Source organism: Ovis canadensis, chromosome 25 (genome assembly GCF_042477335.2).
Source record: "Ovis canadensis isolate MfBH-ARS-UI-01 breed Bighorn chromosome 25, ARS-UI_OviCan_v2, whole genome shotgun sequence".
Lineage (NCBI taxonomy): Eukaryota > Metazoa > Chordata > Mammalia > Artiodactyla > Bovidae > Ovis > Ovis canadensis.
In genome coordinates this window covers 30,698,115-30,758,093 of record NC_091269.1, presented here as the reverse complement: position 1 = coordinate 30,758,093, position 59,979 = coordinate 30,698,115, and the positions used below count along the sequence as shown (strand labels likewise).

At 38.9% G+C, this 59,979-nt stretch overlaps 1 protein-coding gene, 1 long non-coding RNA gene and 1 pseudogene across 2 annotated transcripts; 2 read left to right on the top strand and 1 right to left on the bottom strand.

Moving 5' to 3' along the window:
- Window positions 1-4,001: 4,001 nt before the first annotated feature.
- On the top strand, window positions 4,002-11,779 carry LOC138430013 (uncharacterized). The gene is made up of 3 exons (XR_011252951.1): window positions 4,002-4,138; window positions 8,967-9,025; window positions 11,694-11,779. It is a non-coding gene; the product is annotated as an uncharacterized lncRNA (long non-coding RNA).
- Window positions 11,780-14,907: 3,128 nt separating this feature from the next.
- Window positions 14,908-28,423, top strand: LOC138430465 (zinc finger protein 33B-like). The gene is given in 8 exon segments (XM_069572663.1): window positions 14,908-15,039; window positions 15,934-16,114; window positions 16,648-16,726; window positions 16,880-17,046; window positions 17,305-17,410; window positions 26,233-27,240; window positions 27,242-27,511; window positions 27,595-28,423. Coding segments are annotated over 8 exon segments (2,772 nt in total).
- Window positions 28,424-31,424: 3,001 nt separating this feature from the next.
- Window positions 31,425-35,867, bottom strand: LOC138430464 (son of sevenless homolog 1-like; annotated as a pseudogene).
- Window positions 35,868-59,979: the final 24,112 nt, after the last annotated feature.

Here is a 59,979-nt window from a genome sequence, read left to right as displayed (position 1 = left end):
ATTACTGCTACAATAGTCAAGTTCTATAGTCTCTTGGGCCAGCAAGACACACGTTTCAGTTAGTGCTTCATACATGGTAGATTCATTAATTGTGATGTCTCTACATATCATGCATTACATTGGCAAGGAGAGCAGTACTGCATTCAAATCAAAAGGCAGAGCCAAACCAATCCTAAAATTCCATTTTGTGTGAGTGTCTCCTGAGATCACTCCTGGTATCAGTTCTGTATTGATCACTCCTGATACCAATTCTGTATTGATCAGAGCCAACATAGCACTTAGTAACTTGAACTGGGAAATTTTAATATAAGGAGTTATTAATTATAAAGCAGACTGTAGTATTGAAGGATTAACTTCAATTAGTAAATATTAACTCTCATTAGTAAGAAACAATGAGAACTTTCACATTCTTGGTTGAACTACAATTTTTATTAAAAACATGTAAAACCACTCCCACTTGTGAGTTAGTATATCTATGTTATTACTTTTATATGCCATCTACTGTTTCATGTTATGTATCAGTATAGTTTAAGTTGCTCTCAACTGTTATTATGAAGCAATTTGCAAAATATGCAAGATGGCTAATTGTATGTGATAGCAACTCTGTATGTTAAACCACTTGTATTCCTGGAATGAATTCTACTTAGTCATGGTGTATAGTCTTTTTTGTTTAATATGGTGTTGGATTTATTCAATAGTTCGCTAGTATTTCGTTGAGGATTTTTATTTCCATAGTGATAAGGAATTGTCATCTGTATTTTTTCTTTTTTGATGTCTTTGTATCAAGGATAATGCTAGTATCATAGCATGAGTTAAGAAGTCACCTCTCCTCTGCTATTTTATGGGAGAGTTTGGAAAATTTTTTAAATATTTGATTTTGTTGTTCAGTTGCTAGGTCATGTCTGACTCTTTGTGACCCTGTGGACAGCTGCACAACCAGGCTTCCTTATCCTTCACTATCTCCCGGAGTTTGCTTAAATGAATGTCCGTTGGGTTGGTGATGCTATCTAATTATCTCATTCTCTGCTGCCCCCTTTTCCTTTTCTTTCAGTCTTTCCCAGCATCATGGTCTTTTCCAATGAGTCAGATTTTGCATCAGGTGACCAACGTATTGGAGCTTCAGCTTCAGCATCAATCCTTTGCTGCGGCCAGCACAAGCAAGAGTCGCACCTGCACAGGGAGAGAACGGAGCGTCCCCGCTAAGAAAAATAAGAGAGAGACAAAAGATGGGGTTGAGAGGATCAGCCCAAAATGGCTGATACCTTGCTTTATTGTGCTGCAGTATATATAGGGTAAAGTACGTGACTTATGACATTCACAAGGTTGTTTTTAATCTCAGGATACAATCACCAGACCCTTACCATTGTATACAGAACACAATCAGATAATCTATCTTCTATGAAGTATACATAATAAGATAATCTATCTTCTAGGACAGGTTGCAGGAACTGGACATCTTGAAGCCTTAAGGGCTATAAAAATTCTTGAGGGTGGCGGGACAGGGAGCTTAGGAACATGTCCTAGGGCCCGGCATACCTGCCAGGGAGCTCCCAAGACTTAACCCTTCACGGGTCGTCCCCCTCAATCCTTCCAATGAATATTCATGATTGATTTCTTTTTGGAGTGACTTGTTTGATTTCCTTTAAGTCTCTTCTTCACCACCACAATTCCAAAGCATCAATTCTTGGGTGCTCAGCCTTCTTTATGGACCAGCTCTCACATCCATACATGACTACTGGAAAAACCATGGCTCTGACTATATGGACCTTTGTCGGCAAAGTGATGTCTGCTTTTAATACACTATCTAGGTTTGTCAGAGCTCTCCTTCCAAGGAGCAAGCATCTTTTAATTTCATGGTTGCAGTCACCATCCACAATGATTTTGGAGCCCAAGAAAAGAAAAAAATTTCCCCTTCTATTTGCCATGTAGTGATGGGACCGGATACCATGATCTCAGTTTTTGAATGCTGAGTTTTAAGCTAACTTTTTCAGTCTCCTCTTTTACCTTCATTAAGAGGTTCTTTAGTTCCTCTTTTCTTTCTACCATTAGAATGGTATCATCTGCATATCTGAAACTGTTGATATTTCTCCTGGCAATCTTGATTCCAGCTTGTAACTCATTCAGTACAACATTTCATATGTTGTATTCGCATATAAGTTAAATAAACAGGGTGACAATATACAGCCTTGTCGTACTCCTTTGCCAATTTTGAACTAGTTAGCTGTTCCATGTAAGGTTCTAATTGTTGATTCTTGACCCACATACAGGTTTCTTAGGAGACAGGTAAGGTGGTCTGGTATTCCCATCTCTTTAAGAATTTTCCACAGTTTGCTGTGAGGCACACATTCAAAGACTTTCTCGTAGCCAATGAAGCAGATGTTTTTCTGTAATTCCCTTGCTTTCTCTATGATCCAGTGAATGTGAGCAATTTGATTTCTGGTTCCTCTGCCTTCTCTAAACCCAGCTGGTACATCTGAAAGTTCTCTATACATGTATTGCTGTGGCCTAGCTTGAAGGATTTTGAGCATTACATTAATAGCATGTGAGTGAGTGCAATTGTATGGTAATTTGAACACTCTTTGGCATTGCCTTTCTTTGGGATTGGAATGAAAACTGAAATTTTCCAGTCCTGTAGCCACTGCTGAGTTTTCCAAATTTGCTGGCATATTGAGTGCAACACTTTAACAGCATCATCCTTTAGAATTTGAAATAGCTCAGCTGGAATTTCATCACCTCCACTAGCTTTGTTCCTAGTAATGCTTCCTAAGGCCTACTTTACTTCACACTCCAGGATGTCTGGCTGTAGGTGAGAGACCACACCATCGTTATCCAGGTCATTAATATCTTTTTTGTATGTTCTTCTGTGTATTTTTGCCACCTCTTTTTAATCTCTTCTGCCTCTGTTAGGTCAGAATTGCCTCTGTTAGGCTGGAGTTAATATTGTCTTACAATTACCACTGGTGGGTTTGTCTTTAAATTACGTGAGAAACAAAAGAGCTACTAACAAAACCCCCCAAAATACTGGTTTTTATATTTACTTATGTAATCTTCACTGGTATTCTTTATATGTTAATATGACTTTAAGTTATTGTCCTGTTGTTGAGTAGCCTTCCTTCTCAGGCTAACAGACTCAGTTAAGAATTTCTTGTATGGTAGGTGTAGCTTGGGTCAAACTTTAATCAGACTTCTCTCGCCCTCATAAGCCCCTGAACTTTCTCCTAGTCTGACCGAACACAGATATACAGAATATCCCTCTGTCCCTTAAGGGCTCATTCTAAAAACGGCTAATCAGAATCAGACAAATTTCCTGCCAGACTACCCCATCGTGCTGTTTTTTCACCTCCTCCACTCACTTGCCCAATTAGTTCCTGTTATTCCTGTTAATCCTTCTTATTCCTTCCTAGGAAAGAAAAGCCTTTTTCTTTTTAATTTTGAGATGCTTTCTGATATTTAAATCAGGGCATTATTTCTACTGCAATAGTCTTTTAAAAATGTTTCTCTTTACCTGAAGCCTGGATTTATTTTTACTTGATAGCTGAAGTGCCAACCTACGTTTGTCATTGCTGAAAGAAAGGCTTTTATTTATTGCTTACTTTTAAAGAGTACTATCTTATTGATACTATTTCCTAGTATTTAATTCATTTATGTCTTGGGATTTAAAGTAACTTTCCTATTTTTATTCATAATTTACATTGATTTGCAACTTTGCTTCTTTGGGCAACTTGCTCTTTTAAAAGGCACATTGGCTGTGAGACTTTTTCTGAGGTACTAAAAAACCCCAAACAAACAAACAAATAAAACCCCTCAGGGCTGCATATAGCAGAAGTGATAACCCTAGCCCAGAAACTCTGAATTCCTAAAGAAGGTGTCAGATTTCTAAAATTCCCTCAAGGTCCTCCGGCTTCTGGGAAACAAGAGTCTGGAAGTTCGACAGCTCGCCGCGCGTGGTTATGGGACTTGCTCGTCTGCCGCTCCTTCTGCGCATGTGCAATACCCTTTAGGCTCTACCTCTAAAATGTCTCAGGAGGTATTGTGGGAGACGGTTCCGAAGCGTCTAGGTCTGCGTCCTCGGCTTTGAGTAGGTGCCGCCCGAGTAGGAATGGCAGACGAAGCAGAAAGGTTGGGCGACAGCTGAGAGGTACCCTACGCGGCTCCAGAGAGCGGGCGGGGGGCGGGACCCTCGGCGTCAGAACCTGAGAAGGCGGACAGGTAGGGGCTGCCTAAGCGGAGTCTCTGTCAGGGGAAGTAGCCAGAGTCGGACGAGGGGACAAGGGACCTCGGTGAGGCTGCGGTTCCGCATGTGTCCGGCCTCTCCGCGAGGTGGACTGCGTAGATGCGAGCCGGGCAAGTACATAGGCATGATGGGTGAGCCCTGCCTGAAAGAGGGGGCGGGTTTGAGGGACGCTGCAGTTCAGGGCAGAACTTGGTACATAGGAATTATCCGGCAGTTACCTCGTGGCACTTCATTTCCTCATGTGTAAAACTCGAGGAATTAATAACATGTGCCTCGTGGGGGTTGTTCAGAAGATTAAATAACATAACATAGTGCCTGGCAGTAAATATTAGCTGCTGATGTTCATAGAAATAATCATTCTTCTCACTCATTAGTTTGTGGCTCACACCTTCTCATCTAGGATAGTGTAACTCTCCGCACTGTGACAAATTAGGACATTGAGACTGAAAGGACAGTTATATATTGAAAGTCATGAAACTATCTGGTAACTAGAAGACAAACATTTTCTCCAAATGTCATGATCTTCTGCCTTCACTATCTTGATTATGAAAGCCAGCTTTGCATCATCTGCAGCACTTAGCAGAAATAATTTGACGTGTTAATACATAATTTGAACGTTTGAATATTTCCATGTAGCACCTCTGTATCTGAGATTTCTGAATGCTTTTGAAGTCCTTGGGAAGGGCAGCATAATTGTTTCCGAGTTCTGTAACAGTCTAGCTTTCTCTGTGATCTGAGCAGCATGCGTTTGAGTTTATTCAAGGTCTTACATGATAGTCTGTGGAATAATGTGTACAAAGAGTTGAACTGCGAGCTTTGGTGAAGGTTCCAGTTAAATGAATTTGTCCCTTAGGCGCATTTCTCATCTATTTTGGAATAAAGTGCCTCTTGTGAAGTAAGAAGGAGAAGCCTCTAGGAATAGAATACCACGTGGGAGAGAACTGCTCCACCATTTGAGTGAGTTTCTTAGCAGAGCAGGTCCCAGGTTTGAAGCGCCTGTTCAGAATGAATGAAATTTGGATGATGTTGCCACATTCAGAAGCCATCATAGGCTGCCTAGTGGAACAAAGTCCGGACCAAGCTTTAGAAGAGAGGGGGACTGGGCTGAGAGGAATGAGGGAGGGTTAGGCTACTCAGGAAACTTAACTTCCTTGGAAAGGTTTTGAGGAAAAGGTATGGGGAAAGGAGATTTAAGCTATATTGGAATAAATTCTGTTTTACCAATCCTGGTTTAATCCTCAGTTCAGTTCAGTGCAGTCGCTCAGTCGTGTCCGACTCTTTGTGACCCCATGAATCGCAGCACGCCAGGCCTCCCTGTCCATCACCAACTCCCAGAGTTCACTCAGGCTCGCATCCATCGAGTCAGTGATGCCATTCAGCCATCTCATCCTCTGTCGTTCCCTTCTTCTCCTGCCCACAATACCTCCCAGCATCAAAGTCTTTTCCAGTGAGTCAGCTCTTCGCATGAGGTGGCCAAAGTACTGGAGTTTCAGCTTCAACATCATTCCTTCCAAAGAAATCCCAGGGTTGATCTCCCTCAGAATGGACTGGTTGGATCTCCTTGCAGTCCAAGGGACTCTCAAGAGTCTTCTCCAACACCACAGTTCAAAAGCATCAATTCTTTGGCGCTCAGCCTTCTTCACAGTCCAACTCTCACATCCATACATGACTACTGGAAAAACCATAGCCTTGACTAGACCAACCTTAGTCAGCAAAGTAATGTCTCTGCTTTTGAATATGCTATCTAGGTTGGTCATAACTTTTCTTCCAAGGAGTAAACTTCTTTTAATTTCATGGCTGCAATTACCATCTGCAGCGATTTTGGAGCCCCCCAAAATAAAGTCTGACACTGTTTCTACTGTTTCCCCATCTATTTTCCATGAAGTGATGGGACCGGATGCCATGATCTTCATTTTCTGAATGTTGAGCTATAAGCCAACTTTTTCACTCTCCTCTTTCACTTTCATCAAGAGGCTTTTTAGTTCTTCTTCACTTTCTGCCATAAGGGTGGTGTCATCTGCATATCTGAGGTGATTGATATTTCTCCGGCAATCTTGATTCCAGCTTGTGTTTTTTCCAGTCCAGCGTTTCTCGTGATATACTTTGCATATAAGTTGAATAAGCAGGGTGACAATATACAGCCTTGACGCACTCCTTTTCCTATTTGGAACCAGTCTGTTCCATGTCCAGTTCTAACTGCTGCTTCCTGACCTGCATACGGATTTCTCAAGAGGCAGGTCAGGTGGTCTGTTATTCCCATCTCTTTCAGAATTTTCCACAGTTTATTGTGATCCACACAGTCAAAGGCTTTGGCACAGTCAATAAAGCAGAAATAGATGTTTTTCTGGCACTCTCTTGCTTTTTCCATGATCCAGCGAATGTTGGCAATTTGATCTCTAGTTCCTCTGCCTTTTCTAAAACCAGCTTGAACATCAGGAAGTTCACGGTTCACGTATTGCTGAAGCCTGGCTTGGAGAATTTTGAGCATTACTTTACTAGCGTGTGAGATGAGTGCAATTGTGCGGTAGTTTGAGCATTCTTTGGCATTGCCTTTCTTTGGGATTGGAATGAAAACTGACCTTTTCCAGTCCTGTGGCCACTGCTGAGTTTTCCAAATCTGCTGGCATATTGAGTGCAGCACTTTCACAGCATCATCTTTCAGGATTTGAAACAGCTCAACTGGAATTCCATCACCTCCACTAGCTTTGTTTGTAGTGATGCTTTCTAAGGCCCACTTGACTTCACATTCCAGGATGTCTGGCTCTAGATGAGTGATCACATCATCATGATTATCTGGGTCATGAAGATCTTTTTTGTACAGTTCTTCTGTGTATTCTTGCCACCTGTTCTTAATATCTTCTGCTTCTGTTAGGTCCATACCATTTCTGTCCTTTATCGAGCCCATCTTTGCATGAAATGTTCCCTTGGTATCTCTAATTTTCTTGACGAGATCTCTAGTCTTTCCCATTCTGTTGTTTTCCTCTATTTCTTTGCATTGATCGCTGAAGAAGGCTTTCTTATCTCTCCTTGCTATTCTTTGGAACTCTGCATTCAGATGCTTATATCTTTCCTTTTCTCCTTGGCTTTTCACTTCTCTTCTTTTTTTTCTTTTTTTTTTTTCACTTCTCTTCTTTTCACAGCTATTTGTAAGGCCTCCCCAGACAGCCATTTTGCTTTTTTGCATTTCTTTTCCATGGGGATGGTCTTGATCCCTGTCTCCTGTACAATGTCACGAACCTCATTCCATAGTTCATCAGGCACTCTATCTATCAGATCTAGGCCCTTAAATCTATTTCTCACTTCCACTGTATAATCATCAGGGATTTGATTTAGGTCATATCTGAATGGTCTAGCGGGTTTCCCTGCTTTCTTCAATTTGAGTCTGAATTTGGTAATAAGGAGTTCATGATCTGAGCCACAGTTTAACCCTACTCTATTTTTCACTCACTGGTCCCAGATTTTGAGCTCTTATCATTGTGAATCTGGCATCTAAAAATATTCTGATGATTTTCTTACACACATCAGTATAAGAAGAGTTTTCTATTTGTCTTGTTAATAAGTTGGGAAAAATTGGTCCTGAGGGTGCAAGTGAATTTCCCTGGTTTTGTCTTAGTGGCAGAGCCAAGAAGATATGTTGAGTCTCTTGATACCCAGGCCAGTGGCTGCTGCATCATCACTGGTAAAACGTTTATTAAAAGGCAACTTTTTGAGGATCTATACATACTTTTTTTACTTTTATCCATTTTAATGCTTTAAAAAAAATTTTTGATTTCTTAAATTAAAATATCATTGACTTACAGTGCTTCAGGTGTACAGCAAAGTGATTCAGTTATATATGTATTTATACCTATATATACACACATACACAAACACATATATATGTATGGGTGCATCCTTGCTAAGTTACTTCAGGCATGTCCAACTCTTTGTGATCGTATGGGCTGTAGCCTGCCAGGCTCCTCTGTCCATGGGATTCTCCAGGCAGGAATACTGGAGTGGGTTGTTGTGCCCTCCTCCAGGGGAACCTTCTCAACCCAGAACCCATGTCTCTTATGTCTCCTGAATTAGCAGGTGGGTTCTTTACCACTAGTGCTACCCGTGAAGCATATGTATGTAGATATATATATGTGTGTGTGTACACACTTTTTCAGATTCTCTTCCCTTATAGGTTATTATAAGATATTGAATATAGTTTCTTGTGCTATACAGTAAGTCCTTGTTATTTATCTATGCATATACATTGGAAAAACACTTAATAAGTAATGTTACCTTAAAGTGCCTCCTTCCCTTTTTTTATAGCTTGGGTGAATTCTCTGTTTCAAGTAGTAAATAAGAAAATAACCATGTACATTACAATATTTGCTATATAACTTAATGAAGGCTTAGTGTTCCTTCATTTAGAATATTGTAATTTAACCAATTTCCTTATAATTTTTTAATTTCTTTCAAATAAAGAGCTACATATGTTGTTTTTAAAAAGTAGAAACTAATTTCATTCAGCCAGTGAAAATTTTTCACACCCAATATCTGCATGACCATATCACAGTCACACATAGACATGTGGATACTTTTTCCATATGTCCCTTCTTGCCCCTTCTCCAGGATGTAAAGAATAGTCCTTCACAGAGAAGCATTTTAACCAGGTGATGTTTGTAGCTATTTAAATATGCAAATCCAAGAGTTGCAGGCAATCTGTACCTCTAATGATTTTATTCCTCTTTTTCTATTCCAGCTATACCTTCAGAGATTTCAGCATTTTTCCAAGACCAGCCAAATATGAAGAAATTCTGTGTGAGTTGTTGCAAGTCTTTCTACAGTTTGTTTTATATTGTATTTGAGGTTAATGACTCCTAGACTTGAAACAGAACAGTAGAAATATATCAAATGAACCTGAGGGAAACAGTCTAGCATAATTGTCCTCAAACTTTAATGTGCATTAAAATCACCTGGAAAGTTTGTAAAATCCAGAATGAGGCCTGAGATTGCAGGTGATGGTGATATTAACCTTTCCAGGCCAGTAGCATTGGAATAGTAGGTCACTAGAGCAGAGTTGGCAAGGAGACACACACTCTCTGTCTCAGTCTGTCTCTCTCTCTCTGAGAGGTTATGTGGTTATCAGAGCGAGCTGCAAATATTTCTGACTGTTCTGGTAGTCATGGCCAAAAATTAGACTCCGTGATACATGGCTTTCATTGATCATGTGAATAAAGCTGCCTGATTCCTTTTGGAACCTAAAGACTTTCTGGCATTGAAACCTGGAGAAAAAAAACAAAAAACTTTTGTTTCTTTTCATGTAAATGATGAACAACTTTCTGGTGGCAACCATGAAATAAATGCTTGAAATCATTCTTCAGTGGATGCAAATAATGGTCCCAAGTAAAACTCAGTTAATGAGGTTTCTCAGGAGACCATATTACTGATGCTTGTGTAGACAGCTTTCTGTTGTCTACAGGATGTTTTTTTTTTTCCCACTCCTGGATAAAACTATTGTTAGAACATCTACAGAATAAGTTGATTGCATGTCCTTATAATAAACTTATAAAATTCTCTATCTTGCTCGATATGTAGTGTTCAGTTAATAGCAGACATTTCTGCACATAATCAGATTTCAGTCTCCTTCATGCAGAATGAATTCTTCCTCATCATTTGCTAGAATTTGGTCAGTAAAAGTCACCAATAATATATATTGTTTAAACACACATAAACAATTAGCCATTTTAATTTTAGTTTTTAGTTTTTCTTGGCTGTGCTGTGTACACAGCATGCAGGATCTTAGTTCCCTAACTAGGATCAAACCCGTTCCCCCCTGCAGTGGAAGCAGAGTCCTAACCACGGGACCTCAAAGTCCCCTACTTAGCCATTTTAGAGTGTAAGTTCAATGGCATTTAATACATTCACAGTGTTGTGCAAGCATCATCATTATCTAGTTCCAGAACATTTCCATCATCCCTGAATAAAACCTAATACCCTTTAAAGTCGTTCTCTATTCCCCTTTTACCCTAGTGGCAGCCACTAATTTATGCTTTGATTTTAAAGACTTGCCTCTTCTAGCTATTTTATATAAATGTAACCATACAATATGTGTTTTTTGTGTCTTCCTCTTGATAAAATGTTTTCAAGTTTCATCCATATTGTTGTATGTATCAGACTTTATTCCTTCCCCCAGCTTTGATATGGTATAATTGACAAAATTGTAAAATATTTCAGTTGTATATCATGACAGTTTGATATGAAAGGATTCCTCCCATCTAGTAAACACATCTGCCACCTCACATATTTATCTTCTTTTGTGTATGAGATATTTAAGTTCTCTCTTAGCAAATTTCAGTTATATAGTACAGTGTTATCGACATAGTCACCATGTTATACATTAGATCCCCAGACCTTTTCCATTTTATAGCTGATAGTATCCTTTTACCAAGATTTCATTTCTTTTCGTGACTCAATAATATTCCACTGTATTGATGTACCTCATTTTGTTTATACAGTTATCAATTAATAGACACTTTACAGCTATTGTGAATAGTGCTGCTGTCATGTTCGAAAACCTGTCTACTCCCTGTATCACTGCATCTTTTCCTGTCTTGAATATTCTCATTAAAGTAATTGTATTTCATTTTTTTTTTAAAAAGAAAGAAAACCTGTTTTCAACTATGGTATTGGCTTAGTAGTGCAAGTGCTGGGTCCTGTGTTAATTATTTTTAACTCCATGAGGAACCACTAAACTTTTTCTGTAAAATGGCTGCACAATTTTACATTTTTACTAACAATGTATGCGAGTTCCCGTTTTTCCTCATCCTCAACAGCACTTGTCTACATTTTTTTTATTATAGCCTTCCTAGTGTATGTGAAATCATATTTTACTTTTCCCTAGTAACCAATGACCACCTTTTTATGCGCTTGTTGGATAGTTCTATATATCTACTTTGTAGACATGTCTATTCATGTCTTTTGTCCATCTTTAAATTGGGTTGTTTATTATCAAAGCATTTTGAGTTCTAGGCTTTCATCAGATATGATTTTAAAGTATCTCTTCCCATTCTTTGACTTGTTTTTTCATTCTATTGATTGTATATACTTTGAATCAAAAAAGATTTTAATTTTGATGAACTTTAGTTTATATATTTATCTTTTGTTGTATGTGCTGTTGATGTCATATCTAAGAACTTGTTGCCAAATCAGGATCATGAAGATTTACTATGTTTTCTTCTAAAGTGTTATAGTTTTAGCTCATATATTTAGGTCTTTGAGTTAATTTTGCATCTATAACAGGAAGGGATCCAATCTTGTTTATTTGTATGTGGATATCTCCTTGTCCCCACACCATTTGTTGAAGAGACTGTTTTTCCCCTATTGAATGGCCTTGGTACTCTTGTTGAGAATTAGTTGACCAGAGATGTATAGGTTTGTGCTAAATCACTTCAGTCATATCTGACTCTTTGCAACCTATGGACTGTAGCCCGTCAGGCTCCTCTCTCCATGAGATTCTCCAGGCAAGAATACTGGTGTGGGCTACCATCCCATCCTCCAAGGGAATCTTTCCAACCCAGGGATTGAACCATATCTCTTATGTCTTCTGCATTGGCAGGTGGGTTCTTCACCAGTAGCCCCACCTGGTAAGTATAGGTTTATTTCCAGACTTTCAGTTTCATTCACTGGATTTATATGTGTTTCGTTATGCCAGTTCTGTACTATTTAGATTCTCTAGCTTTGTGGCAAGGTTTGAAGTTAAGATGTGTTAGTCCTGTGATTTGTTTCTCTTTGTCAAGGTTGTTTTGGTTATTTGAGGTTTCTTACATTTCCGTGTGAATTTAAAGATCATTTCCATTTCTGCAAAAAAAAGTCCAGTGGATTTTTCATCAAATGTGTGAAACCCTGGGAAGTATTGTGATCTTGACTATATTAAGTATTTTATCCCATGAACAAGGAATGTCCTTCCACTTATTTAGGTCTTTAATTTCTTTCAACAAAGTTTTGTAATTTTCAGTGAATACAAGTCTTGTACCTCATTGATTAACTCTATTCTGAAGTATTTTATTCTTTTTGATGCTATCATAAGTAGAGTTGTTTTCTTAATTTACTTTTGGATTGTTCATTGTCAGTGTATAGTAAAACAACAGAGTTTTTTTGTGTTAATCTTGTGTTCTACAATTTTATTGAATTTATTAGCTCTAATAGTTTTTTGATGGATTCTTTGGGATTTTCTGTGTATAGGATTATGTTCTATAGATAGAGATAGTTTTACTTTACTCTTTCTAATTTGGATGCCTTTATTTCTTTTTATTGCCTGATTTTCTCTAGCTGGAACTTCTTTTACAGTGTTGAATAGAAGTGCCCAAAGTGAATATTCTTGTCTTATTCCTCACTTAAGTGGGAAAGCTTTCAGTCTTTTACCCTTAAATATTTTTAGCTGTGAGTTTTTCATGCATGCCTTTTTATCATGTTGAGAAATTCACTTCTGTTCCTAGTTTATTGAGTGATTTTATCCTGAAAAGATTTTTGATGTGGTCAGATGCTTTTTCTGCTTCACTTGAGCAATTTCTGGGGATTTTTCATCATTATTTAGTATATTAAATTGATTTTCTCATGTTGAATTGCTCTTGCATTCCTGGTATAAATTCTCCTTCATTGTGATTCATGATTCATTGATTGCTGCACCAGACGACTTGTAGAATCTTGGTTCCTCTACCATCGGGTCGAATCTGTGCTTCCTGCAGTGGAAGTACAGAGTCCTAACTACTGGACTGCCAGCAAATTCCCCATGACCCTTTTAATATGTTGTTTGGACTCAATCTTACAATATTTTGTTGAGTATATTACATTTATATTCATAAGGCATATTGACCTGTAATTTCATTTCATTGTGATTCCTTTATTTGGCTTAAATATTAGGGTAATCAACACTGGGCTCATTGAATTAAGAATTACAGTTTACCCTTGAACTACATGGGTTTAAACTGCATAGGTCCATTCATGTAGATTTTTTAAGTGCTAAATATTACAGTACTGCACAATCCACAGTTGGTTGAGTCCACAGGTGCAGAAACAGATAAGGAGGGCCAACTCTAACTGCACTGAGGTCATCACCCCTAACCCATGTGTTTTTAAGGGGTCAACTATATTTCTTCCACTTATTTTTGGAAGAGTTTGGGAAGAATTAGTGTTAATTCTTCTTTAAATGTTTGCTAAAATTCACCAGTGAAGTCATCTGGTTCTGGACTTTACTTTGTTGAGAGATTTTTGATTACTGATTTGATCTCTTTGCTTGCTATTCACTTTTTGTATTTCTTCCTGAGTCAATTGGTTACTTCTGTGTTTCTAAGAATTTATTCATTTAAGTTTCTAATTTTTTGACATATAATTGTTTGTAGTATTGTCTTTTTATTTTCTTTTTATTTCTGTTAGGTCAGTAAAAGTATTTTCATTTCTGATTTTAATATTTTGAGTCTTTTCTCTTTTTTCTTTGTCAGTCTGGCTAAAGGTTTGTTAATTTTGTGGATTTATTTTCAGAGAAGCAACTTTTGACTTTGTTTGTTCTATTTTTATACTCCACTTATTTATCTCTCTAATTTTTATTATGTCTTTCTTCTTGCCAGAGACAAGAATATATAATCCTTACTATATCACAGTATCACCAGGATAGATACAAATGGGGAAAACACTTATGACAGTTAAGCAGAGATTGGAGTATTGCACCTTCAATCCAAAGATTGTCACATATTGCTGGCTACCATCAGAAGTGAGGGGGAGGCAAAGATAATATCTGTCTAGAGTCACAGAGGGACTTTTAAAAAATTCTAATATTTATTTAAGATTGGTCCAATTTGATTAATACTTTATTTATTAAAGCCATGTAATGTTTTATTATGAGACCATACCACATTTTAGTTTTCCATTTCTTTACTGAAAGACACTTGTCATTTCCTTTTTTTCATTGTCATGTATAATACAGGCATACCTTGTTTTATTGTGCTTTGCTTTATTGCACTTAACAGATGCTGCATTATTATTTTTTTAAATAAATTGAAGGTTTATGGTAACCCTGCATTGAGTCTTTGGCACATTGTTCCAAAAGCGTACACGCTTCATATCAATGTGTCATATTTTAGTAATTTTCACAATATTTCAACTTTTTCATTATTATTATATTTGTCATGGTGATCTGTGATCAGTGATCTTTGATGTTACTATTGTAATTGTTTTGGACCCCCACAAACCACATTCATGTAAGATTAACTTACATATTGTATGTGTTCTGGCTATTCTACCAACCAGCTGTTTCCCAGTTTCTTTACCTTTCCTCAGGCCTCCATATTCCCTGAGACATCTCTCACTTTAAATCAAAAGCTGGAAATGATTAAATTTAGTGAGGAAAGCATGTTGAAAGCCTAGACAGACCAAAAACTAGGCCTCTTGCACCAAACTGTTAATCAAGTTGTGAATGCAAAAGAAAAGTAGTTAAAGGAAGTTAAATGTGCTACTCCAGTAAACACACACATGTTAGGAAAGTGAAACAGCCTTATTATGATATGGAGAAAGTTTTAGTGATTTGGATAGAAAATGAAACAAGCCACAACATTCCCTTAAATGAAAGCCTAATCCAGAGGAAGACCCTAATTCTCTTTTCTTCAATTCCATGAAGGCTGAAAGAGGTGAGGAAAGCGTCAGAAGAAATGTTTGAAGTTAGCAGAGACTGGTTCATGAAGTTTAAGGAAAGAAGCTGTCTCCATACCATCAAAATGCAAGGTGAAGCAGCAGGTGCTGATGTAGAAACTGCAGTAAGTTATCCAGGAGATCTAGCTAAGGTAATTAGTGAAGGTGGGTATACTAAATAGATTTTCGGTGTAGACAAAACAGCCTTAAACCAGAAAAAGGCAGAACTTCCCTGGTGGTCCAGTGGCTAAGACTCCATCTTCCCAATGCAGGGGGCCCAGGTTTGATCCCTGGTCAGGGAACTAGATTCTGCATGCCGCAACTAAGAGTTCCATGTTGCAACTAAATTTCTTACATATGCAACTAAAAGATCCCACATGCCACAGTGAGGATTCCATGTGCTGCACCTAAGATCCAGCACATCAAAATAAATAAATCTTTTTAAAAAAATCATTAAAATGTCAATAAATTTTTTAAAAATTTGAAGATGCCATCCAGGACTTTCATAGCTAGAGAGAGGTCAATGCTTGGCTTCAAAGGACAGACTGACTCTTGTTAGGAGCTATTGCAACTGTTGACTTTAAGTTGAAGCCAGTGCTCATTTGACATATGAATAGTCCTAGGTCCCTCAAGAATCTTCTCTGCTTTTGCTCTGTAAATGGAAGAACAGAGCCTGGATGACAGCACATCGGTTTACAACATGGTTTGGTAAATATTTTAAGCCCACTATTGAGACTTACTGCTCAGAAAAAAAAAAAAATTCCTTTCAAAATATTACTGTTCGTTGACAGTGCACCTAGTCATCCAAGAGCTCTGATTGAGATGTACAATGAGATTAATGTTGTTTTCAATGCCTACTAATACAACATCTGCAGCCCACAGATCTAGGAGTGGTTTTGCTGTTCACATTATTTAAGAAATACATTTTGTAAGGTTTTAGCTGCCATAGATAGTGATTCTTCTGATGGATCTGGTAAAGTAAGTTTAAAACCTTCTGGAAAGGATTCACCATTTTGGAAACCATTGGGAATGTTTCTGATTCATAGGAAGAGGTTTGTGTATCAATATTAACAGTCATTTGGAAGAAGTTGATTTCAGCCCTCATGGATGACTTTGAGGAATTGAAGACTTCAATGAAGGAAGTAATTGCAGATATGGTAGAAATAGCAAGAGAACTAGAATTAGAAGTGGAGCATGAAGATGTTACTGAATTATTCCAATCTCTTGGTACAACTTTATTGATGAGGAGTTGCTTCTTATAAATGAGCAAAGAAAGTGGTTACTTGATATGGAATCTACTCTTGGTGAAAACTATGAAATAGTCTGTTCAGTTATGGGAAGTAAATATTCAGGTGCCTACCTACATTTTTTTCTAAATCATAAATTTGTAAATAAATTTCCCAGATGCAAGAGTAACCAGATATTTTGGACACCCCTATTCTCAGGTGTTAGGTCCAAAATTATTCAATAACTCATTCCTTGAATACCTCTGTAGCTTTTTACCTTATCATAGTCCTGAATGGCACTCTCTTATGTGCTAATTGTTATTCTTTTCACTATATATTTTAGATGCATACATGGTTATGCTGTGGCCCTATGTTCATGAATGTTACTCTAATATTTTTTTAACCTTCTCAGTGAAACCTACCCTAATAGCAGGAATAGGTCTTTTGTCCCCTTTGTAACCTCTATCAACTTTGCACATCTTTTCACTACAATAACCTCTTATTGTAATTATATGTATGTATGTTTGTTTTCAGATTATATGCACCTTGATAAAAGTAACATTGCTTTGTCTTCAGATTCCCCCAAAGTAGGAGAGTTCTTTATGGCTTGCAGGCACCAAGAACTTATAACAATAGTAGGAAATATCTATTATGATGTCTCTCTCTCCAACCAAGTAGAATGCAAAAGTAGACATCACACACATTTTTATTAATTCTGAATAGTGAACAATATAACCACTTCGTGCATATTTTCCATGTCTTCCAGTTATGATTACTTGAATTTGAACACAAATGTGCTATATCAGGGATCCTTATCATTTGAGCATGTAACTGTGGGCTTCACTCAGGAGGAATGGCAGAAGCTGGACCCTGCTCAGAGGACCCTGTACAGGGATGTGATGCTGGAGAACTATAGTCACCTCATCTCAGTGAGTAGGGATTGTTTTCCATGTAGATTCCTAGTTGCACATTCTTGCTTATTGCTAAATTCTGTGGGAGCTTTTTTAGGTTTGATCATATTTAGGCTTCAGATTTAGGGTGATTAGAAGGATTGTTGAAACACTATAAAGAATGTTTTTCTTTTTCTAGTAAAAGTTTGAAATGGGTGTCTGAAGTTTCATTTTCTGTTTTCTTCAGAAGCCCTAAAACCTGTGAGTCTATCCCAATTCCCATGTCATTTCCTGTTCACAGGGTATTGCATCCCTAAACCAGAACTGATCTTCAAGTTGGACCAAGGAGAGCAGCTATGGGTATTAGAGGCAGAGTCTCCAAGCCAGAGCTACCCAGGTGAGTTAGGGTGTGTTAAATAGGGCACCTGGTGACAGGTATGAATTCTTTTTATTCTTAATTGTTGCTCATATGTTCATTTTTTCATTCAACAAATATTGAGTACCCACGAGCATCACTCAGGTTTTAGGTGTTGGAAATACATCAGTGAACTGAATTTCGTCCCTGACCTCATGGAGCTTACATTCTGATAGGGAGAGAAGGACAACCAACAAACAATAACACATGTATATACATAAAATATGCCAGTAAATACCAAGGAAATTGAGAAGGGTAAGAATGATGGAGTGTTATACTTTAGAAAGGATATCAAGAAGGGCTTTCTGATGATATCAACTTGAATAAAATGAGAATGAGAATCATGGAGAGTCTTGATGGCAAAGGTAACATCAAATGTCAGTCTACTAAGGCAGGGATGTACTTGATGTGTTTGAGGACACATAAATATCACTCTGGATTGGGGGAAATGAATGAGCAATGAGTAGTAAGGGTTGGCATTGTAAAGGCACTGGGAGCTCAAATTATGTAGGGACATTTGGGCCATGATAAGGACTTTGATTTTATTCTGTGTGAGATGAGAAGCCATTGGCATAATTTAACCCAGTAAGCAACATACAGTGATATGTCTTTTATTTATTTTTAATCTTCAAAAAATTTTTTTTAAAATTTTTTTACTTTACAATACTGTATTGATTTTGCCATACATCTACATGGATCCACCACAGGTGTACAGAATTTCCCACTCCTGAACCCCCCTCCCACCTCCCTCCCCATACCATCCCTCTGGGTTATCCCAGTGCACCAACCCCAAGCATCCTGTATCCTGCATCGAACCTAGACTGGTGATTCATTTCTTATATGATATTATACATGTTTCAATGACATTCTCCCAAATCATCCCACCCTTTCCCTCTTCCACAGAGTCAAAAAGTTCCGTACATCTGTGTCTCTTTTGCTGTCTCGCATACAGGGTTATCGTTACCACCTTTCTAAATCCCATATATACGTGTTAGTATACATGAGAATTGGACTATGAAGAAGGCTGAGCGCCGAAGAATTGATGCTTTTGAACTGTGTGTTGGACAAGACTCTTGAGAGTCCCTTGGACTGCAAGGAGATCCAACCAGTCCATTCTGAAGGAGATCAGCCATGGGATTTCTTTGGAAGGAATGATGCTAAAGCTAAAACTCCAGTATTTTGGCCATCTCATGCGAAGAGTTGACTCATTGGAAAAGAGTCTGATGCTGGGAGGGATTGGGGACAGGAGGAGAAGGGGACGACAGAGGATGAGATGGCTGGATTGCATCACTGACTCAATGGACGTGAGTCTGCATGAACTCCGGCAGTTGGTGATGGACAGGGAGACCTGGCGTGCTGCAATTCATTGGGTTGCAAAGAGTCGGACACAACTGAGCAACTGAACTGAACTGAACTGAACTGATACTGTATTGGTGTTTTTCTTTCTGGCTTACTTCACTCTGTATAATTGGCTGCAGTTTCATCCACCTCATTAGAACTGATTCAAATATATTCTTTTCGATGGCCGAGTAATACTCCATTGTGTATATGTACCACAGCTTTCTTATCCATTCATCTGCTGATGGACATCTAGGTTGCTTCCATGTCCTGGCTATTATAAACAGTGCTTAAATTGATCTCTCTAACTGCTGAGTGAAGAAAATATTGGGGGAAGAGGGCTGAAAGCAAGAACATCAATCAGAATAGTATTTCTGTCTGTGTAAATGTGACGGTAGCTTATCCTTGGTTGAAAGTGGTGAGGAAGAATAAAAGTGATTGGCTTCTGGATGTATTTTGAAGGTGGGAACCTATAAGATTTGCTGTTGAATTGGACAAGGAATATGAAAAAAAGAGAAGAGTCAAGAAAGACTCCAAGGATTTCATCCAGAAAAACTGGATCAATGAGCACCAATTGCCAAGATTGGGAAAAAATGGGGAGAAACAGTTTGGGAGGAGTTAATAGAAGTTTAAATTGCACACATCAAGTTTCAGGTGACTATAAAGTATCCAGGTTTACTTGTGAATCAGCATTTGGGTATACAAGCAGAAGTAGATTAGGGAAGAGTCCAGGTGGTAGATATTTATTTGAAAAGTGTCAGCTATCAAAGTATTTAAAGCTTCAAAATGTAGTATTTAAAGCTTCAAAATGTAGTATTTAAAGTTTCAAAATGTAGTATTTAAAACTAAGAGATTAGATAACATCTCTCCTTAGGAGGAGGAATGCACATATTTGAAAGGTCTGAAGGCTTATACCCTGCGACACTACCTTTTAGAAGACATGAGAATGAGATGGCTCAGCAGAAAAAAGAGAAGAAGCATTTGCAGATTGGGTGGAGAATGTGGTATCCTATAGCTAAGTGAAGATAATATTTAAAGGACACAGTGAACTTCTTTGAAGAAGGACGTGTGAAGTCAGCATTTTCTCCATCCTTGCCTTCAGGTCATCCAGAATCATTAATATAAATGAGCAATACAAATTCAGTTTATGACATTAGAGAATATCTAAAATTGCAAATCAGCACAAGTATAAAAGTATCAAAATCACTGGAAAACTCAAGCGGGAGTATATTTATGGTAGATGGATGGAAAACAAAAGCATTTCTCTTAGTAAGAGAAACTGGCAAAGTACTTTTTGGGGACAAATTCAAGTAAGTACTCTAGAGGTGTGAAACCTAAATCTTTAGATTAACCACAATGTTGGACCCAGGGAGGTAGAACTTCTTTGGATACAGTTTGATTCTGCAAAGCAGACTCATTAGGGCTAAGTGTGGAAACAGATACTTAAACCATATTTTTCAGTAGTACTGTTATTTCTCTGACAATGTAAGAAAAGACTTTCTGTTTGTGGGGGGAAAAAAACCCTCTCAGACACCTAAATGTGGGTTAATAAACTTACATGCTATCTTAGAGGGTAATCCTAGAACACTGAATTTAAAGCAAAAACTTACTTGATAGTAATTAGCTAGGATGTACAGTCAGTTCAGTCACTCAGTCATGTCCAACTCTTTGTGACCCCATGGACTGCTGCAGGCTTCCCTGTCCATCACCAACTCCTGGAGCTTACTCAAACTCATGTACAGACCACCTTAAAAATGAGAAAATGAGGAGTAAGGCTGGTAAGAGGAATGGTAGGTACAAAGGGGCCATTACCTAGTTAGCTATGGCTCTATGATAAGCACCTCTGGTTTCACGGTCAGCAAGACTTCATAGTCTTCATGTGAGCCACTGTGTCCTCAAACAGTCTGCCAGAGAGGTGGAAGGGAAGTTTCTGTCTTCTTGTTCCTCTCTCTCATTAGATAAGACTGGTCTGTAGAGTTTTTAACTCCCTCTCACTTATGGATTACATCAGACAGCCTCTCTAGGTAACTGCTGGGGAAGCCAGAGTCTTCATGGCTCCAGTTCAGCTCCTTAGGCAATGTAGTCTCTATGAAGTCAGCACAACATTTGGTGTTCCTCAGTCAGTAGCTGCAGTGGTGCCAACCCTGACTCCATGATTACCAACAGAGCAAGCCATTTGCTACTCTGTTGAGAAAGGAATGGAGATCTGAGTTGATCTATATACCGAGTCTGGTATGTGTGTAAAGCACTTGTTCATAAGGAATTATCCTGTTGGCCTAAGACATGGCTCTATTCCCTCTCCCAAGTAAATCTCGTCTAGTTGGCTGTTTCTTAAAAAGCTCATGTTCTTTGAAGCTGAATAATCAAAAAGGAACCAGCACAAATTCATTCAAGACAATTACAAGAAAAAAGGGGTGGAAAAGGTAACAAAAGTAGTAGATTAGATAGAGTTGTCTTATGATCATAGGGGGAAGGCAGTGGCAACCCACTCCAGTACTCTTGCCTGGAAAATCTCATGGATGGAGGAGCCTGGTAGGCTACAGTCCATGGGGTCTTGACGAGTCGGACACTACTGAGTAACTTCACTTTCACTTTTCACTTCATGCATTGGAGAAGGAAATGGCAACCCACTCCAGTATTCTTGCCTGGAGAATCCCAGGAACAGAGAAGCCTGGTGGGCTGCTGTCTATGGGGTCTCACAGAGTTGGACATGACTGAAGCAACTTAGCAGCAGCAGCAGCAGTATGATCATAGTAGTTATAAAGTACATAAGAAACGTTATAAAATATTAAACCCATGAATTTTAAATAGGAGAATGCATCGATTACTTCTGTGATAGAATTCAAGAAATATGCTGCTGCTGCTGCTAAGTAGCTTCAGTCGTGTCCGACTTTATGTGACCCCATAGATGGCAGCCCACCAGGCTCTCCCGTCCGTGGGATTCTCCAGGCAAGAACACTGGAGTGGGTTTCCATTTCCTTCTCCAATGCATGAACGTGAAAAGTGAAAGTGAAGTCACTCAGTTATGTCCGACTCTTCGTGACCCAATGGACTGTAGCATACCAGGCTCCTCCGTCCATGGGATTTTCCAGGCAAGAGTACGGGAGTGGGTGCCATTGCCTTCTCCGAAGAAATATGCTAGTAAGGTAGAAAACAATTATGGGATGTCAAATTAAAAAAACAGTTGAAACAAATCAGTGAAGTAAACAAATTGGAATAATCTTAAGGAAGAATAGGTACTGCTAAAATTATATTCAGAAAGATGAGAAAAATGAGCAAGAAGAAACTGACATAAAATTTGAAGTAAATAACAAGGAATAAAAGAGATTCAATATGCATTCCATAAAAGCAATTCCTTCTCCAAAATAGAAAATCTTAATAACAGCCAGAGGGAAAATCACATTGCCTCCTAAGGAATGAGACACTGCTCAGTTCAGTTCAGTTCAGTTGCTCAGTTGTGTCTGACTCTGTGACCCCATGAATTGCAGCACGCCAGGCCTCCCTGTCCATCACCATCTCCCAGAGTTCACTCAAACTCACATCCATCAAGTCAGTGATACCATCCAGCCATCTCATCCTCTGCCGTCCCCTTCTCCTGCCCCCAATCCCTCACAGCATCAGAGTCTTTTCCAATGAGTCAGCTCTTCACATGAGGTGGCTAAAGTATTGGAGTTTCAGCTTTAGCATCATTCCTTCCAAAGAACACCCAGAACCAATCTCCTTTAGAATGGACTGGTTGGATCTCCTTGCAGTCCAAGGGACTCTCAAGAGTTTCCTTCAAAACTACAGTTCAAAAGCATCAATTCTTCAGTGCTCAGCTTTCTTCACAGTCCAACTCTCACATCCATACATGACTACTGGAAAAACCATAGCCTTCACTAGACGGACCTTTGTTGGCAAAGTAATGTCTCTGCTTTTGAATATGCTCTCTAGGTTCGTCATAACTTTCCTTCTAGGGGGTAAGTGTCTTTTAATTTCATGGCTGCAGTCACCATCTGCAGTGATTTTGGAGCGCCCGCCCCCCCAAATAAAGTCTGACACTTTCCACTGTTTCCCTATTTCCCATGAAGTGATGGGACCAGATGCCATGGTCTTAGTTTTCTGAATGTTGAGCTTTAAGCCAACTTTTTCACTATCCTCTTTTACTTTCATCAAGAGGCTTTTTAGTTCCTTTTCACTTTCTGCCATAAGGGTGGTGTGAGACACTGCTAGAGACATCTAAATTGAAGGAACAAAAAAAAGTGTCAATCTAGAATAATGAACTCTGGAAACTATTTTTTAAAGAATGAGATTTGTCTAAGAGAAATAAAGCCAGATACTAGTTAAAGGCAATGTAGATTTTATTCATTAGCTATTGCAGTAAGGGGATAAAGTGTTTTTTTTTTTTTTTAAATAAAACTGAGTTCAACTCTAAATACAGCAAAGACAGCTGAAGATTTGTAGCCAACAGAGTGAAGGGGTAAGTGAATAGAAAATTACAAAGAGTTAACATCAAGGGTAGGATATTCTTGCTAAACTGACCTTATAGAATTCTTGCTAAATTCAGGCTAAGGGTTTATATATCAAGGTTGAAACATGAGGAACTTTGGGTGAGGAAATACCAAGGGTGAGGAGATTCTCCCTAGACTGACAAGGATTCTTGCTAAAACTGCTCAGGAGAAACAGACACGAAAGGCCAAGGTTGAGACCTAGTCAAGAATAGGTCTCAGAGGAGCTTAACTAAAATTTAGTCAAGGAGAGAATCTTTGTCAGGATATATTGTTACATTTGGATTGGTCCTGAAATACATTATAGAAGCAATACCTTTTATTGTATAATTTCATTAGTAAAATTCTAATAGAGATACTACAGGAAGGAAAAAAAATGAAACCAAAGAATACTTGAGAGGAGTGGTAAGTAACAATAAATTAGTAAACTTATGGGTAAGTCTAAGCAATATATGGGTAAAAATAATTATGATACCTAATTTGTAAGGCTAAAAAAGACTATGATATGCTACAAGACAGTTTCATAATTGAATTGGGAGTTGATCAAATTGCATTTGATTCTTCTGTTAGAAAAAGAGGTTCAGATTATAGAATCACTTTAGATTTTAAGTTAAATATTAATGACAAAATTTAAGGGACAGCCACCTAAAGTGGAGAAACAGGTGTGTATTACCTTCAAAGTTGTATAGAGAAGAAAATGAAAAAGATAACAAAAAACCAAATCAGTCTAAAACAAAGGAAGAAAGGTACAGTAGAAGTAGTGGTAAAGCTGACAGATATAAAGCAGAAGTAAAATTTGACCGACAATGTGATATAATAATGACCATAATTGTATAAGGACTAGATTTACCAATCAGAAGTAAAATTGTCACATTGGATCTTCAAAAATAAAATAATCTATAAGACATCAGGTTTTAGTGACTTGATATTTGTCTTTAGCATCTTTTGCTTTTGCAATATTCAGTGTTTTACCTGTCTGCAGAGTATCTCTCACAGGATACTCCAATTCCTCCAGTATGGCAAGAACTACTGTTGAAATCATCATTCACAAAGCACAATCTTCCCTGGTGGCTCAGATGGTAAAGCATCTGTCTATAAAGTGGGAAACCTGAGTTCAATCCCTGGGTTGGGAAGATCCCCTGGAGAAGGAAATGGCAATCCACTCCAGTACTATTGCCTGAAAAATCCCATGGACGGAGGAGCCTGGTAGGCTACAGTCCATGGGGTCGCAAAGAGTCGGACACGACTGAGTGACTTCGCTTTCACTTCCATGAACCTTCTACTGTTACAACTGACATATCATTTTATTTTTCCCTCATCCTTTCTTACAGATATTATTGTTATGCTTTTGTAAAAGTGTTAAAAAATATTTTTATTTTCTCATTTCCACTGAGACCACCCAAAACACTAACTATATTCTTTTAGTTTGTTCTAACTTCTAAATGAAATTATATTCCCCCCAAACCATTTAGTTTATCATGTTATTAACTTGAGTTACCTTTTTCCCAAAATGTAATGTATGGCATTTAAGTTTTTCTCTTTTAATCATGCTTAAAATACTGCTATATCTCATCTCTGTGGAACAAAACTGGGAGTGCTAAGCTCACATTTAATCTTGCCTGAATATGATCCATATATATGCTTTCCTTTCCTACAGCTGTGTCTTGGATTCTGTGTACTTAATGATTCTCATGAATTAGTATGTGAAAGTACATGGAGCAGAGCCTGGGTTGTGGTGATAGTTTGTTAATTTTCCTGTTACTGTCATTATTAACATTTTTTTGCTTTTGTTTTTTACTTTCCTTTTTAGATTGTTTCTTGATTTTGATTTTGTTTCCCCAGCTTTTATGAAATATTTCTTGCTTGTTTTGATTTGCCTTATCAGCTATAAATTCTGATTCTTGACAGTGTATGGATATTGAATGAGGCTATTTACTTATCTATGTTATGCTTTCTCCAAAGAGAGCCTATCTTATTTTGTTATATAACTTATGTGTGTTTTGTTAGTCGCTCAGTCATGCCCGACTCTTTGTGACCCCATGAACTGCAATCCACCAGGTTCCTCTGTCCATGAGATTTTCCAGGCAAGAATGCTGGAGTGGGTTGCCATTTCCTCCTCCAGGGGATCTTCCCAACCCAGGGATCGAACTTGGGTCTCCTGCACTGCAGGCAAATTCTTTACCAACTGAACTACAAGATATTAGATCATTTCTTAATTGTAACTCCTGATGAATGAGAGGCCCTTCATATTGATTCATTCAGAAAACACTGCAAGAAAATAACTTTTCAATTCAGATATTGAGTTATAAACCTCTAGATTCTTGTTCAGAAATTAAAGGTTTGAATAAAACTTGAGATTTGTGTTTTGAAAAACACACAGCTTGTTAAGGACCACTAATTCCAGTACTCAAAGGAAACCAGAGGTAAATACTTGTAATCATAGGAAACATGTAAAACATAGAGATTTAGCTATAGTATATTAAGTATAAGAAAATTAGATAAAGTCTAATTTGTTTCCTTCAAAAGATCAAGTCAATACTCTGATATCTCTCCAGGGTACTCTCATATACTAACCTTCATTTCTTTTCTGGTTTTCTGCATTTCCCAGACCTGACTCAGTCTTTTTTCCCGAAAATATGTCTTCCTTTATTCATTGTGCTTTTATTTATTTTTAACCTCCATATTAAGTCTTAAAGTATTTACCTATGTAAACATTGTCAAATGTAGATGTCTTTATTCTGAGTTTTTATTCCCCATTTCCACTGTGTCAAGTTTTGTTTCTTTCTTCTAAGCTAAAAGAATGGGGTGCACAGACATCTTGTATTACTCTTATTTAAAGAAACTGAGTCAATCATATAAAAGGGTATTTGTATATAAGGGTAAGTTTATCATAATTATAATAGAATTAATAACATACAGTTTTTTGCTCATTTATAGAAGTCTGCAGGATTGTTAACCAGCTGGGACAGAGTTAGGAAATGCACAACAGACATTTCTGGCAAGCTCCATTTATCAACAACAAAACACTGACTATAGAGAGAAGTAATGTATTAGGAAAAATGTTTAATTTCAGCACATACCCAGTTTCTTTCATAAAAATACCCTGTAAATGTGACACTAGTGGGATGAATTTGAAATATATTTCAGAATTAATTATTGAAAAAAACTATTTAAGAAAGAACTCTGATGATCTCAGTGCATATGAAAACTTATTCCTTCGTGTTAACCATGAAAAAGCTCATGTAAGAGAGAAACCTTATGAATTAATTAAGAATAGAAAGTATGTCAGTCAAAATGAAGACTTCTTTCCATATGAGAAAATTAAACATGTAGAGCAGTGTTTTGAATATAAAGAATGTGGTGAAAATTTCTGTGAGAAGACGGTTTTCATCACATATAAACAAGCTCACAAAAGACAAGGTCCTTGTGAACATAATGAATGTGACAAAACATTCTGTAATTATTCAGTTCTCATGGTCCATAAGATAAGAGAAAGTCTTTATGAGTTTAATGCATATGGCAAAACCTTTGAAAAGGTATCTCTCTTGAAACATTTGAAGCTGAAAGATTATGAACATAATGACAAAGTGGATAATTTCAGCAGATCAAACTTTCTTGACACAGGAGAGAGAACATTTGAATGTAACAACCTGGGGGAACCTTTCTGGAAGTCAGTTCTTAATGTAACTCAGAAAACGTGCATAGGAGACAAAGTCTATGAATGTAATGAATGTGAAAAAGCATTCTGTGAAAAGTCAGAACTCACCAAACATCAGAGAGTACATACAGGAGAGAAACCTTTTGAATGTAATGAATGTGGGAAATGCTTCTCTAGGAAATCCCTTCTAACTTTACATCAGAGAATCCACACCAGAGAGAAACCCTATGAATGTAATGTATGTGGGAAATCCTTCTCTAGGAATTCACACCTCATATTTCATCAGAGAACTCACACAGGAGAGAAACCCTATGAATGTAAAGAATGTGGAAAAAGCTTCTACCATAAGTCATATCTCAGTACACCAGAGAATTCACACAGGGGAGAAACCCTATGAATATAGTGAATGTGGGAAAACCTTCATAAGCAACTCAGTTCTTACAATACATCAGGAAACACACACAGGTGAGAAATCCTATAAGTGTAATCAGTGTGGGAAATTCTTCTCCAGGAATTCATACCTTACAATACATTAGAGAACTCACACAGGTGAGAAACCATATGAATGTAAGGTATGTGGGAAAACCTTTTGTCATAAGTCAGATGTCACCAAACACCATAAAACTCACATGGGGGGAAACCCTATAAATGTAATGAGTGTGGGAAAACCTTCAGTCGCAATTCAGGCCTAAAAGTACACCAGAGAACACACACAAAGGAGAAACCCTATGAATGTAATGAATGTGGGAAATCATTCTCTGAGAAATCGGTCCTCATGGTACATCAGAGAATACATACCGGGGAGAAACCTTACAAGTGTGATGAATGTGGAAAAACCTTTTACAATAAGTCAGATCTCACTAAACACCAGAGAACTCACACAGGTAAGAAACCCTATGAATGTAAGGAATGTGGGAAATTCTTCTCTAGAAATTCATATCTTACAGTTCACCAGAGAACTCACACAGGGGAGAAACGCTATGTGTGTATAAAATGTGGGAAAACCTTCTACTATAAGTCTGACTATATGGTACATAAGAGAACATACAGAGGGGAGAAGTCTTATTACTGTGATCAGTGTGGGAAAACCTTCACTTGCAATTCGGTCCTCAGATCACATCAGAGAACTCACACAGGGGAGAAGCCCTATGAATGCAATGATTGTGGGAAATCTTTCTCTGAAAAATCAGTCCTTATTGTACATCAGAGAATACACACAGGGGAAAAACCTTATAAGTGTAATGAATGTGGGAAGCCCTTCTATCATAAGTCAGATCTTGCTAAACATCAGAGAACACACACAGGGCAAAAACCCTATGAATGTAGTCATTGTCAGAAAACCTTCAGTTGCAACTCAGGTCTCAAAGTACATCAGAGAAAGCACGTAAGGGAGAAAGCCTATGAAAGTACTGAATTTGGAGAAACCTCTAAGAAATCAGTTCTCACAGTACATTCAAAATTACATCCAGGGGGAAAATCTTTTAAATATATTAATAGCAATGAGAGAAATCTTAGTACCTAGCTATTCATACCTTGAAGTACTCTGGGAAATTCATACAGGACATGACCCTTATTAATGTAAAGTGGTAAATTTTTTACTCTAAGTCATATTCCAAAGCAAATGAAAGAGTTACCATGGGAGAAATTACTATGAATGTGATGAATATTGTTAATAAGACAACTTAAAATGAATACATGTGGAAGAAACCCTACTAATATATGTAGGGAGTGTGTGGAAATATAAATTAAGGCTTATTAAATAAGTAGGAGATAATCTTATGAATCAAATCAAACAGATGTGGGAAAATTTTCTTCCAGAAGTTGGCCACTACTAATAGATACACCACACCTGGGAAAAGCTGTCAACATCTTATATATTTTTTGAGACCTTCATACACAAGTTGTACTTATTGCATGTCAGGCAAATAATAGGGATGATATCAGTAATACAGCCTATGTTAAAAAAGTGCCATTTTATTGAACAAAGAAATTGATACTGAGATGAAATCTTAAAGATTCTTTGAATGTGAAGGTTTTAACAGAATTCAGATTTTATTATAGCTGAAGTTTGTTTTGAAGGAAGTCTATCAACTTAGGAAATATGGACAGAAATTTTCCTCTTTCTAAATGTTATGTTTTGTACTAATTTCAAAATTTTTCATAGAAATGAAACTGAAAATAGACATTTACAAAAATATTAACTGTGGAATGTGAAGCTTTTTTAAAAGCACACATTGAATAATCTTCTAAGTCTCTGATTTTACTTTTGGAGAAACATATGTCAGCTCATGGCCCTCCCCATCATGAGTTATTACATATGTTTGATGAATCTAAACCCCAACTGTGTTATTACTCATGCAAATACAGTTTCTGCATGTCTGTATTTTCCTATCTGCGGTTCTGTGGTTGGTTGAATCCACAGATGCAGAACCTGAGGGTATGGAGGGCCTACTGTGAAAGACTTGAGCATCAGCTGATTTTGTTATTTGAAGAGATATCCTGGAGCCAATCCCCAGCAGATGCTGAGGGGTGACTGTACTGCATAATGGTTTGGTTCAGCCCCAGGCCTACCTCTGGGGCATCTCAGAATGGACTAGATACACATCAGAACAATTGCCAGGATCAGCAACAGGTAGCTTTGAGACTGCTTCTGCTTCCTCTTACTATGTTCAGTAACCAGAAACATTGAGTGTGAATGAAGCTGGTGTACTGGCTAGAATACTCTAGTATATATGACCTCAGTGCCCCCCATCCAGATTCACAGGAAGCTTTTCATAGTCCATTCTGCAAACTGTAACCATTGCCATCTTCCACAGATTCTAAATTTGGTTAATATTGATCCCACACATCTTATACTTTTACAATAATGCACATATATCATTGCATGTATATATGTGTAATAACATTGTTTCACAAGTAATATCAGTGAGAATGTTTTATACAACTTGCTTTTGTCTTCAAATGTGTGGTTTTGGTATTTATACATGTGGGTATACTTTGCTTTAGTGGATTCATTTTAATAAAACAACCCAAACTAAAAAGTGGCAAATGATTTGAACTGATGCTTCACAAAATAAGATATGCAGTGGCCAATAAATAAGTGAAAAATGCCTAACATCATTATTCATTAGGGATATTCAAATGAAAACCGCAATTAAATAAAATAGCTATTAGAATAGCTATATAAAAAGGTGACAATATGAAGCATTGACAAAACCGTGGAACAACTGCAACTCCTGCACACTGCTCACCGAAATGTAAAATGGAACAACCATGTCAGAAAAGTTTGACACTACATATAATAACTGTAACAACGCAGAAATCTTGCTCTTCAGTATTTAACCAATCAATATAAAAACAGATGTCTACACAAAAATACACATTAAGTTCATTACAGCTATTATCAAAAACTAGAAACAATAGATGAATGAATAAATAAATTGCAATATATGCATACAATAGAATACCACTCAGCAATAAAAATGAAAGTGTTCACTGCTCCTTTCAAACTGAGTGACTGCATTTCCATAGTATGGTTAGAGGGACAGCCACGAGCCAGAATATGGAAAACCAGTAAACTTTTGTGGAAGAATGAGGGAAAATGACAATCTAGCATAAGTTAACAGTTTCCTAAATATAAATCATATACTTGGCAGTTACATATTTTTAAAAGTTCTTCTATCATTGTTAATGACATAAAACTTCTCGTTTGAAAGCAAGACCACCACATTTTGTTTGTGTAGGGAGGGTGAGTAGGGGAATGTTCTTAAAATTGGTATCAGTTCAGTTCAGTTACTCAGTTGTGTCCAACTATTTGTGACCCCATGGACTGTAGCATGCCAGGCTTCTATGTCCATCAGCAACTACTGGAGCTTGTCATGTCCATCAAGTCAGTGATGCCATCCAACCATCTCTTCTGTCATCCCCTCTCCTTCTGCCTTCAGTCTTTTTCAGCATCAGGGTCTTTTCTGATAAAATTGGTATAATTATTCTTAAAAAAATAGAAGTACTTCTTTGGTGAAGCCTCAGTACCCATTCAGTTTGCTGTAATAATCTGTAAGCAGAACAGCAATACAGTGCTGGGCCTTGATTCCAGTAATGTCAGGTACCACATCCTTTTCTCACAGTCCTCTGAATGATTTTTAAGAAAATATTCTAAAGGAGGACAAGTAAAAGCAAAGAAAAACAAAGGAGGATTTCAAGATCCCTGTTAAAGATTTATTTTTAAAAAGTGCCTAGTATTTTTGAATTATAAAAGCTGTCATCCTGTGGGCCTGCTGGACACTAGACTATGTTTTCTACCCCTTTAATGATAAAGATCACCTCACAAAAAGAGAATTTCTGCTTACTGGCTGGAAAAATGTCCCTTTACTTGATTTTCAAGTGCAATCAGTTATCCAGTTCCTCTAGATAAGTCTTTCCGTATTTTAAACACATACCATTTCCATTTTGTAATTACATCTAGGTTAAAATTTATTGTCTTATACTGCATCTTGAAGTAGAGTCATTAGTGTTTGGAGTTCTCATTTTAAGCCCTCAATGCTGCCACATTCAGTGCATCCACCACCGGCAATGGATTTGGGGCTAGGAAAACATACATCCTGGTACAGAGGAACTTGGGAAAAATGGTCATTCTCCAACAGTGGTAGTCCATCTCTGTGCATGGATGGGTGTGTGCTCCCTTTTGTAAGATTTTGGAGGGAGTTTAGGGAATATGTTGAGAAGTGCTTTGTCATCAAGGAACAGGTGACCCAGCAGTGGAATGCAGGTCCACTTCTTGTGTCGGTGGTGATGGCAGATGCCTTCTTGTGGCATGTGAAGAAGGTATTTGAGGAGGAGGTGGTGTAAAGGGGAAAGGGCCCTTTGGGACAAAGACATTACTATGGTCACTTTTTTCCCCAAAGTGGGAGGTTGGAGGTATAGTGGTGAGTTTAAGAAAACATCAGGTGTCCTCATGGGTTCTCTTGGAGGTAACAAGGAAGAGCTTTCAGGAGGGCCTGAAATAGAGGTCTGATCTGATACTGAATATTGTGGTGAATGGGCTTTTGGCATGGGTTGCCCCGGAGGAATTGCTGGGTGGCTGTCTAAATGCTTAGACATCATCTTTGATGGTGAACATTCTGCTGGAGCAGATTCTTGTCATCTTAGTGAAGGAACAGGAGGGTAGGAACAGGCACTTCATCAGTGCTCTTGGTTAAACTTATAGATGATACTGAAGCAGATCTTGAATGAAAGGGCGTAAATGGTCAGAGTCAGGTATGCTGCAAACATCTGTGGTACTGGAAGCACCAGAAGCAGGAGAAGGTATTGATGGTGTTCTTGGAGAATTTGGTGCAGATGCTACATTTTCTGTTTCAATTGCAGGGGTTCTATTTTAACTATTTTTCCTTGGCTCTTGCTGTGGAGGTGTGGGATGTCTCATAGTACCTGGTCTTGGGTTTAATGGACAAATACTGGATTTTAGTGAATGGCTATATTCTTTTGGAAATCTTGGGAGAGGCTTAGGGTTTCATGGTTCTGCTTCTAGGTATTTGTTGAAAAGATAGTCTGTAAATTCTTTTTCCATGCTGTTTCCCATTGGATTCAAGTTTTCAAAGAACTTTTTGATACCTGATTTTAGTCGTAAACAATAAGACTGATTTTGGTATTTCTGGATTTCACCTGCAATTTTCTGCAATGTTCTTCCCTTTACTAAAGTTTATAAGCTCTTTTCCATGCCTTTTTAGGACCTCAGGACTGCCTTCTTCTGTTTTCAAGATATTAGATAAATTCCAAAGAAAGGCACATATGGTGGATTAACAGACCTGAGTTTTGCCAAATATTTCTCTTTTTTTCCCCTCAAATGTTTCTTACAGTGATCTTCCCATAGTTCATGAACTGTTTGTAAAATTTTCTTTTGGCAGCTTTGTATTTGCTCAAACATGTGGTCTAGTCTGTAAACAAGTAATTTAACAGCACAGCCAACCTCAAGGACATCATTGACGTTCAGCTCTTGAAAGACTTGCAGAATCTCAATTATTCAGCTCACAACAGCTACTTTTTCTTCTAAGTTTTCAGCCTTTTTATTTCTCAAACCACAGAGTGAAATTAATGGTATGCTGGATCATTTTCAGAAGGGTAGGAGAATTAATCTCTTTGTTTTCTTTTGCTCACATACTTTCAACTAACTCTGATGACTGTACAGTTCGATATAAATCTGATTCAAATAGAGTGAGCTGTCGAGCAATTTCTGTTGGTTTAAGGAGAGCAGGTCAAAAGTCTCTATGTGGTCAAAATTCTCTCTTTCCACCAGGTCTGCTTATATGCCATTCATCCATGGGAGGTGAACTCTGAAATGTAATATTATGACCTGGTCCATTGTCTCTTGCAGTTCAGTTCTTTTCCTTTTGATTATTTTGGTGATGGATTCAACCCATTTTTTCATTGCTTTACCTCTTACTGTTCCAATAAATTCCTCCATTAGCTGCAGGTGATCTGAATCTCTTTCAAAATCATAGTGGTGCACTACTCAGTGCCAACATACATTTAATGCTCACACCTGCAGAGGCTGTATATATATTTTTCTAAACCTTTTTCAGTTCTGCAATCAAGGGCTAATCTTCTCTAAAGCTACGCAGTCAGCTTCTGTTGGCTCAGACTCTGGAATTTCAAACCTTTCTATTAAAAGACTCAATAGTTCTTAAGGTTTACAAAAGGATCTATATGTTGTAAGAAATGTCTGAACAAAATTGGAATCTATGTATATTTGGTATGTGAGCCTCTCTGTAAGTTTAATAACAATTCCTGCTTTGATGACTGGAATTCCAGCTTTGGGATACTTATTTTCTTCAAATATGATATTTTCTTCAGAATCAGGCTCTGCAAATCTATAAACATCAGCACTAGGGAGCCTCATCTGCTCCTCCTTTTCTTCCTAAAGTATTGTCACATCAACCATCCTTTCCAGTGTTCTCTGATATGATAAAGATATCAATGCTGCCATCCAACTGTTTTTCTCTTCATCTCACTTGGCAGAAAACATAACAGTATTTTCATCTTTTAAATTATTTCAAAAGCATGCTTGTACTCACTCGTGTCATCTTTGTCATTAATTTGTAGCTTTCTCATAAAAAACTTTTCTTTAAAGGTGATATTCTGCATTGCTAGCACCAGGAAGTTTTAGCTACCCATGATTTGATTTACAGCAAATCATTAAGCCATCAAAGAGAAATACATTTTTTTTCATGTTTCTCCTACATGTGTAAGAGTTCCTTCCATTGCAAATTCATTGCAGCACTGTCCAGCGTCTTTTCCTCCCAACCATCAATATTTTTCTGAATCTTATTCATTTTCTTGATTGCTAGTTGTTTCCCCTTCATTTGCTGACTGTAAATCCAACATGCAGATTCACCCAGTCTACATTTTCCAAGACTTTTAGAACATACTTTTTTCCTATACCACTATGAACATGAAGCAAAGCTGTTATTGCTTGTTTCAAACATTCCTTGTCTTCTTGTTCTTCACTCTTATTACTGTTTCAGAAATTTGAAGTAATGTAGACAGTGGTAAATGGGCTAGAAGTAGCCTGGGTAAAACATATTGAACAGCTTCTTTGAAACCTTTGCCTATTGACTGAGAAGATTGGGGGCAAGAGGAAAAGGGGGTGACAGAGGAAGGTGGTTGGATGGCATCACTGACTCAATGGACGTGAATTTGAGCAAACTCAAGGAGATGGTGAAAGACAGGGAAGTCTGGCATGCTTCAGTCCATGAGGTTGCAAAGAGTTGGACATGACTTAGCGACTGAAAAACAACAAGAGTGCCACTCCAGGCTTTGATAACTGACTAAGGAAATGATCATGAAAACCAGGTCATAGAATATCTCGAGTGTATGATTCAAATGGATCAAATGCCAGTTCCTCTGCTGTCTTCAAAGCAGCTTCCTACTAATGGATGGTGACTGCCTTCATCTGTCATTTCTACAGTATCTTCTATATGGCCCAGTAACTTTCCATGAGGTTCTTGTATATCCACTATATGACCAAATGTATTTTCTACATCATTAGCTGAAAAACAGTTTTGTGTTAATGACAAGATGCTCTCTAAAATTGTTTATAATTTAATTTCCCTTATGTATGTCTAATTTCTGCCATAAATGCTTTTACAAAATCATAATAACATTGCTCTCCTGAGGTGGAAGGCTCTTTCATAAGTTAAAGATAATATATCTTCTACATCTTGATGAACCATATCCATCAATACTTTATCAGCATATATTGCCACTTTAATATCTTGTTTTGTAATTTTATAATGCTGTATATTTTGCACCAACTTTTAAAATGTCTGCAGAAATCTATTCTAACACTGTAAACAGAAACCTGGTGGTCAGTTTTATAATCTAGGACCTCCTTTAACAAAAGATGAATTTTTTTCTACTGGGAGAGAGAAAAAATTTCTTTGCTTCCTCTTTTTAGTATCCGACTGGGCATCAACTATTGCCCATTTATCAACTGGATGAGGAAAACTTTTTGGAACATGTTCCTCTACATCTGAAGAACTTAGGGGCTGAGCTTGACATTGCATATTTAATTGCTTAATTAATTCTTCAGCATACCGGAGAGCATCATCACTAGACTCAACAGTAGGATGAACTTGCCCCTGAACGTTTTTCAACGTAGACACCAGCAGCCCCCACTTGGGCGCATTCTTTTCATCTAAAAACTCAGAGTAGCTGCTGCGCCGGCATGCCCCCTCCTCCGGGCAGGGAGAGGGCCAGCGGTGGCCGGGCTGGAGGAGTCACCAGAGGGTGAGCTCCTAGCGCAGAAAGGGGCTGCAGTCTCAGCGGATGGCCTGGACGCCGCAGGGGGCCGAGCTGCCAGGCTAGCCCTGGAGATGAGGCTGGGGGTGAGGCTGGCGCCTGGCCACCCATCCTACTGGCACCGGCTGAGGAGAGAGAATGCAGCCGGTAGGTGGCGGTGGCGGCCTCATCGGGCAACACGACCCAAGGACCCGGCCTCTCACCCATCTCCGGCCCGCCGTCGCCTCCCTAGGTTGCTCTCCACTGCAGTCGCTGGACTCCGGGCTGGTCGGCCCCAGTTGCAGAGCCGGTGGCTGTGGGAGGAGTGCGGAGGGACGCTCCAGCCTGGCCCATTTTCTTTAAAATTGTTTTCTGTTGCCATATACTCCACAGCTATTTCCCATTAAATTCTGAAAGAGATGGGCATACTAGACCCCCTGACTTGCCTCTTGAGAAACCTATATGCAGGTCAGGAAGCAACAGTTAAAACTGGACATGGAAGAGCAGACTGGTTCCAAATAGGAAAAGGAGTACGTCAAGGCTGTATATTGTCACCCTGCTTATTGAACTTCTATGCAGAGTACATCATGAGAAATGCTGGGCTGGAAGAAGCACAAGCTGGAATCAAGATTGTCGGGAGAAATATCAATAACCTCAAGTATGCAGATGACACCACTCTTACGGCAGAAAGTGAAGAGGAACTAAAAAGCCTCTTGATGAAAGTGAAAGAGGAGAGTAAAAAAGTTGGCTTAAAGCTCAACATTCAGAAAACGAAGATCATGGCATCCGGTCCCATCACTTCATGGGAAATAGATGGGGAAACGGTGGAAACAGTGTCAGACTTTATTTATTTATTTTTTGGCTCCAAAATCACTGCAGATGGTGATTGCAGCCATGAAATTAAAAGACGCTTACTCCTTGGAAGGAAAGTTATGACCAACCTAGATAGCATATTAAAAAGGCAGAGACATTACTTTGCCAACAAAGGTCCATCTAGTCAAGGCTATGGTTTTTCCAGTGGTCATGTGTGGATGTGAAAGTTGGACTGTGAAGAAAGCTGAGTGCTGAAGAATTGATGCTTTGGAATTGTGGTGTTGAAGAATACTCTTGAGAGTCTCTTGGACTGCAAGGAGATCCGACCAGTCCATTCTAAAGATCAGTCCTGGGTGTTCATTGGAAGGACTGATGCTAAAGCTGAAACTGCAATACTTTGGCCACATCACATGAAGAGTTGCCTCATTGGAAAAGACTCTGATGCTGGGAGGGATTGGGGGCAGGAGGAGAAGGGGACGACAGAGGATGAGATGGCTTGATGGCATCACTGACTCGATGCACATGAGTTTGGGTGAACTCTGGGAGTTGGTGATAGACAGAGGCCTGGCGTGCTGCAATTCATGGAGTGGCAAAGAGTCGGCCATGACTGAGCGACTGAACTGACTGACTGACTGACTGACAGTACATTTGTTACAATTAGTGAACCAATATTGAGATGTTATTGTTAACTAAAGCTCATACTTTAATATTTAGATTTCCTTAAGTTTTCCCTAATATCCTTTTTCTTTTCCAGAATCCCACTTATTCCCTCATCCTCATCCCTAGCAAGCCACTAAATCTCCTGTCTCTGTGGAGTTGCCTATTCTGAACTTTTTATATGTAAATGGAGTCATATGCTATTTGGCCTTTTTTTCTCTGTTTTTTTTTTTTTTTTTTTTGACTTAGCATGAGGCTTTCAAGGGCCATCTTTTTAATAACATATAAGAATACTTCATTCCTCTTTATGACTGAATAATATTCCATTGTGTAGTTACTATATTTTGTTTATCCATCCCTCAGTTGGTGGACATTTGGATTGTTTCTCCTTTTTGCCTACTATAAATAATGCTGCTATGAACATACATATTACGTATTTTGGGTGAATACTTGTTTATAATTAGAAGTGGAATTGCTAGGAACTGCCAAACTTTTCTACAGTGGCTTCACCATTTTACATTCCCACCAGAATGTATGAGGGCTCCAATTTTTCTAATACTTAACTGCACTTGATACTGTGTATATATAACATTTACTCATCCTCTTGGATGTTGGTATCTTACTGTGGTTTTGATTTGCATTTCCTTAACAACTTATAGTATTGAGCCTCTTTTCATGAACTTCTTGGGCACTAGCATATCTTCTTTGGTGAAATGTCTATTCAATTGAGTATTTTCTCATTTTTAACTGTTTTTTGTTTTTGTCTTGAGGTATAAAAGTTCTGTATATATTCTGGATTGTATACCTTTATTGGATATATAATATGTAAATATTTTCTCTCATACTGTAGGTTGTCTTTTTACTCTTGATAATGTCATTTCTTTGATGTAGAAATGTTTTCAGTTTCAATGAACTCCAATTTCTGTTTTTTGTATGTTCGGATTCATATATATATAAGAAATTGTCTAATTCAAGAACGTGATGATTTTTGCCTGTTTCCTTCTGATAGTTTCATATTTTTTAGCTTTCGCACTTAGGGCTTTGTCTATTTTGAGTTAATTTTTGTATGTATTCTCAGGTAAATATCTAACTTCATTCTTTTGCGTGTGAAGAACCAGTTGTTCCAGAATCATTTGCTAAAGAGACTACTCTTTTCCTGTTGAATGATTTGGTATTACCCCTTACCCCTATTGAAAATTAATTGAGCACAGATGTATGGGTTTATTTCTTGACTCTCAGTTCTGTTTTATTGGTCTATATGTCTAGCCTTCTGTTAGTATCACACCATTTTGATTACTGTAGCTTTGTAATCAGTTTAAAACCAGATTGTGTGAACCTTGCAACTTTGTTCTTTTTCTTTATTGTTTTGTCTGTTCGGGATCCCTTGCAAGTTACTTATACATTTGAGAATCACCTTTTTCATTTCCGTAAAAAAAAGCTTTGAATTTTGATAGGGATTATAAATCTGTAGATTGTCTTGGGTAATATTGTGATATGAACAGTAGTAAGGACTTCCAATTCAGAAACATGAGATGTCATTTCACTTATTTAGGTTTTTTAATTCTTTCTGTGATATTTTGTAGTTTCAGTATTAAAAGTTCTATACCTCCTTGAGTAAATTAATTCTTGGTATTTATTATCTTTGATGAAATTGGGATAAAATTAATTTCCTTTTTAGATTTTCATTGTGTATAGAAATAATTGATTTTTGTGGGTTATCTTATATAATGCCACTTAATGAATTTTTTTTTTTTTAGTTTTAATCCCCTTTGTGTGAATTTATTAGGGTTTCCTAATTGTAGCTTCACCTCATATACCACTCATCTCTTCAGGCAGCATCAGTCTGTAAATATTTTTGACAGATTCTCCCTAAGAAGCAGCTTTAATACTGGACCAGTTTTGAATTAGCTGAAATAAACCCAAAGCTTTTGAGCTGTGCTATCAGACAGGTCAGATAAATAAATTATAAGTGTTTGTGAGTGCGGTCTGCTGTGATTCTTCTAATACTGGAAATGTGGGATGTCATTTTGACACTTTATTCCTGAGCTGGAGAGTGGAGACTGTATTGGGGGCAGTTTAGAATGTCCCAAAGTGTCATTGTTCCTACCCAAAATCAGCCATGTTCCTTGAATTAGCACTCTCTGACTTGGTTACAGGGTTTTAATTTAATTAGATTTCATAAAGTTGATTCTGACAGTTTTTACCCATATTTTTGTTGTTTTTATGGAGTTGCATAATTTTGAATTCCTTATTCCACCATTTTTGCTGAAAGCACTATGATCTGTTTTGCATTAATTTTTATTAAACATGTAGGTCTGTGTCTGTTCTTTTTTTTTGGATGTGGATTTCTAGTTGTTCATACCCATTTGTTGAAAAGACTACCCTTTTCCCATTGAATTCTGATAAGAATGACCTGGGTTCCTAGAGATGACTCTCTAAAGGTACAGAGAAAGAATATAAGTTCCACCAAGCAGAAATTTTGTTTCCTAAGTCCATATCTTTTACGATATCTATAAGGCTTTTGAGATGAATAGGGAAGATTTTGAGATTGGTAAAAAGGATAAGTGAGATTTGAATTGCTTTTGCAGCTGCATTTCTGTTCTTGTGAAGACTAAATTTATAAAACAATACCAGTTATTTTTTTTGATTCCTCAAGAAATTGGTTTGCAACTTGAATCACATCAAGAAGCAAACTCATCCATCAGACTACATTATCTTTAGTTTGCTCCTTTATATTAGAGAGAAGATCCTCAACCAAGATGGAAATCAGAAAATTCCATTGGTCTAGATTTACAGCTATTTCACTTTGGATATAATGCTTTTCTTTCCTTCTGGTTACACAGTTTCATTTTAGCTTAGGGGAGAAGGCCTTTAAAAATTTCCTGTGAGGCTCTGAATATCACCTTCCAGTTTGGCCAACTGCTGACAATAGAGCTACTTAAAAGAAAAAAAAGTTATTTTTCAAATAGCTTGCCAGGTTTCAGCAGAGACAAACAGCAACTATTTCTGGCAGTATTGAACAACCTCTTAGTCATAAGAGGCCTTGTCAAAGAGTGTGCAAAAGACACTACCCTCTCAAGATCCAGAACCACTCCAAAGATAGCCAAGAAAGTTAAGACAGTTCCTGAAAGCTAGCAGTGGTTGATAGGACCCTAGCCACAGATGAGGTGAAACCCACCTTTCTGTCCTGCCATATTTTTTGGCCCCCAGACTGACAGTTGAGCTGCCTACATATGTAAGAATCAATAGTTTTCATGTCCCAGTGATAGCTTATGGTAAACGATGTCAGATTCGTGATCTCCAAAGAAGAAGATTTAGCTTCCAGACCACGGATTAGTCTTGATCACTCAAGAGCTTTTGTGTAGCAGTTTTATTACAGTGGAAAAGGGACAGAGAAAGCTCCTGACATAGACATCAGAAGGGGGATGGAGAGTGCCCTGCTTACTAGTCTTAGGAAGGGAATTATATACTTTTCAGTCACTCAGTCGTGTCCGACTCTTTGCGACCCCATGAATCGCAGCACACCAGGCCTCCCTGTCCATCACCAACTCCCGGAGTTCACTCAGACTCACGTCCGTTGAGTCAGTGATGCCATCCAGCCATCTCATCCTTGGTCGTCCCCTTCTCTTCCTGCCCCCAATCCCTCCCAGCATCAAAGTCTTTTCCAATGAGGCAACTCTTTGCATGAGGTGGCCAAAGTACTGGAGTTTCAGCTTCAGCATCATTCCTTCCAAAGAAATCCCAGGGCTGATCTCCTTCAGAATGGACTGGTTAGATCTCCTTGCAGTCCAAGGGACTCTCAAGAGTCTTCTCCAACACCACAGTTCAAAAGCATCAATTCTTCGGCTCTCAGCCTTATTTATGGTCTAACTTTCACATCCATACATGACCACAGGAAAAACCACAGCCTTGACTAGACGGACCTTAGTCAGCAAAGTAATGTCTCTGCTTTTGAATATACTATCTAGGTTGGTCATAACTTTTCTTCCAAGGAGTAAGCATCTTTTAACTTCATGGCTGCAGTCACTATCTACAGTGATTTTGGAGTCGAAAAAAATGAAGTCTGACACTGTTTCTACTGTTTCCCCATCTATTTCCCATGGAGTGATGGGACTGGATGTCATGATCTTCGTTTTCTGAATGTTGAGCTTTAAGCCAACTTTTTTACTCTCCACTTTCACTTTCATCAAGAGGCTTTTTAGTTCCTCTTCACTTTCTGCCATAAGGGTGGTGTCATCTGCATATCTGAGGTGATTGATATTTCTCCTGGCAATCTTGATTCCAGCTTGTGTTTCTTCCAGTCCAGCGTTTCTCATGATATACTCTGCATATAAGTTAAATAAGCAGGGTGACAATATACAGCCTTGACGTACTCCTTTTCCTATTTGGAACCAGTCTGTTGTTCCATGTCCAGTTCTGACTGTTGCTTCCTGACCTGCATACAGGTTTCTCAAGAGGCAGGTCAGGTGGTCTGGTATTCCCATCTCTTTCAGAATTTTCCATAGTTTATTGTGATCCACAGAGTCAAAGGCTTTGGCATAGTCAATAAAGCAGAAATAGATGTTTTTCTGGCACTCTCTTGCTTTTTCCATGATCCAGCGGATGTTGTCAATTTGATCTCTGGTTCCTCTGCCTTTTCTAAAACCAGCTTGAACATGTGGAAGTTCATGGTTCACGTATTGCTGAAGTCTGGCTTGGAGAATATTGAGCATTACTTTACTAGCATGTGAGATTTTACTAGACCCACTCCTATAATATACATTTTAAGATAAGAGGATTAGTCAGAAAGTTTTCAGGAAGGAGAAACTGCCCTCAAGCAGGATACATTGTTGTTATATAATCCTTAGTACAGAGTTTGAAATGAGTTGGTCGTGTAATCATTAGTTCCAGGCTTAAAGAAAAAAACGTTTTATGTGACTAAGACTAAGGAATGTAGAGAAGAAAGAAAAATCATTTGTCATTTCCTCCTGAGAACTCCAAACCCCTTTCTCCTCCTTGGGGACCCTGGACTTCTCATCAACCTGCCTAGGAATTGACTCTCATTCCCCCATTTTCTTTCAGGAGAATATGGCTGCCAAGGGAAAGGGGGCATCTCTCTCATTCTGTAACTACTTCCTGCTGTGATGGGCCACTGTCCCTAACTTGTAGAGGCAACATATTTTCCTAACTCTCATATTGAGGGTCTCTGATCCAGGGGCCCCAAGTAATAGTTGGAAGAGACTGTGGCACTCATAGGAGCCTGGACAACCATTTGTAACTTAAAAGCTTTCAGATGGTTAGAAACAAACCCAGTTGTACAGTTACAGATGTAAGGCAAAATAGTCATTAAACCAAGTTAAAACATAATCAAAATTAAGTCATGTTATGTCCATAGTTAAGGTACAGTCTGTTATACCAATCCATTTTAGGATTGTTAGATGTCATCAGAGCAAGAAGAGGCATCGTACATGATTGTTGTTGGTGAAGGTATTTGCAGAGCTGAAGAAAGTCCTTTCCTTGAAGCAGAGAAACACACCATGCAAAGCCTTCAATTGATGAGGAGGTTGAAAAGCTGAAAGCTGAGTCACGTAGTTAATTTTAAGGCTTCAGGATCTATGACAATCAGTCAGTCAGTCAGTTCAGTCACTCAGTCATGTCCGATTCTTTGCGACCCCATGGACTGCAGTATGCTAGGCCTCCCTGTCCATCACCAACTCCCAGAGCTTACTCAAACTCATGTCCATTGAGTGAGTGATGCCATCCAACCATCTCATCCTCTGTCGTCCCCTTCTCTTCCCACCTTCAATCTTTCCCAGCATCAGGGTCTTTTCCAATGAGTCAGTTCTTCACATCAGGTGGCCAAAGTATTATCTGTGCACAAAAACAGTCTGCCATAGAGACAGTCCCTTTACAGTTCAAGCTTTCATTAAAGCTATGGGTAAAACTTTAAACCAACTGTCTTGTGTTTCCTGAGTTAGTTTACACGGGTATCTTTTAATAACATCACTAGCCTTTTCAATCCTTCCAGAAGATTGGGATCTCTAGGAACAGTGTAAATGATATTCTATTCCTAGAATTTTGACACCCCCTTGAATTATAGTAGATTTAAAGATGGAGCATTGTTGCTCTGAACTTTAGAGTTTAAGATCCCTCTTACATCATGAAAAATCAGTACAGTAAGATTTTGCCCGTTAGTAAACTTATGAGCTTTCAGTTCAGTTCAGTTCAGTTGCTCAGTCGTGTCCGACTCTTTGCAAACCCATGAATCGCAGCACGCCAGGCCTCCCTGTCCATCACCACCTCCCGGAGTTCACTCAGACTCACGTCCATCGAGTCAGTGATGCCATCCAGCCATCTCATCCTTGGTCGTCCCCTTCTCCTGCCCCCAATCCCTCCCAGCATCAAAGTCTTTTCCAATGAGGCAACTCTTTGCATGAAGTGGCCAAAGTACTGGAGTTTCAGCTTCAGCATCATTCCTCCCAAAGAACACTCAGGGCTGATCTCCTTCAGAATGGACTGGTTGGATCTCCTTGCAGTCTATGGGACTCAACAACTGTGGTCTTCTCCAACACCACAGTTCAAAAGCATCAATTCTTCGGCTCTCAGCCTTATTTATGGTCTAACTTTCACATCCATACATGACCACAGGAAAAACCATAGCCTTGACTAGACAGACCTTAGTCGGCAAAGTAATGTCTCTGCTTTTGAATATACTATCTAGGTTGGTCATAACTTTTCTTCCAAGGAGTAAGCGTCTTTTAATTTCATGGCTGCAGTCACCATCTACAGTGATTTTGGAGTCAAAATAAATAAAGTTTGACACTGTTTCTACTGTTTCCCCATCTATTTCCCATGGAGTGATGGGACCAGATGCCATGATCTTGGTTTTCTGAATGTTGAGCTTTAAGCCAACTTTTTCACTCTCCTCTTTCACTTTCATCAAGAGGCTTTTTAGTTCCTCTTCACTTTCTGCCATAAGGGTGGTGTCATCTGCATATCTGAGGTGATTGATATTTCTGCCAGCAATCTTGGTTTCAGCTTGTGTTTCTTCCAGTCCAGCGTTTCTCATGATGTACTCTGAATATAAGTTAAATAAGCAGGGTGACAATATACGGCCTTGACGTACTCCTTTTCCTATTTGGAACCAGTCTGTTGTTCCATGTCGTTCTAACTGTTGCTTCCTGACCTGTATACAGATTCTCAAGAGGCAGGTCAGGTGGTCTGGTATTCCCGTCTCTTTCAGAATTTTCCACAGTTGATTGTGATCCACATAGTCAAAGGCTTTGGCCTAATCAATAAAGCAGAAATAGATGTTTTTCTGGAACTCTCTTGCTTTTTCCACGATCCAGCAGATTTTGGCAATTTGATCTCTGTTTCCCCTGCCTTTTCTAAAGCCAGCTTGAACATCAGGAAGTTCACGGTTCACGTATTGCTGAAGCCTGGCTTGGAGAATTTTGAGCATTACTTTACTAGCATGTGAGATGAGTGCAATTGTGTGGTAGTTTGAGCATTCTTTGGCATTGCCTTTCTTTGGAATTGGAATGAAAACTGACCTTTTCCAGTCCTGTGGCCACTGCTGAGTTTTCCAAGTGTGCTGGCATATTGAGTGCAGCACTTTCACAGCATCATCTTTCAGGATTTGAAACAGCTCAACTGGAATTCCATCACCTCCACTAGCTTTGTTCATAGTGATGCTTTCTAAGGCCCACTTGACTTCACATTCCAGGATGTCTGGCTCTAGATTAGTGATCACATCATCATGATTATCTGGGTCATGAAGATCTTTTTTGTACAGTTCTTCCATGTATTCTTGCCATGTCTTCTTAATATCTTCTGCTTCTGTTAGGTCCATACCATTTCTGTCCTTTATTGAGCCCGTCTTTGCATGAAACGTTCCCTTGGTATCTCTAATTTTCTTGAAAAGATCTCTAGTCTTTCCCATTCAATCTTTTGCCTTTTCAGGCCTGACTCTGCCAGGCTTCTCTGTCCATGGGATCTCAGACCTAGTTGCTTCTAATAAGTTTTTTGTCATATCCTGTTTTTCTTAAAGGTTGTGTCCTCCTCCTCATTCTTCTAATATTTGTGCCCTGTCCCCCCATTCTTTCCCGTCTCAGTTTCTCCAGGCAGTTTAAGGAAATAATTGCTAACAGTTTACTGGAAGATTCCTCAGAGTCCTGTCAACCCTGGGAAAGCCCCATATGGGGATTCTAGGTTGGGAGTGAAAATGGGGGCATCCAAGTTGTTGTGGATGATTTGACAGAGTTTTCAAGGACATTCTTTTTTCCACTATCATCAGTTCAGTTCAGTTGCTCAGTCGTGTCCGACTCTTTGTGAGCCCATGAATCGCAGCACGCCAGGTCTCCCTGTCCATCACCATCTCCTGGAGTTCACTCAGACTCACACCCATCGAGTCAGTGATGCCATCCAGGCATCTCATCCTCGGTCGTCCCCTTCTCCTGCCCCCAATCCCTCCCAGCATCAAAGTCTTTTCCAATGAGTCAACTCTTGGCATGAGGTGGCCAAAGTACTGGAGTTTCAGCTTTAGCATCATTCCTTCCAAAGAAATCCCAGGGTTGATCTCCTTCAGAATGGACTGGCTGGATCTCGTTGCAGTCCATGGGACTCTCAAGAGACTTCTCCAGCACCACACTCAAAAGCATCAATTCTTCGGCACTCAGCCTTCTTCACAGTCCAACTCTCACATCCATACATGACCACAGGAAAAACCATAGCCTTGACTAGACGGACCTTAGTCGGCAAGGTAATGTCTCTGCTTTTGAATATACTATCTAGGTTGGTCATAACTTTTCTTTCAAGGAGTAAGCATCTTTTGATTTCATGGCTGCAATCACCATCTACAGTGATTTTGGAGCCCCCCAAAATAAAGTCTGACGCTGTTTCCAGTGTTTCCCCATCTACTTCCCATGAAGTGTTGGGACCGGATGCCATGATCTTCGTTTTCTGAATGTTGAGCTTTAAGCCAACTCTTCTGCTCTCCTCTTTCACTTTCATCAAGAGGCTTTTTAGTTCCTCTTCACTTTCTGCCATAAGGGTGGTGTCATCTGCATATCTGAGGTGATTGATATTTCTGCCGGCAATCTTGATTTCAGCTTGTGTTTCTTCCAGTCCAGCATTTCTCATGATGTACTTTGCATATAAGTGAAATAAGAAGGGTGACAATATGCAGCCTTGACGTACTCCTTTTCCTATTTGGAACCAGTCTGTTGTTCCATGTCCAGTTCTAACTGTTGCTTCCTGACCTGCATATGGATTTCTCAAGGGGCGGGTCAGGTAGTCTGGTATTCCCATCTCTTTCAGAATTTTCCACAGTTGATTGTGATCCACACAGTCAAAGGCTTTGGTATAGTCAATAAAGGAGAAATAGATGTTTTTCTGGCACTCTCTTGCTTTTTCCATGATCCAGCGGATGTTGGCAATCTGATCTCTGGGTCCTCTGCCTTTTCTAAAACCAGCTTGAACATCAGGGAGTTCACGGTTCACGTATTGCTGAAGTCTGGCTTGGAGAATTTTGAGCATTACTTTACTAGCGTGTGAGATGAGTGCAATTGTGCGGTAGTTTGAGCATTCTTTGGCATTGCCTTTCTTTGGAATTGGAATGAAAACTGACCTTTTCCAGTCCTGTGGCCACTGCTGAGTTTTCCAAATGTGCTGGCAGATTGAGTGCAGCACTCTTACAGCATCATCTTTCAGGATTTGAAACAGCTCAACTGGAATTCCATCACCTCCACTAGCTTTGTTCATAGTGATGCTTCATAAGGCCCACTTGACTTCACATTCCAGGATGTCTGGCTCTAGATTAGTGATCACATCATCATGAATATCTGGGTCTTGAAGATCTTTTTTGTACAGTTCTTCCATGTATTCTTGCCACGTCTTCTTAATATCTTCTGCTTCTGTTAGGTCCATACCATTTCTGTCCTTTATCGAGCCCATCTTTGCATGAAATGTTCCCTTGGTATCTCTAATTTTCTTAAAGAGATCTCTAGTCTTTCCCATTCTGTTCTTTCATTGTTAGTGTATAGAAATGCAACAGATTTCTGTGTATGAGTTCTAGTAGTTTTCTGGGAGCATCTTTAGGATCTTCTACGTATAGTATCATGTCATCTGCAAACACTGACAGTTTAACTTCTTTTTCCACTTTGGATTCCCTTTACTTCATTTTCTTGTCTGATTGCTACTAGCTAGAATTTCCAAAACTATGTTGAGTAAAAGTGGCAAGAGTGGACATCCTTGTCTTGTTCCTGATCTCAGAGGAAATGCTTTCAGTTTTTCAGCATTGAGTATGGTGTTAGCAGTAGGTTTGTCATATATGGACTTTATTATGTTGACATATGTTCCTTTTGGGAAGCCCTGATGGCTCAGCAGGTAAAGAATCCACCTGCAATGCAGGAGCTGCAGGAGACATAGGTTCGATCTCTGGGTCAGGAAGATCTCCTGGAAGAGGAAATGGCAGCCCACTCCACTATTCTTGCCTGAAAAATCCCATGGACAGAGTATCATGGTGGACTACAGTCTGGAGGGTTGCAAAGAGTCGGACACAACTGCGTGATTAAGCGTACATGCATGCATGTTCTCTCTATGCCCACTTTCTGGAGAGTTTTTTTTTAAATCATAAATTAATTAGAGCTTTTGTTCTTTGTAGCTCCCCCTTCTCTAGAGCTCTGCCTCATGAATCTCTGCTTTGACTTGGTATTTGTGGTCCTCTGCCTCTTCAACTAAACAAGATCTCTGTGTTCTTGTGTTCAGTTTCAGGTCTCCTTACCTCATCATGTTCTGTAATATGGCTCCAGGCAGAAAGCCGGAGTGATCAGGGATTGCTTCAGTTTTTTCCTTCTCCTCTGGTCAGTGTCTGAAATCAGTTGTTTCATATATTTTATCTTGTCTGTTTGCTTACCACAGTATAGTGAGTTTCAGATCTTTAACTTCATCATAATTAGAAGTGGAAATCCTTTTTTTAGACATTTTTATGTGTGCCTCATGTAGATGTTTAATTCTGTAGAGCAAGCCAAGGTTTTCAGACTTGTTTATCCTTAATACACTATAGGAATACATTTTACTTCTCAACAATATAAATTACAGACAATTTGTTGTATATATTTATTAAGTACATTTTATTAAGTACCTTCTTTCTGCTTGGTAGAATTCTAAGATCAAAGAATATAGCTGTGAACAAAACAGAAGTTCTGCCCTCATGGTGCTTTGATTCAGGGTGGTGGGGTTGTGGATGCACCATAGAGGCAACTGACAATAAGAAGATAATTAAACTACATGGTGAGTTAGATGGTGATAAGTATTGTCAAGCAGAGAAAATAAGTATAGGTAATTGCTAGGGTGGAGATTTATTTTTAAATAGAAGGCTCACGACTTTGGAGACTGACCAGTCTTGGGATCTGCAAAGTGAATGAGCAAGCTGGTGATCCAGGGGAGATGATGGTGTATATTCTGCTCTCAAAGTCAGCAGGCTCAAGGCCCAGAGAGAGCTAATTTTTTAGGTCAAGTCTGAAGGCAGGAAAAGCCAATAGTCTTAGTCTGAATATGGCTAGGCATAAGGAATTCCCTCTTACACAAAAGTCAGCCTTTTTGTCCTAGTCATGCCTTCAACGGATTGGAAGAGGGCTTTCCACCTTATGGAGAGCAATTTGCTTTACTCAGTCTTTTGATTTAAATGTTGGTCTCATCCAAAATAGATACACCAAGAAAATGTTTGACCAAATATCTTGGCATCTCATGGCCCAGTCAAGTTAACACTTCAAATTAATCATCACAGAAACCTAACTGACTAAGTTGACTTCACAGCTCATGAGTAGATGGTATGCACTTTTCAAGTTATTTTTATAGTTTGTAAACCTACTAGTGGGATTGTATCATCATAATGTTCCTGCATTTGAATATGGTTTTTCTATTTGTACTCTCAGTTCGTGATAAGATTAGTTTAATAGAAATTCCAAGAGTTGTTTTCCCCATGCTCCAGCGACATACATTTTCTACCCTGGACTTAGCCTCCCCTTTCCTAGTGTGTCTATCTTCCTCTATGTCATGATTATTCTATCTTGGACTTGTTCAAGAAAAGAAGCGCTATTACCTCTGAAGGACATTATCTCTTGAGTATCATCATGATCTCCTCCTCCTCCCAATAACAGCCTGTCTTTTGCCCACAGTCAGGGTTGTTACAGATCTGGATACAGGATAGGTTATGCTTAAAAATCTTTCACAAATCAGTGCATGGTTTAATGGCAAGTTAGATAAAATTCCAAATTGAAGGACTTTTAAAAATAAAGATTGGAGAAATAAAATGACTTTTTAAAAAACTGATGGGCAAACTGATGGATACATGCAAAACCAAAACTGACTAAAGAATAAATAGAAAGTCTGAATGGATCTGTAGCTACTAAAACAAATTAAGCCAATAATCAAAAGCCTCCCAATAAAGAAAACCCAAGATTAGATGGCTTCACTGTTGAATTCTACCAACGTTTCAGAGGAGAAAATGACTATTTGAAAAATACGAACTGTGAAAGTAGTAAGTTGGGGGAAGAAGAGAATTGGAATGCTGGTGCATTGCTGATAGAATTGTAAAATGGTACAGGTGTTTGAAACCAATATGCTATTTCCTCAAAAAATGAAATGACTGGTACCATATTATGCATCTGTTACACTTCTAGGTATATACCCAAAAGAACTAAAAGCAGGGACTCAGACACTTGCACATCACTGTTCATAACCATGTTATTGACGACAACCAAACGGTTGCAACCCATTGACAGATAAATGAATAAACAAAATAGGGTATATACATACAGTGGAATGTTATTCAGACTTTCAAAGGATGAAAATCTGACACATGCCACAACATTGATAAATCTTGAAAACATTTTGGTAAGTGAGATAAACCAGGCACAAAATGACCAAAATTGTATGACTGTATCTATATGAAATACCTAAAATAAGAAAATTCATAGAGAGAATAGAATAAATGTTCTTAGGAGTTGGGGGCATGAGGGAATTGGGAGTTATTGTTTAATGGGTACAGATTTAATATTTTGATGAGGAAAAGTTCTGAAAGTTGATATTTGTAATGGTTGCACAACACTCTGTACTGAAAATCACTGAATTGTATGATTAAATATGGTTAAAATGCTAAATCTAATGTTACATGTAATTTACCATGATGAAAAAAAAATCAGAACAACATCAGAAAATAGACTAAATAACTAAGCCTAACCCTAACCCTAACCCTTGGTGTCATTTGGTGTCCTTGGGGCTTAGATTCCTTGTAGCCCTGAATGTTGGAACACGGAATGAAGCAGGGCAAAGACTAATAGAGTTTTGCCAAGAAAATGCTCTGGTCATAGCAAACACCCTCTTCCAACAACACAAGAGAAGACTCTACACATGGACATCACCAGATGGTCAACACTGAAATCAGATTGATTATATTCTCTGCAGCACAAGATGGAGAAGCTCTATACAGTCAACAAAAACAAGACCAGGAGTTGACTGTGGGTCAGATCATGAACTCCTTATTACCAAACTCAGACTCAAATTGAAGAAAGTAGGGAAAACCGCTAGACCATTCAGATATGACCTAAATCAAATCCCTTATGATTATACAGTGGAAGTGAGAAATAGATTTAAGGGCCTAGATCTGATAGATAGAGTGCCTGATGAACTATGGAATGAGGTTCGTGACATTGTACAGGAGACAGGGATCAAGGCCATCCCCATGGAAAAGAAATGCAAAAAAAGCAAAATGGCTGTCTCGGGAGGCCTTACAAATATCTGTGAAAAGAAGAGAAGTGAAAAGTCAAGGAGAAAAGGAAAGATATAAGCATCTGAATGCAGAGTTCCAAAGAATAGCAAGGAGAGATAAGAAAGCCTTCTTCAGTGATCAATGCAAAGAAATAGAGGAAAACAACAGAATGGGAAAGATTAGAGATCTCTTCAAGAAAATTAGAGATACCATGGGAACATTTCATGCAAAGATGGGCTCGATAAAGGACAGAAATGGTATGGACCTAACAGAAGCAGAAGATATTAAGAAGACGTGGCAAGAATACATGGAAGAACTGTACAAAAAAGATCTTCATGACCCAGATAATCATGATGGTGTGATCACTAATCTAGAGCCAGACATCTTGGAATGTGAAGTCAAGTGGGCCTTAGAAAGCATCACTACAAACAAAGCTAGTGGAGGTGATGGAATTCCAGTTGAGCTGCTTCAAATCCTGAAAGATGATGCTGTGAAAGTGCTGCACTCAGTATGCCAGCAGATTTGGAAAACTCAGCAGTGGCCACAGCACTGGAAAAGGTCAGTTTTCATTCCAATTCCAAAGAAAGGCAATGCCAAAGAATGCTCAAACTACCGCACAATTGCACTCATCTCACACGCTAGTAAAGTAATGCTGAAAATTCTCCAAGCCAGGCTTCAGCAATACGTGAACCGTGAACTTCCTGATGTTCAAGCTGGTTTTAGAAAAGGCAGAGGAACCAGAGATCAAATTGACAACATCTGCTGGATCATGGAAAAAGCAAGAGAGTTCCAGAAAAACATCTATTTCTGCTTTATTGACTATGTCAAAGCCTTTGACTGTGTGGATCACAATCAACTGTGGAAAATACTGAAAGAGATGGGCATACCAGACCACCTGACCTGCCTCTTGAGAAATCTGCGTGCAGGCCAGGAAGCAGCAGTTAGAACTGGACATGGAACAACAGACTGGTTCCAAATAGGAAAAGGAGTACGTCAAGGCTGCATATTGTCACCCTGCTTATTTAACTTATATTCAGAGTACATCATGAGAAACGCTGGACTGGAAGAAACACAAGCTGAAATCAAGATTGCCGGCAGAAATATCAATCACCTCAGATATGCAGATGACACCACCCTTATGGCAGAAAGTGAAGAGGAACTAAAAAGCCTCTTGATGAAAGTGAAAGAGGAGAGTGAAAAAGTTGGCTTAAAGCTCAACATTCAGAAAACGAAGATCATGGCATCTGGTCCCATCACTTCATGAGAAATAGATGGGGAAACAGTGGAAACAGTGTCAGACTTTATTTTTTGGGCTCCAAAATCACTGCAGATGGTGACTGCAGCCATGAAATTAAAAGACGCTTACTCCTTGAAAGAAAAGTTATGACCAACCTAGATAGTATATTCAAAAGCACAGACATTACTTTGCCAACTAAGGTCTGTCTAGTCAAGGCTATGGTTTTTCCAGTAGTCATGTATGGATGTAAGAGTTGGTCTGTGAAGAAGGCAGAGCACTGAACAATTGATGCTTTTGAATTGTGGTGTTGGAGAAGACTCTTGAGAGTCCCTTGGACTGCAAGGAGATCCAACCAGTCCATTCTGAAGATCAACCCTGGGATTTCTTTGCAAAGAGTGATGCTAAAACTGAAACTCCAGTACTTTGGCCACCTCATGCGAAGAGTTGCCTCATTGGAAAAGACTCTGATGCTGGGAGGGATTGGGGGCAAGAGGAGAAGGGGACGACAGAGGATGAGATGCCTGGATGGCATCACTGACTCGATGGACGCGAGTCTGAGTGAACTCCGGGAGTTGGTGATGGAACGGGAGGCCTGGCGTGCTGCGATTCATGGGGTCGCAAAGAATCGGACACGACTGAGCGACTGAACTGAACTAAACTGAAGCCCTGAGTGTTGGCTGAATCCATGGATGTGAAACCCAGGGATATGGTGGGCCAACTGTAATTTTCTATACTTTATTTGAAACCATTACCAGTAAACTATGAGCATACACTAAGAAAATGGTACAAAAAATAGACACTGTGTTTTTTTTTTTTTTTGCCAAAGGTCACCTTTCAACACGATCTATTCTGAGGTGCATCCTTCAGAATTATTCTGAATCACTTCTCGGCCTTTTGGCTAAGATCAAGTGTAGAATTATTCTGAGAGTTCTCAGAGGTTTTAAACAGTTTTCCCCAGTGACACTATTAACTTTCCCTCCTTTCCTGTCACATTCTCTTCATTCCCTCGATTTCCCCAAGATGACCTCCAAAATAAACTACACCTAACTCCTGGCCTCAACCTGTGGTTTATGGGGAATCCAGCAATGTGGGAGACCTGGGTTAGATCCCTGGGTTGGGAAGATCCCCTGAAGGAGGGAATGGCAACCCATTTCAGTATTCTTGCCCGGAGAATCCCCTTGGACAGAAGGGCCTTGTGGGCTATAGTCCCTGGGGTTGCAAAGAGTCAGACACAATTGAGCAACTAAGCAGAGCACAGAGCAGTACCATTGATTCCAAAAGTGACTCTAGAAATGAGATCTTCACTTTTGGAATCTAGAACTTGTTGTTCAGTCAACTCAGTCATGTTCAACTCTTCACAACCCATAAACTGCAGGACACTAGGCTTTCCTCTCCTTAACTGTCTCCCAAAGTTTGCTAAGATTCATGTCCATTGAGTTGGTGATGCTATCTAATCATCTCATCCTCTCCTGGCCTCTTCTCTTTTTGCTTTCAATGTTTCCCAGCATTAGGGCCTTTTCCAATGAGTTGGCTCTTTGCGTCAGATGGCTAAAGTATTGGACCTTCAGCTTTAGCATCAGTCCTTCCAATGGATATTCAGGGTTGATTTCCTTTAGGATTAACTGCTTTGATCTCCTTGCAGTCCAAGGGACTCTTAAGAGTCTTCTCCAGCACCACAATTTGAAGGCATCAGTTCTTTGGTGCTCAGCCTTTTTTATGGTCCAACTCTCACATCCATACAGTAGGTCACTTATTAATAAAATGACATTCAAGGTCACATTGCTAACGGTAAGTGGTATGAGGATGATCCTTGTTATTCTATAATGTCACATTTAGTATGTGATATTATAATTCACATTTAATATCACATACCACATTTATTCTTACATGTGGTAGATTAGGATGAGTAAGGGTAGATGTTTTCTGCAGTAGCTCTGTCTCTTAAACAAGATGGGGCAATGGTAAGTTTATGAATTGTGGAATTGCTGACTTTTCTGCCATAGAAGCCTTGAAGACAGGTTCAAGTTAGCTAATTATCTATACAAGACACACAGTGAAGGATAATAGACCTCTGTAAAAGCATTCAAAATATCCATTTATCCTGAGATACAAGCCAAGTCCTGTAAATCATGCCTGGTGTATAATTGATATTCTGCAGGATAGCAGTATTGCAAAGATAATTACAGTGGTGTAGGTCTGGTAGATTTCTTGTACAAAATTCAGAAGTCTCATAAAGGAGTGGCAAATTGAGACCTAGAATGGGGAAATTGGTAGCAATACACTTGAGACTCTTGAACCCATAGGTTTCTTTAAACTCTTTAGGCTGGCAGAAGTGATTTCTCTTTGAAAGGGAGGAACACTGTACTATTTCCTTAGAGACTCTGCAGATACTGAACATGACACAAATCCCTTTCAAGATGATTCTTGGCCTTCTCAAAATCTACTCTACTTATTGCCTCTATTAATGTTTAATGTAATTATTGATATGATGAATTTGGTCCTATAATTTTATTTGTTTCTGTTTGACCTCTCTGTATTTTTTTGTTATTGTTGTTCTGTGACCTCTTGCCTTTTTTTCCCTGTTGAATTTGCTACAAATTAAAAAAAAAAACCTATAACTGAATCACAGAGTTGTGTTAATTTCAAAGTGATTCAGTTACACACACATATACACACACATATTCTTTTTTTAATATTTTTTCCCATTATGGTTTATCATAGGATATTAAATCGTTTTCTGTGCTATACAGTAGGACCTTGTTGTTTATCCATTCTATATATGAAAGCTTACATCTGCTAACCTCAACCTCCCACTCCATCCCTTCCTCGTGCCCCTCCCTGTTGGTAGCCACAGTCTGTTCTTTATGTCCCTGGTTCTGTTTGTGTTTCATAGATAGGTTCAATTCTGTCATAATTCAGATCCTAACTTTTTTTTTTGTTCAGTCACTCAATTGTGTCTGACTCTGCGACCCCATGGACTGCAGCATGCCAGGATTACTAGTCCTTCACTATTTCCCTGAGTTCGCTCAAACTCATGTCCATTGAGTCCATGATGCTATCTAACCATCTCATCCTCTGCTGGCCTCTTCTCTTTTTGCCTTCAATCTTTCCCAGCATCAGGGTCTTTTCCAATGAGTCGGTTCTTCACATCAGGTGGCCAAAGTATTGGACCTTCAGCTTTAGCATAAGTTCTTCTATTGAATATTCAGGGTTGATTTCCTTTAGGACTGACTTGTTTGATCTCCTTGCAGTCCAAGGGACTCTCAAAAGTCTCCTCCAACACCACAGTTCAAAAGCATCAATTGTTCAGCACTCAGCCTTATTTATTGTCCAAATCTCACATCCAAACGTGACCACTGGAAAAACCATAGCTTTGAGTATACAGACCTTTGTCAGCAAAGTGATGTCTCTGCTTTTTAATATACTAAGTTCTTCATAGCTTTTTTTCCCCAAGGAACAAGCATCTTTTAATTTCATGGCTGAAGTCACCATCTGAGTGATTTTGGAGTCCCCCCAAATAAAGTCTCTCACTGTTTCCTTTTCCCCCCATTTATTTGCCATGAAGTGATGGGACTGGATGCCATGATCTTAGTTTTCTGAATGTTGAGTTTTAAGCCAACTTTTTCACTCTCCTCTTTCACCTTCATCAAGAGCCTCTTTAGTTCCTCTTCACTTTCTGCCATTAGGGTGGTGTCATTTGCATATCTGAGGTTATTGATATTTCTCCCAGCAATCTTGTTTCCAGCTTGTGCTTCATCCAGGCCAGCATTTCACATGATGTACTCTGCATATAAGTTAAATAAGCAGGGTGACAATATATGCTTGGATGTACTGCTTTCCCAATTAAGTGATATCACGTGGTACTTCTATTTCTCTTTCTCACTTACTTTACTTAGTATGATAATCTCTATTTGCATCCATATTGCTGAAAATGGCATTATTTCCTTCTTTTTTATGGCTGAGTCATATTCCATTGTCTATATATACCACTGCTAATTTAACTTCTATGCAGAGTACATCATCCGAAATGCTGGGCTGGATGAAGCACAAACTTCTATGTATTGTCTCTATGTACCACTGCTTATTTAACTTCTATGCAGAGTACATCATGTGAAATGCTGGCCTGGATGAAGCAGAGGTGGAATCAAGATTGCTGGGAGAAATATCAATAACCTCAGATATGTAGATGACATCACCCTTATGGCAGAAAGTGAAGAACTAAAGAGCCTTTTGATGAAAGTGAAAGAGGAGAGTGAAAAAGTTGGTTTAAAATTCAGCATTCAGAAATCTAAGATCATGGCAATGGTCCCATCGCTTCTTGGCAAATAGAGAAACAGCGGAAACAGTGACAAACTTTATTTTCCTGGGCTCCAAAATCACTGCAGGTGGTGACTGCAGGCATGATATTAAAAGATGCTTGCTCCCTGGAAGAAAAGTTATGACCAACCTAGACAGCATATTAAAAAGCAAGACATTACTTTGCCAACAAACATCCATATAGTCAATGCTATGGTCTTTCCACTAGTCATGTATGGATGTGAGAGTTGCACTATAAAGAAAGCTGAGCATCGAAGAATTGCTGCTTTTGAACTGTGGTGTTGGAAAAAACCCTTGAGAGTCTCTTGGACTGCAAGGAGATGAAACCAGTCTATCCTAAAGCAAATCAATCCTGAATATTCATTGGAAGGACTGATGCTGAAGCTGAAACTCCAATACTTTGGCCACCTGATGTGAAGAACTGACTCATTGGAAAAGACCCTTATGCTGGGAAAGATTGAAGGCGGGAGGAGAAAGGGATGACAGAAGATGAGATGGTTGGATGGCATCACCGATACAATGGACATGAGCTTGAGCAAGCTCTTGGAATTGGTAATGGACAGGGAGGCCTGGCATGCTTCAGTCCATGGGGTCACAAAGAGTTGGGACATGACTGAGTGACTGAACTGAAGTAAACTGAACTGATATGTACCACATTTTCTTTATCCACTCACTTGTCGATGGACACTTAGGTCATTTCCATGTCTTGGCTATTGTGAATAGTGCTGCTATAAACATAGGGTGAATATAGGGGTGCATTTTTCTGTTTGAATTTTTTCTAGATATATGCCCAGTAGTGGGATTGCTGTATCATATGGTAATTCTATTTTTACTTTTCTGAGGAACCTCCATGCCATTCTCCACAGTGGGTACACCAGCTTACATTCCCACCAACAGTTTAGTAAGGTTCCCTTTCTCTATACCCTCTCCAGTATTCGTTATTTGTAGATTTCTTAATGATGACCATTCTGACTGCTGGTACCTCATTCTAGTTTTTACTTGCATATCTCTAGGAAATAGATGGGGAAACAGTGTCAGACTTTATTTTGGGAGTCTCCAAAATCACTGCAGATGGTGACTGCAGCCATGAAATTAAAAGACGCTTACTCCTTGGAAGGAAAGTCATGACCAACCTAGATAGCATATTCAAAAGCAGAGACATTACTTTGCCATCAAGGGTCTGTCTAGTCAAGGCTATGGTTTTTCCAGTGGTCATGTATGGATGTGAGAGTTGGACTGTGAAGAAAGCTGAGCACTGAAGAATTGATGCTTTTGAGCTGTGGTGTTGGAGAAGACACTTGAGAGTCCCTTGGACTGCAAGGAGATCCAACCAGTCCATTCTAAAGGAGATCAGTCCTGGGTGTTCTTTGGAAGGAATGATGCTAAAGCTGAAACTGCAATACTTTGGCCACCTCATGTGAAGAGTTAACTCATTGGAAAAGACTCTGATGCTGGGAGGGATTGGGGGCAGGAGGAGAAGGGGACGACAGAGGATGAGATGGCTGGATGGCATCACCGACTGGATGGATGTGAGTTTGAGTGAAATCTGGGAGTTGGTGATGGACAGGGAGGCCTGGCATGCTGCGATTCATGGCGTCGCAGAGTCGGACATGACTGAGCGACTGAACTGAACTGAACTGAACTGAACTGAACTGAATAATTAATGATGTTGAACATCTTCTCATATGGCTATTGGCCATCTGTATGTCTTCTTTGGACAAATGTCTCTTTGGGTTTTCTGCCCATTTTTCAGTTGGGTTTGTTTTTGTTGTTGTTGTTAAGTTTTATGAGATATTTGTATTAATGTATTTTAGAAATTAAGCCCTTGTTGGTCATATCATTTGCAAATATTTTTTTCCCATTCTTTAGGCTGTCTTTTCATTTTGCTCATGGTTTCTTTCCCTGTTAAATTTGAATATTTTAAAATTCCACTTTATCTATTGACTGTTTATGTATATCTCTTTTCAGTTCAGTTCAATTCAGTCGCTCAATCATGTCTGACTCTTTGTGACCTCATGAACCGTAGCATGCTAGGCCTCCGTCCATCAGCAACTCCCAGAGTCCACTCAGATCCATGTCCATTGAGTCAGTGATGCCATCCAACCATCTTATCCTCTGAAGTCCCCTTCTCCTCATGCCCTCAATCTTTCCCAGAATCAAGGTCTTTTCAAATGAGTCAGCTCTTCGCGTCAGGTGGCCAAAATATTGGAGTTTTCAGCTTCAACATCAGTCCTTCCAATGAACAGCCAGGACTGATCTCCTTTAGGATGGACTGGTTGGATCTCCCTGCAGTCCAAGGGACTCTCAAGAGTATTCTCCAACACTACAGTTCAAAAGCATCAATTCTTTGGTGCTCAGCCTTATTTATGGTCTAACTCTCACATCCATACATGACTACTGGAAAAGCCATAGCTTTGAGTATACAGACCTTTGTCAGCAAAGTGATGTCTCTGCTTTTTAATATGCTATCTAGATTGGTCATAACTTTCCTTCCAAGGATTAAGCGTCTTTTAATTTCATGGCCACAATCACCATCTGCAGTGATTTTTGAGCCCAGAAATATAAAGTCAGCCACTGTTTCCACTGTTTCCCCATCTATTTGCCATGAAGTGATGGGACTGGATGCCATGATCTTCATTTTTTGACAGTTGAGCTTTAAGCCAATTTTTTCACTCTCCTCTTTAACTTTCATGAAGAAGCTCTTTAGTTCTTCTTCACTTTCTGCCATAAGGGTGGTGTCATCTGTGTATCTGAGGTTATTGATTTCTCCTGGCAATCTTGATTCCAGCTTGTGCTTCCTCCAGCCCAGTGTTTCTCATGATGTACTCTGCATATAATTTAAATAAGCAGAGTGACAATATACAGCCTTGATATACTCCTTGTCCTATTTGGAACCAGTCTGTTGTTCCATGTATCTCTTTTGCATTATGTATATTGTAATTTCTCTATCAGTTACAATATACATCAACTTTTCACCATCTATTTAGAGTTAATAATGTACCATTTCTCATAAAATATAGAAACCTTGCAAATATAAAAGTCCATTTCCAGCTACCTGGCACTGTTTGTTTTGTTCTTGTTGTCATACCTACATTATAAGCTCAAAATGAGAGGTGAGTTTCTTTTAGTTCTGGTTGTTATGGACTGAATGTTTGTCCTCACTCCCAAATTCATTTGTTGAAACCCTACCCCAAGTGTGATGGTGTTTGCAAGTGGGACCTTTGGGAATTAATCAGCATTAGATGAGTTCATTGTACCTCCTAGGTACAATGGGATTAGTACCTTTTAAGAGTCACCAACGAGTTTGCTCTCTTTTCTCTGGTCTCTGCTACATGAGGATATAATGACAAGGGTGTAGTTTTTATCCCAGAAGCAGGCTCTCTTCAGAACTCTACTATGTTGGCACCCTAATCTCAACCTTCCAGTTTCTGGAGCTGTGAGAAATAAGTTTCTGCTGCTTATAAGCTCCCCAGGATATGATACAACTCACTACATTATTCCTAGTATGAAGGTGAAGGTGAAGTCGCTC